General features: G+C 43.9%; 3 protein-coding genes across 4 annotated transcripts in view; all 3 read right to left on the reverse strand.

The window, feature by feature from the left end:
• Window positions 1-832, reverse strand: part of prrc1 (proline-rich coiled-coil 1) — a gene marked incomplete at its 5' end in the record, with an annotated part of 6,801 nt that extends 5,969 nt beyond the window's left edge. The window contains 2 exons of the mRNA XM_079235379.1: window positions 1-42; window positions 742-832. The exon at window positions 1-42 is cut by the window's left edge and continues 390 nt beyond it. Coding sequence (XP_079091505.1) covers window positions 1-42; window positions 742-832 — 133 coding nt within the window. The remainder of the gene's footprint in view (window positions 43-741) is intronic.
• A 2,941-nt stretch (window positions 833-3,773) lies between these two features.
• LOC306751760 (long-chain fatty acid transport protein 2) lies at window positions 3,774-14,572 on the reverse strand (the record flags this gene model as incomplete). Its single annotated transcript, XM_079235392.1, has 10 exons — window positions 3,774-3,950; window positions 4,036-4,166; window positions 4,304-4,401; window positions 6,223-6,421; window positions 6,532-6,622; window positions 7,136-7,330; window positions 8,079-8,203; window positions 8,485-8,643; window positions 10,260-10,463; window positions 14,095-14,572. The coding sequence occupies 10 exons, from the start codon at window positions 14,570-14,572 to the stop codon at window positions 3,774-3,776; spliced, it is 1,857 nt and encodes a 618-aa protein (XP_079091518.1).
• Window positions 14,573-20,358: 5,786 nt separating this feature from the next.
• megf10 (multiple EGF-like-domains 10) lies at window positions 20,359-60,253 on the reverse strand (the record flags this gene model as incomplete). 2 transcript variants are annotated; one of them, XM_079235139.1, is made up of 24 exons in its annotated part: window positions 20,359-20,522; window positions 24,971-25,177; window positions 25,261-25,305; window positions 25,401-25,524; window positions 25,645-25,760; window positions 26,735-26,959; window positions 27,103-27,231; window positions 27,425-27,553; window positions 27,746-27,874; window positions 28,048-28,176; window positions 28,576-28,710; window positions 29,311-29,457; window positions 29,804-29,906; window positions 31,653-31,816; window positions 32,698-32,818; window positions 34,200-34,374; window positions 36,289-36,501; window positions 41,578-41,714; window positions 42,183-42,303; window positions 42,528-42,774; window positions 53,315-53,407; window positions 56,387-56,487; window positions 57,578-57,679; window positions 60,135-60,253. In XM_079235139.1, 24 exons carry the CDS (start codon window positions 60,251-60,253, stop codon window positions 20,359-20,361), a joined length of 3,375 nt encoding a protein of 1,124 aa, XP_079091265.1. The 2 variants fall into 2 exon arrangements, with proteins under 2 accessions (XP_079091265.1, XP_079091266.1); XM_079235140.1 differs by having other exon boundaries at window positions 20,359-20,512; window positions 24,967-25,177.
• Window positions 60,254-60,948: the final 695 nt, after the last annotated feature.

Below are 60,948 nucleotides of genomic sequence, written 5' to 3' on the forward strand. Positions count from 1 at the left end.
AACCCATGGTGCCGCCAGGGTGGGACAGAGGGCTGGACAGACCTGGAACACAAAGGAACGTCAGAGACTTCTCATGGGTCAACAGCTCAACACGCAGCTCAGGCCTTCCATGTTTACGTCCATCCACTACATTCAGGGTTCATACACATTCTGAGCAATGGATTTCAAGACTTTTCCATGACTTTAAACCAAATGTCCATGACTAAACATTGAGTGAAATCTGGGTGTAAACAGTAAAAAGTGAGTAAATGTAGTATTTAAAAACTAAGAATGAGAATACAAAGCATACAGTAAACCTTAAATGACACAAATGAATGAGACAATAGTTTGATTAAAAGAATAAACATTTATATAGATGCCTGTATGTATGCCTGCTTATATTTTGAGCGTCTTTCTTTTAAAAGCATATTCATTATTTCAAACTCAGCGTAAATGAACGACATGAACACATGAATATAACACATTTTTTACAAGGACTTTGCCAGGCCTGGAAATAACCATTTTACAATTCCATGACTTTTCCAGGTTTTCCATGACCGTAAGATCCCTGTAATTAGTGTGTTGGGTTTCATCACAGATAATATTCAATCATTAAAATGTATTTTCATGTGTATTTCTGTGTGCTTTAGGTTGGGTCGAGCCAGCTAACGCAACAAAAGCCTGGCTCTGTCCAACGGGCTCCATAGTACACGCCTCAGCTGCACCCCGCTCACACACACCGCGTCATGGACCGGGTCTTACCCATGGTCATCGGCGGGGCGCTGACCGCCGCCGCAGTCAGAGGGGTCGGGCTGGCAGGAGGCGTCGTCTCAATCCCACTCTCTTCCATCATCTTCTCTGCTTGTACACGTCAGCCCACAGTATAGCTGCAACCAGACGGTGTCAGGATCAGGTTTATTGACAAATAGGTTTCACATGCAGGGAATTTAGTTTGTTCTAATAATAATAATGAATTTAATTTTTAACGCACTTTTCTTTCAAAAGAATCTCTGAGTGCCACAGAGCCAATATATAGTAAAACAAATTAAAACAGTTAAAACATAGTTAAAACAACCCATAATAAAACAATTAATAGCTGACAATGAACTAACACAAGGTAAAAAATGCCTTCCTGAGTAAAAAGGTTTTTAGGGCAGTCTTAAAAGAGTTCAGTCAGGGAGACTGTTCCATTGTTGTATTGGTGCATAATATAAACATAGTAATATCAATTTAAAAAGTGCAAACACAAATCAAGAAACAATTATAGAAGAGAAGACATTTTGAATAAAATACTACAGTTACTACAAAACATATGTACAATATATATGAATTCAAATACAAGCTACAAAGAAGATACTTTTATAATGAAAGTACGAAGTATTACTCAAAAACATACTTGAATGAAAAATGTAAGCGCTGTGCAGTCAGAATAAGGGTGAACTTTAATTGTGAAGAACTTCTCATAAACGATGAGGTGCAGCAGACACAGACGCAGACACAGCTGAGGTCCGATCACCTTTAGGTGTCACTGGAACAACACGTCATCCACCGCTCCCTGGATAACCTGTCTCTGCCTCGCAGCTATGTGTCAAGCTGTCCCGGCTTCTCGCTCCCTTCGTCTGCTACAGTCTAACGGAGACGTAATAGAAGCGACGCGTGTATCAGACAGAGTTCATAAGCGACGCCACATCAGACCGCTGTTAACTGAACTCAGCGTTAGCTAGCTAGCTAGCTCCCTCCAAACGCTACACGTTACGTACGAACTCACAGCAGGGAGACGTAGACGGAGAATACGTGACGTGTAACGTTACTTGTGTCTCATTGTCCAGCAGCGAGCAGCAGTGAACCATTTATGAGTAGGAGAAGTATCTTGGCCACTCACCTGCTAACAGTACTAGCTCTGCACTCCCATGAACTAACAACCGACCCTCTTTGATGACGTCATGTGTTGCCACGTCTGCTCGACAGTTGGCTCCTCCCATTACCGGGAGCGCCCGGACCTGAGCGTCTTAAAGGGCCACAGCCCTTTTACAGACGTGATGAAACCCAAGCCACGTGACCATCGTGGGTTTGGGTGTGTGAGTCGATATCGAGCTATACATTTTTTTTTATTCATAATCATATTAGCTTGGCAATAGATTGGCTTCATTTTAATGTGTGATGCTGAAATTACATAGTGTTCCTTCAAGGCATCAATGTGCATAAAAAGTATTCATATTTTACAGACATAAAGTATTTATTTTATGAAATGTGCATTTTTAAATGTTTCAGCTAGTCTCTCAGACTTTTCTTCAATTTGAGATATTCAAAGAAGTTAGAAGTTTATTTTATTTTGATCAACATTTCAAAATCATACAGCAATCCATCTACATGTTCGATACAATTAGGATTCATAGGAAAATATTATAATTTCTTTTATATATATATAGTGTTTACAATATCGGTGTTTACTGTTCTATCAACACATAGGCAGAGATATTACGATTCAACCGTTCCCATAGAAAGACATTAGTGTGCATGTTATAGTGAGTAGTGCTGGGTTGAGGTGAGCCTCACAGTTGCATCAGGAACTCATTCATCCCTTTGGACAAATCAGGAACTCTGCAAAGGTCTTTTATTCATGAAAACAAAGGCTTCTGAATTCATCACAACACTTCGAATGACTGTATAGTTCAATACAGTCATTTATACATACGTATATATGACAACTGCCCACAAGCACAACTGCACACTGAGTGCATTGTCACTAGTCGGGGAAACCCACTCCCTTATGGGACATCATTTGACACAATGTGAAAAAATGTTAGAAATAAAGATGCGTCTCTGATAAAACGCTGTTCCTAAGAAAGCCTTCTTCTCTCTGAAGAGGTCATGAAGGCTCTGGCCACCATTTGAAAAATCCACACTGACCAAGTAACTAAGGAATAATCTACTTTTGCAGGTTTGGTCCAAATACATTTAAATCCTCTTTCATTACCCATAAAACCACAAACTAAAGAGATTGACTTGTTATCTACATGTGTGCTTAAGGCTGTGATCTGGGCGGCTGTAGCTCATGGAGGGAGAGAGGGAGAGAGGGAGAGAGGGGGAGAGAGAGAGAGAGAGAGAGAGAGAGAGAGAGAGCGCGTCCTGAAACCACAAGGTTCAGGTTCGATCCCTGTCTCCCATAGTGTGCATGTCTCAGTGTCCTTGAGCGAGACACTGAAGCCCCAGCTGCTCCCCGGGCGCTTCACTGCAGCCTAAATGACTAAGGACGGGTAAAATGCAGAGATTAATGTGTAATAAAGGATTATAAAGATCTGTCATGGGGGACACAGCTCCAAACTGCTTTGTTTTTAGGGGTTGCCTTTTAAAACAGGTGGGAGCTCCTCATGTGGCACTGGTCACAAACCAGGGTTCCAAGTGACAAATGGCTACAAAGTGGGTGGGGTTTATTTGGGGCGTAGAAACAAGGTCAAAATAAAAGCATCCATCCCTGCCTACTTGCGCGCTTTGAAGCAAAAAAACAGCATAGCGCTCCGGACTCAAAACGAAGAGACAACAGAAGTGGAAAACCCGTCTGCTTCCCTAAAGTAGTGTTGCCTTCCCTGGGAGTTATGGAAACAACAAATACAAAAACATTGTTGAGAGAAAAAATAACCTGCAGTTTGTAGGCAGTTTAGCAGCCTCTGCTACACACAGGTATACACAACAAATACCCAAAGTATTGACAGTTTGAAATAAAAATAAAATTGTGACCGTAACATCAAAAATCAAATCGTGGATTTTTGAAAATGGCGATGAACGGGGAATGTTTATAATTTGATCTTTCCAGACACAATGTCGTGATACAGACACGCAGTCAGAGGGACGTAGTCCTTCTGAGAGACGTCTAAGAAATACAGCAGGTCCTTGGCGACCTCCGGGTTGAAACCCTCCTGGACCAGCTTCACCTTCTGCTGCTTGAAGGTCTCCGTCACGTCCAGAAAGGTCTAGAGACACGGGGCAGGGACACACATGAGCACATTTACTTTACGCTTAAAAACACACACGCCAGGTGATGAATACATGACCCACCTGCAGCCTGAGGAACCACGGCCAGGCGTATGCAGGAAGGGCCTTTACTAAATGGATGTAGAGGTTTGTTCCATCTAATTTGTGATCCGGCTTTAAGACGACAGCGGCCATACCTGCCCGACCTTCATGTCCTGCGCACACACACACACACACACACACACACGGGGAAAAGACACTGCTGGTTGTACCTCATACAACCTCACTGGTGGCTGAAACCACAGAAATAGGGACTTTGTGTGCAAAGACCTGAACACACAGACACACAGACCTGGGATGGTGACTCCGTAGATGTTGGCCTCCTGGATAAAATTAAGGAGACCTAAAACCTCGGACACCTCAGTGGTGGACACGTTCTCTCCTTTCCACCTGTGGAACAAGAGGCCAGATAAGATAAAATAAGATAGTCCTTTATTAGTAATATAAATAACAGTAAAAACAGTAAAGAATAAAATAATCCACAATAGCAATATTATATATACAGATGGAATAAAAAGTATTTAAAAAAGTATTTATATTGCACTAGTTAAAGTGACCAAAGTGATTGAAGTGTTATGAAATGTTTTTCTACTGCGAGCTGGTTGTGCAGCCTGACAGCAGCAGGAAGGAAGGACTTGCGGTCCCTTCACACACAGATGCAGTTAAACCTGCAATAACCCGTTTGTGTGGGGCATAGGAAACAAGTTATGAACGTTGACATATCATCACTTTTCAGGTGACCTTTACCAGTTGCGTATTCACACATCCAGCAGTTCTGTAGCAACATTATCATTGATTAGGGGTCATGTGGTCATCCAGCTACCCGGCGGATGGAAGTACAATATAAACTCTCTGTTTTGGACTCTACCAACTCCTGAGAGAAATGTGTCAATAATAACAATAAGCGAAGAGGGAACCGGAACAGGAAAGTTGCAGCTAAACAACGAGCTGACCTCACTATGAAGCTCTGGAAAGCTGAGGGGACTGCTGACCGCTCTCTGTAGGTTCACCATGTTCTCATTGTATATCCTGCTGGGTTACTTTGACTTCATCTTTTACCTCACAGAACACAGGAGCTGCTGCTTTACTCAACACTCAATATCATTTGTGTGCATACATTTCTGATATTTTCCAAACTGAAGCCATCGTATCATCTATGCTCTCGCTAAAGACACTAGACTCCATTGACAAAAACAATATTTTTTCACTTGAACAGTGAATCTGAACTGAGCCTTTGAAACACTAAATCTACACAATAACACAAACTAACCAAACACTCAACGCAGCAGATAACCAGCTATTTATTGAAAATTATACGTTATTTTTAACTCTGACACTGAACCTTTTTATTCAGGAAGGCATTTTTTTACCTTATGTTGATTCATTGTCAGCTATTAATTTGTCTATTTTTAAACTTTTTTATTAGGGGTTGCTTTAACCATGTTTTAACCGTTTTAATTTTGTTTTACTATATATTGTCTCTGTGGGACTCTGAGTTTCTTCTGAAAGAAAAGTGCGTTTGAAAATGAAATGTATTATTATTATTTGTATTCACAAATAATATTGTTTAATTCTAGCTGTTTGCTTATTTAGGTTAGATTTGTTTGATGTATTAGGATAGTTTTTTCTTTTTGATAGTTTAATTTTGTAGTTGTTTACTTAGTCTTAAGATTGGTTATTGTTTTTTTTAATTGGGTAATGCTGTGGGAACCTGGGGTACTTAAAGGAGGAGGCGGGTACAGGACCAGCATGCACCTGGGTAGGCCAATGATGTTTTACCAGCGTCAGGTCAGCTCAGGAGAGGCGGCATGGGGGTTCTTTGTTCTTTTGTTTGTTTGCTTGTTTCTGTTAAGTTGCAATAGATATCAGCAGAACCGGACTCCTGCATGGACCCTGCATTCTTTTAGCTGCGTCATTTACAAACCTATGGTGCATCAGTGGCTTTTTGATTTTGATTTATTTTCTTTGATTATATATTTATCTTCTTTTATTCACGGGACAAATGGCCACTACACCCGTGTTCCACATGGGAAAAAAAAAAATCACTGTTTTCCCCGATGGAGTCTGCCGGCTTTGGCGAAGTCCTCGATAGCAGCTGAAGCATGTTTGGTGTCGACGGCGTGTCGGATGTTGGCTAAATGTTTCTAAACAAAGTACAACTTCGGTCTAAGTTGTACAAGGTCCTACATGCTGCAGAGAGTATAGCGGTACCTGAAGGTGTCTCCGATGCGGTCCCGGAAGTAAAGAAAGTCCCGGTGGTCGTGGAGCAGGAGGTCCCCCGTGTTGAAGTAGACATCCCCAGCTTTAAACACGCCCCTGAGCAGCTTCTTCTCAGACTGCACCTGGTTCCCAGCGTAACCCAAGAACTGGTTCATAGCGGTCAGAGGAGCGACCAGGACCCCGGCCTCTCCTGCGCATGGAAACAGGAAGTAGCTTCAGTGGACGCGTGAGCGGTTCCTCTGTATGTGCAGCTATGAGCTACAGCCGTTCATATCATAAAGGTCCATGTGATTCACGTACCTTTGGACGCTCGGATGCATCTCCCAGAGTCGGTGCGGATCGGCTCGTATGTTTGTGGATCGTATCTCAGGAGCTCAAAGGGCATCGAGAGCTGAAGAGGAAGAAACAACCAAAGTTGTGACTGTGTAGGCCACAGGGAAAAACTGAATGAATGGGGCTTTTAACATCCGTCATTGTCTCCATAAATTGTATTCAAAAGCAAATTGAGAGGGAAACCTCAGGGCTCTAAAACGGGCCCTCCTTACACGGCTGGCCTAAGGAGTAGGCGCTCCCCCTAAGTTCTGACCAGGTCAGGGCCGTCCCGTTTCAAGCTCATTGTTTAGGTTTTATGACTCCTAGCTGTCAACTTCCTTCACAACCAACAGCATCCTTCATCAGGCTGTGTGATGCCAGAGCAGAAAGAAACTCTTTTAATGCCCAAACAACATCTGGATGGGACTGTAATATATTGTTATCAAAGCATGTAGTAAGGGACTAACCCTAGTTTGAGTAAAATGGGTTGAATTGTTTCCAATATGACAATACATCTACATTCTGCTGCCTCTCTAATGAAGACAGTGTGACCAGGCCCAGAGGAAACATCCCTCCCGGTCTGATGCCTGACCTTGTTGAAGTAGCTCGCCCTTCCGATCGGTCCGACCTCGTCGGTGTAGTTGAGGAAGCCGATGCTGGCCTCGGTCAAGCCGTAACCCTCTCTGATCTGGATCCGCCCGAAGCGCTGGATAAACTCCCTCCAGACGTCGGACCGGAGGCCACTTCCTGCCGCCAGCCGGACGCGGTGAGTCTTCTCCTCGGGGACCTGCAGGCAGGGCGAGACTTCAGTTAAGAACCAGCGCTTCACGTTTTAAACAGTCCTACCGTTTGGGGGAAATATGCTAATGTGAGGGCTATTCCAGAGAAACATGAGAAGATTTATAACACATGATCTGTGTGTGTCCTGTGGTCTGGGATTCATTTAGTTTCAGTTCGCACAAAGACAGGAACTGGAAGGAGATTTTAAAGTAAAAAATGTCTTTCAACATGTCCAAAGCCATCTATTAACAGAACGTTTTTGATTCATTGGTGATGGACACCAACACCAAGGCACCAACACCCTGTCCACCCCGTTGTGCCAATAGATCAATGGATTAAAAGTATTTTTTTTAACTATTGCTATAACTGATGCTGAAGACAAGTGACATATGTTGGGATGAGAAGAGGGAAAAGAAATGGTCAACTAGAAAGATATGATTATATGTTCACCTGATATGACGCTTTAAGGCAGAGAAAGAGCTGCTCTATCTTGATGAGAGTTTTGTATGTCCCATTGATAGTATGTCAGTCTATTCATGGTCCTCTGAAGTTGAATCACTTCGATGGCTCACAGACCTTACCTTTAGTTGCCCAGACTCTAAAAGACCCACCCAGCACCTCTACTGATCACGCTAAAAAAGCTGATTTGCACCACCCAGTGCGATCAGAATATTATTATCATTGGCTGCAATGAGCACGGCCGCCTCTAGAGGCAGCATCGGTGTTTAACCCTGACTCCCTTGCGTCGGTCTTACCGCGGGATGGTTGAACAGGTATCGGCAGAGCTCTCCGATGTACTGCACCACCGTCACGTCGTGTTTCACACAGTCCTTCCAGAACTGACTGGCGGAAAACTTCTTCTTCAACACACACGTCGCCCCTGTGATCCACAGGAAGAGGCAGAGGACATGGCAGGGCAAACAGGGCAAGACAATAAAGTGCCACAAACATACTACAGGACGAACAATACCAAAACAAACTATTCATAGCTGGAGCGAGACATTTCCTCTGTTGTTTCAGCCTTTTCTCCTGGTATGGGAGGAAGTGACAATTCCTCACAGGCCAGTAAAAAGGACGTATGTTTGTGAGCCTACAACCTTCTGGAAATGAAGCAACAAATCTTCCAGGAATTGTGCCCGTGTCACAAAGTAGTGTTCTCACCGAGGTGTATGCATCCTCCGATCCCCAACAGGGAGGCGGACATGTGGTAGAGAGGAAGAGTGATGTAGACGACGTCATCAGATGTGGCTCCACACATATGAAGGAAGGACATGCTCATGATGGCTTTCATGTGACCGACCCGGGCGGCCTTGGGGAGACCTGGAGGAGAAGGCAGCCGTCACCGAGGACACGCCACACATGCTGTGTGTTTCTGTGTGCGGTTGAAGCTGTGTCTTGATGGGCCGTCTATGACAAATTAACCTCTAAAGTGGTTTTGTGATTCCTTTGCTGCTCTGAGACTCGGTGGAGTCAACCACAATCATATTTAGAGCACTAACTGCATTTCATACCAGTTGTTCTTCAGAGTACGGCCGACCTGCAATAAACAGCAAACTAATTAAAAGGTGACGACCGCCCCAGATCAAACATCAGAGGATCACCAACGTTACTACGTTTCATCCTGAGGGAACATGAGTTTGTCGGGACCAAATTTCAATGGAAATCCATCCAATTTTTGTTGAGATATTTTCTTCTGGACCAAAGTGGTGGACCAGCGTGAGGCCACTTGTATTGATACGTCTGCCTCTACTATCAAGGGAATCTCAATTTACTGCCTTTGTGAATATTTATTAATTATTTCACTATTGTTGATTCAAGCCGGTGGCCTTTAGGGTCTGCAGAAGATATTGATCACACAGGTTGTAGAGATTGCAGAAATTTGAATTATATATATACATACACACACACATTCTATGCACATTACCTTCCTCATCGGCTGCTTCATCTCAGTTTTTGAACATGGTACTGATTGGACCTTGTGGTGAGATCATTTTGTCAACTTTTGTGAGATCCAAGTAGCACGTCCTCCCCAATTCGAATGGCTCTACTAGTTAAGTTAAAGCTGGGATTTTGGTCTGTCACGATATTTACGTTATCTTATGACAAATTATGGACATGACCTCAAATATTTTGACATTACCGACTTATTGCCCGATATATGGACATGACGTGAACATTTTTACAATATGGACTTAACATGGGACAGAGCCCAAGACTCTATTTTACTTCTTTGCTGTGTGGTTGGTTTCATATTTTACACATTCCAATCCAATGTCTTATACTGTATATCAATAGCACTATAAGTTATATTATCAATATAGTCTTAATTAAATGAGTATTGGAGTGACAGGCCTCTGTGTAGGGTTAGGTCTTCTGTCGATAAATATGTATATAATAACACTCATGCATACATGAATATGTATATAAGAACACTCATGCAGTACATGAATATGTATATAATAACACTCATGCATACATGAATATGTATATAATAACACTCATGCATACATGAATATGTATATAATAACACTCATGCAGTACATGGATATGTATATAATAACACTCATGCAGACCATGAATATGTATATAATAACACTCATGCAGACCATGAATATGTATATAATAACACTCATGCAGACCATGAATATGTATATAATAACACTCATGCAGACCATGCATATGTATATAATAACACTCATGCAGACCATGAATATGTATATAATAACACTCATGCAGACCATGAATATGTATATAATAACACTCATGCAGACCATGAATATGTATATAATAACACTCATGCAGACCATGAATATGTATATAATAACACTCATGCAGACCATGAATATGTATATAATAACACTCATGCAGACCATGAATATGTATTTAATAACACTCATGCAGACCATGAATATGTATATAATAACACTCATGCATACCTGTGGTGCCTGAAGTAAAGATGAAGAGAAAGTTTGACATGATGTCTACTTTTGGAAGATCACTGAGGTTTTCTCCCGACATGTGATCCACCTTATCGAGTAAAGTGCTGAATTCCTCCGAAGGTGACGTGTGATCCACCACCCACACGGCCATGGCGTCCGCCTTCAGGTCAGGCAGCGCCTCCTCCGCCAAGCGCACCAGATCTACGGGAAACAGACATGAGGGATCACTGCTGGTCCATCAGACACAAGGGGGTCTCACTGCTGGTCCATCACCAGACACAAGGGGGTCTCACTGCTGGTCCATCAGACACAAGGGGTCTCACTGCTGGTCCATCAGACACAAGGGGGTCTCACTGCTGGTCCATCAGACACAAGGGGGTCTCACTGCTGGTCCATCAGACACAAGGGGGTCTCAGTGCTGGTCCATCAGACACAAGGGGGTCTCACTGCTGGTCCATCACCAGACACAAGGGGGTCTCAGTGCTGGTCCATCAGACACAAGGGGGTCTCACTGCTGGTCCATCACCAGACACAAGGGGGTCTCAGTGCTGGTCCATCACCAGACACAAGGGGGTCTCAGTGCTGGTCCATCACCAGACACAAGGGGGTCTCAGTGCTGGTCCATCACCAGACACAAGGGGGTCTCACTGCTGGTCCATCACCAGACACAAGGGGGTCTCACTGCTGGTCCATCACCAGACACAAGGGGGTCTCACTGCTGGTCCGTCAGACACAAGGGGGTCTCACTGCTGGTCCATCACCAGACACAAGGGGGTCTCACTGCTGGTCCATCACCAGACACAAGGGGGTCTCAGTGCTGGTCCATCAGACACAAGGGGGTCTCACTGCTGGTCCATCAGACACAAGGGGGTCTCACTGCTGGTCCATCAGACACAAGGGGGTCTCACTGCTGGTCCATCAGACACAAGGGGGTCTCACTGCTGGTCCATCAGACACAAGGGGGTCTCACTGCTGGTCCATCACCAGACACAAGGGGGTCTCAGTGCTGGTCCATCACCAGACACAAGGGGGTCTCAGTGCTGGTCCATCAGACACAAGGGGGTCTCACTGCTGGTCCATCACCAGACACAAGGGGGTCTCAGTGCTGGTCCATCACCAGACACAAGGGGGTCTCAGTGCTGGTCCATCACCAGACACAAGGGGGTCTCACTGCTGGTCCATCACCAGACACAAGGGGGTCTCACTGCTGGTCCGTCAGACACAAGGGGGTCTCACTGCTGGTCCATCACCAGACACAAGGGGGTCTCACTGCTGGTCCATCACCAGACACAAGGGGGTCTCAGTGCTGGTCCATCAGACACAAGGGGGTCTCACTGCTGGTCCATCAGACACAAGGGGGTCTCACTGCTGGTCCATCACCAGACACAAGGGGGTCTCACTGCTGGTCCATCACCAGACACAAGGGGGTCTCAGTGCTGGTCCATCAGACACAAGGGGGTCTCACTGCTGGTCCATCAGACACAAGGGGGTCTCACTGCTGGTCCATCAGACACAAGGGGGTCTCACTGCTGGTCCATCACCAGACACAAGGGGGTCTCACTGCTGGTCCATCACCAGACACAAGGGGGTCTCAGTGCTGGTCCATCAGACACAAGGGGGTCTCACTGCTGGTCCATCAGACACAACTTTACTCCACTCTGTTTTAGAGGCAGTTTGTGGCGTTGCATCGGACTGAATCATTATTACTACACAGATGTGATCGTGTGAGGTTGTGGTCAACACAATAACGCTTTCCCAGAACATTCACAGACCACGGCACAGAGAGGGAGGCTAAGAGTCAACACAACCCTGAGCGTCGTGCTCGGTCAAATGGGCGTGTTTATTGACGATAAATTCACGGCATGGAACTTCGCTCTCTCCCCGCCAACTATCAGCACGACTGATAGCATTGCTCTTGTTAGGAGACTTCCATAAGGGGCCTGACTTGAAATTACTATACAATAAAAGGACAGATAGCAACATTGCGACAGCCGCTCTCTCCAGATAACCCTTTGATCCCGCTGGAATCGCCACATTCATGAAAGATTCAAATAGGAAGGGGAACTGGTGAGGGAACTGGGAATAGGAGCTCATGCCAGGTTAATGGGGTCATTGGAGCTCACAGAGAGCAAGTCCACTCTAATCATTCAGGGGGTTTATACGTTCTCTACTTTAGGACCCTCACTTTATCAGCTGTGGACCGACATCCTTTACTTTAATTATTACATTTGGTGTTGAGCTGTACAATTGTTGATGGGAACAGTTAACTGTTCTGACAAAATGGTTTTTATACAACAGGTTTTCTGTTCATCAATTTAATAAATTGTTTCATCACTAACTAATGCTGCGTTCACACCAATGGCGAATGGCGCGCCGCAAATAATTCCCGTCATTCACACAAGTTAAAATTGTTCAACTCGGGCGTAAAATTTGCGTGGCTACGGATAATAATATATATATACACATACATACATACATACATACACATATATATATATATATATATATATATATATATATATATTATGAACCCAGACACCATGGAGTTTGATGTTCCCACGCATGTGGAGTTTACACAACAAGTATAAAGCAGAACTAGTGGTTATTTCCATGGTGGATGAAAGAAACGGTAACTGTTTTTACGGAGATAAGCCACATAAATAAGCCACGCCCCCTTTCAGGCACCAGTAACATTCGCAACACGCTTGGTGTGAACGCAGCGTTACACTAATGCTATCCATTTAGCAAATTAAACAAAGTTACAGCTCCACGCCAACCCTGGCAAACTAAGTCAATTTAATATTTCTCAGAAGTTGAGCTGAAAACTACCTTTGAAATAGAGAGAACGGGAGAACACACATGCTACAGTTACTTTGAAGTTAATATTTTACATATGGAACTTTTGATCTGCTGAAAGAAGATGAAGATTGTTATAGATTAAAGTATCCAAATGCTACAATTTCCTCGGCATCTGTCTGCCATATTGAGCCAACACTTTATGCATCAATAACAGTCACCAGATCATTAAACATCATAACTTTCACTTCTGATACATCGACTGCACTTTGCTGATAATAGTTCTTTAACTGAAGTAAAATATTAAATGTAGGATGTTTACACAGTGGCATTTTTGAGGTATTTCTTAGTACTTCTTCCTCCCCTGCTGTATTTATATTTAATTCTACACAATGACATCCTATATATTGTTCCACATTCACTTTATAATAATTTACCTACATTCTACTACTTTTACTTCTTTCAACAAGACTTTTACTCTGTAATTAGATTCTTCGTTCACTGTGGAGGTTTGAGAGAACAACAAAGCTTTCTTCAAGAATACAAAGTGACAGGGTGAGTGATACACACATTTTCATTTCAGGGGTATTATTCCTTTTGATTTGAATGTATCTGAATGAAATTCTCTGAGTCAAAATAATTCTACTGACACCACTATGTGTGAATGCAACCAAAGGGCCAAAGGTAAGTACTTATTATACATGGATAAAGTTTAAGAAGGTGTATGGAAGTTTTATATATATTTTAATGTATTTGTTTTAAAAGTGTATACTCAAATACATTGCACACATGAACTTGAATATGAAGAAAACCCCCGAACAGGGTACCTACCACTTAAATTCTGGGAACCTTAACTATAGGCCCTAAGTCCGGCCCTGCTAGACATATGTGTGGGTTTTAGGGTCCTGTGTTTATCATATTGACAACAGGTCTCTTAGTGTGTGAGTGTGTGTGTGTGTGTGTTGCATCTACTCCCACTTTTGTGGGGTGTTAATAGAAGCTGTGCCCGGTGAGCGCGTGCGGGAGGGGGGGTTACCTGCGCCGACAACCAGCGTCCTGGCCCCGCAGCCGTGGAGGCAGTGCCGCAGGGACTTGGCTTTAACGTTGCCGTTGAGGAAGGCCACTTGGCAGCCCAGTTTGCACAGCCCCAACCACGCGCACATAAAGTCCGGCTCGTTGGACATCAGCAGCGCAACAATGTCTCCTTGTTGCAGAGAGCCCTCCGTCCGGAACGCGTTGGCGAACCGGTTGCTCCTCCGGTCCACGTCCCGGTACGTCAGGGTCTGCTCCTCGAAGACGATGAAGGGTTTGTTCGGGTTCTTCTTCGCCCGGTGCAAGAAACAGTCGAGGTACGTGACGATCCCCTGCTGCATGCGAGCCCGCAGCGTCGCGCCGTGGCTCCGGAGCTTCCAGTAGAACATGAGGTCCTTCCAGAGGAACGGGAAGGAAAGCTTCTGGAACAGCAGCAGGGCCAGCAGCCCCGCGAGCGCGCTGCCGAGCACCGCGGACAACATCCTACCGGGACGGGAGACGCTCCGACGCGCTGGAGGACGAGGCTCCTGGAGGACGAGGCTCCAGGAAGCCTGCGGCCGGGCTGTGGCCCCTCATTATGCAGCTCCACGGGCCGCGGCGGCAGCCAATGAGCGCCGCGTCAGCCGGGAGAAAACATCCGGTCCGGGACGGCCCCCCGCTGGTGGGTTTGCTGTGGGAACCTTGATGAATGTGTATTCTTTTAATCAAACTATTGTCTCATTCATTTGTGTCATTTGAGGTTTACTGTATGCTTTGTATTCTCATTGTTAGTTTAAATACTGCATTTATTCACTTTTTACTGTTTACACCCAGACTTCACTAAATGTTTGTAATGGACATTTGGTTTAAAGTCATGGAAAAGTCTTGGAATGCATTGGTCAGAATGTGTATGAACCCTGATAAAACAAATACATATTGTATGTATTTATGTAATTCGTTATGTATGTCCCTACCAGATTCTAAGGCCTTTGAAACTCTGCTTTCAACGTTTGACACCTGTTGTTTAACAATATAAAATATGCTCATTATAATTCTGAAATCTGGTTTGTCCCTACTGCACTACTTTGCACTATTTTGACTACTGTTGTCTTCAATGTGTTTTTTTTATATTTATCTTGCTTATTGTATACTGTATATCGTGTATGTAAAAGCAACGTGTAACCAGAGTCAAATTCCATGTATGTGTGAACACACATGGTCAATAAAGCTGGTTCTGATTCTGATATTGTGCCACTTTACACATTTTAATTGTATTATTATTCCCTGCCACAGTTTGCCAGAACTTCCTCAAGGCCAACCGAAAGTCCTTCTCCATAGTCTCCATGAATCTCTCCCATTTCTCCCAACTGGGAGTCTGTTGTTTCCCAGAAACCCCTGAGCCAGCAAGCCTTAAGGACTTCAGCCTCTCAGCCTCCTTCACCCCAGTGTCCAGGACATGTGACCGCACATCTGATGATACGGCCACAAGAACCTTAATGATGAATGCTAACTCAAGTATGTCTTGGAAAAGCAGCATCAATTCATCATTCTTTGATCACCACTGATTCCGTGGTGATTCAGGGTCGTCCTTCAATCAGAGGATCGGCGGTTCGATCACCGGCTCCGCTAGTCCATGCCGATGTGTCCTTGGGCAAAACAGCTGTGCCTACGGTGTGTGAAGGAATGTTAGACTAGAAAGACTAGAAAAGAGAGATACTAGTACACACCATTTAGTTGTTGTTGTGAATAGGTTTTGAGGTAGATAACGCATTAGCTGTCAACATCTCTATGTTGTTGTACACTGAATAGTAAAGAACTGCATCACTACCTACAAATGGATTAAGAACATGGTCATCTTAAGGAAAAGAAGGTACCCAGGTAGCCCAGGTACACCTGAGAGGCCATTTTACAGACAACCACACTAGTCCAAAGTACTATTTAGAGCTGAAAAGTATCACAACTCAAAATGCCAAATAAAGTGCTCATAAATTCCACAAGACGCCAAACAATTTCATCATAATATGTCAATTTATTCTAAAGCATTTGCACAAATAGCACTATAATGAAAAATATAACCCCAAAAACATAACAAAACAGAATCCTATTGTGGTCGTGTGAACTTGTGAGTAAATGATTCTTCCTCTCGGACTTGAAGGTTAAAGAGTAAAGAAACAAATCAATCTGATGTATTTAATAATCTTGGATAAATCTCAAGCATTCCTTTCAGAGCAATCTCTTTAGTGGTCATTTAAATACACAGTACTCTTTACACAAGGAAGTATCACAGAAGAAATGCAGCATCGTAGAGGAGAAGAGTCAGTGCTAAACCAAAAGCCACTTTTGTTCCCATTTTCATCTCGGACGTACAACGCTGGGTGACGGGAATATTTTTACAGAACTGATCAAAGTATATACAATATATTACAAACATTTCAAATAGCTTAAGCCTGTTTGCTATTTTAGGCAATTAAAAATACAGGAAAGACAGATAAAGAAACAATCATTCAAAAGAAACCGTTTTCTGCATGACATCAGAGATTAATAACGTGAACTGGTCCTGCTGCAATCATCCTTTAAAAAAGCCAAAGTCCAGCTTAAGCTTGCATTTCATGACACGGGAAGCCCTTTAAATGACACATTGATTGAGATCAGCAACGGTGTTTAGTCGTATTGTTCAGTGGTTCATTTGGCGGCACGGAGACGTCCACTGAAGTGGTTCTGAGGCCAGATGAGGATGTAAGTAATGTTGGGCTCTGCTCAGGTGGTGATACAAGGTTCCAGGTACTGTCAGTCAGTGATGTAGTATAGATGCAAAGGGCCCGCGCACGCTGTTATGACCGGGCTCATGCTGCAATGCATCGCAAGTCAGAAGTTGATTATTCAGCGTCGTATTCCTGCCTTCAGAATTAAATCCATTCCAGTGCGGCCATGTTTGCCGCAGCTTCCCAATGTTAGTGTGTGGGACAGAAGACAAAACCATCTTAACATTAACAACTAGTGAGCCCTGTTGGGAGATAACTAATGCAAAATGTAAGATCTATCATTATTAAAAATGTGATTTGTTTAAAGACATTGTATGACTTTAAATTCTGAAAATCTATTTAAAACCTTTTAAGGATCCGAGGTTAGAAGAGAGGGGAGAAGTAGACTTGTAGCCTACTCATAAATCAACTGAAGGGAATGAAAATGGTGACTGTAACGTTGTTCCAGCACGCTTCACGACACAAACATGCCACCAAATTCAACATGGAGGAAAAGTTGCTCCGCCATGTTGCTTTAGGACGTCAGGAGTGCTGATGTCGGCAAACTCAGGCGAGATGGATCTTGCCTTGAGTTTCTGATTTTTAATTGTGAATTCCATTGATCTTTTCAGTGTTGAAGGGCGACTTATTAAGAGTTTCAAGGACAATGGATTGCAGCATTAGTGATGCTATAGTTAGTTATGAAACACACACACAAACACCACACACACAAACACAAACACACCATCGGGCGTATATATATATATATATATATATGTAAATATATATATTTACCAACAATGTGTTGGATAGTCGAATGAGTTACTTAGGTTTTTGGGAATAGCTCTCGATGGGCCCCATGGGCCCCAATGCAACCGCACTGTCTATATACACACCCCTGCTTTTCAGTCTCTTGTAGTTAGTCAAGCAACAAACAACAGTAACCACCATTATACTTCTGCATCTATACGGAGCAGGACAACCAATACCTAACGTAAAAGATGGAAACTGTGAAGAACGCCTGTTGGACAACCAGAAGCTCATTAGTGTTTGAAGACTCGGGGCTGTTCCCAGGGAGCTGTGTGTTATGTTATCCCTCTTCAACTGCAGACATAAACATAAAGTAACACGATTTCAATTGTAGCCGCTGTCAGAGGTTTTGTGTGTTGTTTGGCGAAAGGATGGAATTTAGAAGGAGCAGGAGTCAGCCGCTAGAAAGCAAAATGATGTCCAGACAAACACAGCCAAACAGTGCAGGGAAACGTCCTCATAATGATACAGGGTTGAATGTGCACAGGGAGCAACAACAGCAAAAAGAAAAAGTACTTCAATGTGCTGGACCTATTTTCAACCAGCTTGTTCATCTTCATTCAAACAAGAGAGAACGTTGATACCAAAGCTGTCCATTGTTCATGGTCTGTCCCACATTCGATCACTTCTTTGCTTTATAAGAAGTGTGTATCTGAAATGTCCCAGATTGTTAAAAACAGTGGAGCCTTGTATGTAAGCCTGGCTTTTTTTTAAAAACCATAAAAGTTTAGATTGGAGGAAGCACCAGTTAAGGGGTTGTCAATACGTACAGTAAAAGATGGCACATTGTTGCCTGTCCCACATTAATGATGCATTTCATACTATCCAACCAAAACATTCTGGCTTGAAACATGCAGTGCAGAAAAACAACTGAGTACAAAGCTCACAGGGTTCCTAAAGGTTTGTGTTAGTCAGTACAGCCCAGGCTGTGGGTTCCTGCAATAGAAAAGCTTCAGGCGCCTCCTGAACGACACTGGGCTGCTCAGCTTCTGCCATCTAGTGGCTCGGTAATAACACTCCATTCATGCATAAAATGAGATCCAAGCAAACAAACAAAACATAATGCATTATAGTCAGTATTATTATAAAATAAAACATAACAGAATATAGGAACATTGTGATGAGTATTTTACAGTACCAAGGTACAAATAACCAAACCATTCAGAGCCTATATTCTCATTTTATGAGTACCAATTTGAAGCATTTATTTTCAGAAAACCTAAAAGTACTCTAAGTGTATATACCGAATAACATCCCAGTTGGGAGGCTGGGCCTTTCCACCTGGCTGAGATGTGATCAAAGAGTCAGACCTACAGGTGTGGGCCAATCCAAAACCAATTAGATTGTGATGTACTTTCACCTGCATTAATGTATAAGACCTGATAAAGATAAGATATCCAAATACAGATCACATGTTAATACACAATGCTTTGAGGACGGACTGTGATCCGGAAGCAGCCATTGGCCGGTTGGCAAGCTGAACTCCTGCTTGTCTAAATGGATATTCAAGACAGCTGTGCATTGATTCAATCCACAGGTGTCTGCTTTCAATTTAGTCCGACGAAAGTATAAAAGCAAAACGTGGCAATTCAAATCGCAATCGAGCCATTTATAAAACCACTTATGGTCATTTTAAATGAACTGCAATGGCTTAGCAAGAGGGATAAATCAAGACAAATAAGAAATATGGGTGGTACACCAAGTGGTGATGCACGACTGATTTGATATTCATGAATTATGGCATTCATGAATTGTTTTTTTATTGTTTAAGATTAAATTAAATAACTGTCTTCTAATGAGGAAACAACCTGTAATTAGTGGTAAATTTCCTCAAATCGAATGCTGGTACAATGAGAAGAGGCTCATCTCGTGATCTCTTAGATAAAACAACTGGAGGGCTTTGAACTACGGTGATAAAAATAGCATTTAAATAGAACTTGTACCTTCGGTTAGCTAACCCAACACTGACTATCACAACATCAAAAAAACTTTCAGAAACGTCTAATCTTTGATATAATTGCTAATATTCCATCACATATACATTTTCTAATACTGTTGTTACAAAAATAGAGCTTTGATTGGCATTGAATGTTATACACAAACATGATTAAGGCTTCAGGATACTTGAAACTAAGTACTCTGATTATTTACCAGCATCTGAAACCACCTTTGGGTGGAGCTGAGTCCGACAATGTACTGAATAATCCAACGACCAAGGCCACGTTTACGCAGGACGGTGTAGCCAGGTGTGCAGAGGTATAAAAAGGTCACTTTTTGAGGGTCTAACCAAGTGCAACACCACAAATGCTTCGACGCCATCTGAATGTTATTGACATTTGTATGATATGTCGCATAGAGACGACAAGACACTCAAAAGGAACTGAGTTCGTGGAGATAGATCGTCAGTTAGAGACACCTCTGTGGTGACACGTCATATGAACAGCTTCCTTCAGAGCATACTCGACTGAACCTCTCAGGCACGTGGAATGATCGATGAAGACTTCATCCCAGTTCACAAATTGCTGTAAAAAATAACAGCTATACCTCAAAACTAACCTCCAAACGCTTACATACCCACTTTGTTGAGAAAGAAGCTATGATACATAATTACAATGATAGTTTCAAAGTATAGCAGAGAGAAAACAAGTGGAAGCGCATTGTGGGTACGAAGTGGAGCAGCCAGGCCGGAGCTGCAGACTGGAGGTGAGACCTGGTCTCTGGACTGAGTCTCTGTGCCGTCATTCAATGTCCAGCTCCTTGTGCTCGGGGGACGGGCTCTCTCTGGCCGGCAGCAGGTCGTAGTGACAGGGGATGTGGCTGTTCTTTGGTAGATCGTACGGATCTTGACCAAACTGTGCGTCGCCATTGCTGTCTCCAGTCAGCTGGATGCTACTGACAGGCTCTGAAACCAAAGACAGGCGGGTTGGCAGTTGCAGGAAGAATTAAGTACAAAGCAAAGTGAACTTAATAGGTATATGGTATATATATCATGAATATTGTTAGTCTTAAAATGGAAAAACGCCTAGACATTTCATTAGAAAAACATGTGTAAAATATTCATTTTCTGTGATATTGTTATCTGCTTTTTACTCAGACTAGAAAAGGCTTCAGGCTATGGTCCCATTGTGTTTTCCAGTCCATAAGTCCCATTTATAGTCATCTACAGGCATCTATTTACAAAGAAATGTTCAGGCGGAAATGAAAACCTTATACTTTAGTGTGTTCAAACTCATATAACTCAGTGTCAGCAGAACTTAAAGTGATTCTGACTATTGAGGGAAAAAAGCTTCAGATTGTTGCCTTTCAAAAGAGACCAAGACCATGCATTTACTCCACATAGTTCAAGTACAGCTTGCAATTTACTTTGGGTGTACCTGGATAGGAGTTTTTCGTCAAATTTTACAGGAACGCTAAGAGGTTCATGAGCCAGAGACCGAGGCTCAGAAGTTGAACTTTCTTTGTTTCATAGAAATTTTCATAGAAATTAAATGGGACCCCGCCTCCAATGCTGTATCGGTTATCTTTAAACATTCATGCTAAACACAGATGTAGGATTCATATTTTGAAACCTGGAAATGAATTAAAATGAAACAGACTAAAACAAAGAGGTTTGATCTGAATCGAGGATCTAAGGACAGACGGTGTTGTCGGCTGTACAGATGTTGAACCTTCTTGAGGCAAATTTGTGATTTAAGATATTGAATTATATAAATAATATAATATAATATAATATAATAATATAATAAATAAAAATCTCCTCCAATGAATCGCCACCTTAACGTGGTGGAGGAGTTTGAGTGGCTCAGTGATCCTGGGAGCTATGTTGTCCGGGGCGTCAGCCCCTGGTAGGGTCTCCCAAGGCAAACAGGTCTCGGGGGAGAGCCCAGACTAAGAGCGGTTCAAAAAACCCTGATGAATTGCAGCCCACGGACTAAAGTTACCTCGCCCGGACAAGGGAAACCGGGGCACCCTCCCGGAGCCAGACCCAGGAGGGGAGCTCGTCGGCGAGCGTCTGGTGGCCGGGCTTTCGCCCATGGGGCCCGGTCGGGCTCAGCCCGAAGAAACAACATGGAGCAGCAGTCACCCCGTGGACCCACCACCCGCGGGGAGAATTATCGGGGTCGGGTGCTATGCAGACCGGGCGGCGGGCCAGGCAGGAGACCTGGGCGAGCCGATCGCCGGCAGCATAGACTAGCTCTAGGGACGTGGAACGTCACCTCGCTAGCGGGGAAAGAGCCGGAGCTGGTGCAGGAGGTGGAGCGGTACCAGCTAGATTTAGTTGGGCTCACCTCCACGCACAGCATGGGCTCTGGAACCAAGCTCTTGGAGAAGGGTTGGACTTTGTCCTTTTCTGGAGTTGCCCAGGGTGAGAGGCGCCGGGCGGGAGTGGGGATACTCACGAGCCCCCGGCTGAGCGCCGCTATGTTGGAGTTTTCCCCGGAGAACGAGAGGGTCGCCTCCCTGCGCCTACGGGTTGCAGGGAGTAAAGCTCTGACTGTTGTTTGTGCTTATGCACCGAACAGCAGTTCGGAGTATCCGGCCTTCTTGGAGTCGGTGGGAGGGGTCCTGGAAAGGGCGCCGCCTGCCGACTCCATAGTTCTCCTGGGAGACTTCAACGCTCACGTGGGCAATGACAGAGAAACCTGGCGGGGCGTGATTGGGAGGAACGGCTTGCCCGATCTGAACCCGAATGGTGTTTTGTTGTTGGACTTCTGTGCTAGCCACAGTTTGTCCATAACGAACACCATGTTCGAGCATAAGGTGGCTCATAAGTGTACCTGGTACCAGAACACCTGAGGCCGGAGATCAATGATCGACTTTGTAGTCGTATCATCTGATCTGCGGCCGTATGTCTTGGACACTCGGGTGAAGAGAGGAGCAGAGCTGTCAACTGATCACCACCTGGTGGTGAGTTGGATCAGATGGCGGGGGAGTCAGCTAGAAAGACCTGGCAAGCCCAAACGTGTAGTGAGGGTGAACTGGGAACGTCTGGCGGAGGACCCTGTCCGGGAGGTCTTCAACTCCCACCTCCGGAAGAACTTCTCACAAATCCCGAGGGAGGCTGGGGACATGGAACCCGAGTGGACCATGTTCAAAGCCTCTATTGTGGACGCGGCTGCTCGGAGCTGTGGCCAGAAGGTCATCGGTGCCTGTCGTGGCGGCAACCCGAGAACCCGGTGGTGGACACCGGGGGTGAGGGAAGCCGTCAAACTGAAGAAGGAGGCCTTTCGGGCCTGGCTGGCCCAGGGGTCTCCTGAAGCAGCTGACGGGTACCGGCAGGCCAGAAGGGCTGCAGCTGCGATGGTCGCGGATGCTAAAACTCGGGCATGGGAGGAGTTCGGGGAGGCCATGGAGAAGGACTTTCGGTTGGCCTCAAGGAAGTTCTGGCAAACCATCCGACGGCTCAGGAAGGGAAAGCAGGGCCTACCCCAGGCTGTTCTCAGCAGGGGGGGGGGAACTGCTGACCCGGACTGGGGACATCGTCGGGCGGTGGAAAGAGCACTTTGAGGAACTCCTAAACCCGGCTAACATGTCCCCCGGAGAGGGGGCAGCGCCGGAAGACTTTGGGGTGGTTTCTCCCATATCCCTGGCAGAGGTCGCTAAGGTAGTCAAAAAGCTCCTTGGTGGCAAGGCGCCAGGGGTGGATGAGATCCGCCCTGAGATGCTGAAAGCGCTGGACATTGTTGGGCTGTCTTGGTTGACACGCCTTTTCAGTGTCGCATGGGGGTCGGGAACAGTGCCCATGGACTGGCAGACCGGGGTGGTGGTTCCCATCTACAAGAAGGGGGACCGGAGAGTGTGCTCAAACTATCGTGGCATCACACTGCTCAGCCTCCCGGGAAAAGCTTATGCCAGGGTGCTGGAAGGGAGGCTCCGACCGCTTGTCGAACCTCAGATTCAAGACGAGCAGTGCGGATTCCGTCCCGGTCGTGGAACAGTGGACCAGCTCTTTACCCTTGCAAGACTACTGGAGGGGTCCTGGGAGTTTGCCCAACCAGTCTACATGTGCTTTGTGGACTTGGAGAAGGCTTTCGACCGGGTCCCTCGGGGGTTTTTGTGGGGGGTGCTGCGGGAGTATGGGGTGCCGGACCCGTTGGCACGGGCTATCCGGTCTTTGTACGCCTGCAGTAGGAGCTGTGTTCGTATCCTCGGTAGTAAGTCAGACACGTTCCCGGTGGGTGTTGGCCTCCGCCAGGGCTGCCCTTTATCACCGGTCCTGTTCGTGACTTTCATGGACAGGATATCTAGGCGCAGCCAGGGGGCGGAGAGGATCCGGTTCGGGAGTCTCGGGATCGCCTCTCTGCTGTTCGCGGATGATGTGGTCCTGTTTGCCTCCTCGGATTGTGACCTTCAGCATTCACTGGGGCGTTTTGCAGCCGAGTGTGAAGCGGCAGGGATGAGAGTTAGCGCCTCCAAATCTGAGGCCATGGTGCTCTGCCGGAAACCGGTGGATTGCTCCCTCCAGGTGGGGACAAACTGCCTACCCCAAGCGAAGGAGTTCAAGTATCTCGGGGTCTTGTTCACGAGTGAGGGTAAGGTGGAGCGGGAGATCGACAGACGGATCGGTGCGGCTGCAGCAATAAAACAGGCGCTGTACCGGTCCGTCCTGGTGAAGAGGGAGCTGAGCCGGAAGGCGAAGCTCTCCATTTACTGGTCGGTCTATGTTCCAACCCTCACCTATGGTCACGAACTCTGGGTCGTGACCGAAAGAACGAGATCTCGAATACAAGCGGCCGAAATGAGCTTCCTCCGCAGGGTGGCCGGGCTCACCCTTAGAGATAGGGTAAGGAGCTCGGACATCAGGAGGGAGCTTGGAGTCGAGTCGCTGCTCCTTCGTGTCGAAAGGAGTCAGCTGAGGTGGTTCGGGCATCTAGTCAGGATGCCTCCTGGACGCCTCCCATTAGAGGTTTTCCAGGCACGTCCAACTGGTGGGAGACCCCGGGGAAGACCGAGGACACGCTGGAGGGATTATATCTCCCGGCTGGCCTTGGAACGCCTCGGGATCCCCCAGAATGAGCTGTAGCCAGCTGGCGCTCATGCTAGTTCCCCCGCTAACTTCTGCTAGCTCCCCGACAATCACCAAAGGTAGCATGACCAGCCCCGGCTCGACACCCGACTTGGGCAGAGGGGACGCAGGCAGTAGTAGCAGCAGCGGGGAGCTAGCAGCAGCGGGAGCTAGCAGCAGCGGGAGCTAGCAGCAGCGGGAGCTAGCGCTGCTGCTAGCTTGCTACAGCGGGACACTGACCGAAGGTAGGAGCGGCTTGTAACCCGACTTTTACGGTACTGCAATTGACGTACACTCCAAAAAGCACTCACAATGACAACAACCAATGTCAACATACTACTCACCAACTTCATAGACATTGCGGTTACTGGTGGGGCTGCTGTTGCTGATCTCAGCGTACGGGGAGTCCCGTCTGGCCGGTGACTTCATCTCCACGTAGCCACACTCCGTGTTCTTGGGTGTGAGCGGAGGAGGGTCCTTTATTGTAGCGTACGGGTTTTCAGAGCTGTTGAGGGAGCAGGAGCTGGCATGGTAAAGAGTGCCCTTCAGATCTGGATGACACAGGCAGAGGAGCCAGTGAGAGGTGAATTCCAGCAGTTCAGGATGTATTTGTGTATACTGTGTACTGACCTACCTCGTAAAGACTTCCCCATGTATCTCCTGTCAATTCCGTAGGCTCCTGGTAGGAGGAAAAATAGAAATGAGGAAGGTCAGTAAATGGTGGAAGCAAAAGTTATCAGCTCAGACTACACTTTAATGTATTCTATGTCTCACCCAGTTCATTGAAGCAGTCTTCTTGTTTCCAGTCTGCAGGCAGTGTGCTGGTGTGCTCAGATAGAGGAACCCTTTTTCTCTGATCCATATGATTCAAGTTCACAAACAGCTGGTTGTTCTTGGCCTGAACAATGAATGTGAAAGGAACAAACATCAGTTAGAATGTATATCATTAATAGACAAATTCCTCATGGCATTCCTACTTTGCCATCTCTTTGACCCTCTATAGAGTCCACATCCATACCTTTCCATACGGGCCGTTGTTAACATGTGGAGAGCTGATGCACTGGGTCATAGTGTGGTAGCTGGGATTGGAAAAGTAGCTGCTGGGATGGCCCTCGCATGCTGGTGGGTGAGCGTCTGAAGGAGATGGTGACAAGAACCATTACCAGGAAGTTCATCATGAAACCCAACGTTAACAGCATCTCAATCTGTCCGACCAAGAATCAAGTGTTCATTGGGTTTTCTTAATAGTCTTCTTCATCCCTGCCTCTGTTGGCATATTGCTACATTCCTTGAGTTCATCATCAACTTTCAGCAGGTGGAATGGTGTGAAAACCAGTGGCGGGCCGTGGATTTTCTACTTGCGCATTCAGTCGTAGTCAGCTGTTCAACAGCTGGATGCTATAATGTAAACTTAGTGATTTTGTTTAGGCCAGCAGAGAAGGCTTAGCAAGCCCTGACGACCCGCCACTAGTGAAAACATTATTAGACGTGTGTGTGACGTTGCTGTGTGTGCATTTGCATCCTCATGTGTGTGTACAAATGCACTAGATTCACCTGCTTATATTTACATTCAACAAGCAGGAAGTGGTATAAGAACAAATGTCCTCTTACTTTTATTCGCATCCGCGATTTGTTCTTATTTTGTTCGTACCCTTACATTTCTGAGAGTTTTCTCGTGTTATCTTATTTTTGCACTTCTCGTTGGTAAGGTAAGAGATACATTTTTATGAGTGGTCGAGAGAAAAACACATTCTGTCTTCAGTTTGTTTGTCCATGGCAAGGACACTCAGATTAATCATCAATGCAAGGACATTAAATATGAGGAACATTAAACCCTCTGGTTCCTGTAAAATCAAGTCATCATCTTTATGTGATTAGCAGCCTTGTGCTGTTATAGAAGTATTTTGTTTTTGGCAAACAGGACCATGGACTCCAGCAACTTAGCATGAAAAAGCAGTAAGTATTTTCATTGTCCGGCAATCCTTTTCAAAATAGTGTTTAACTGTTTAAAAACAATACAACAGTCAAGGAAGCAACTGGTGGTCCAAAACCAGGAAAGACCGACCCAACATGCCTGGGACAGCACTTGTCCCTGAACCTGTAAGCACCTGCAAATGGGGTGTCAGCAGGGACCCTCATGGCAGGAGTGTAGGTCACGGCCGGCATGGTGGGCTCTTTGCCCTTCTGCTTCTTCCTGTAGATGATGAAAAGGAGGAGGAGGAAGAGCACCAGGAGCACCAGGACAATGATTCCTGCGATGGCTCCGATCTGGTAGGTGTCCACGTGCATGGCTGCACTGGTCAGACTGTTGAGGCTGCCCACCACCACACCAGCTGCAACCGGAGGAGGAGCAAATGTTACCACAGTTAGTTTGTTTGAAATGGACATTAGTCCAAGTAGATGACTCTCAATGACCCAAAACAGGTCTGAGAACGGACTACGGACTCCAGGATGTAACATTGAGGTGTGAGCTCACCTTGATCACAGCGAGCTCCCTTCCAGCCTGGGCTGCAGTAGCATGTACCAGTCATGTGATCACATGTGGAATTATTTAGACAGTCACACACCTGACGGCAGCCATAACCATACGAACCAGAAGGACACCCTGGAAATAGGGAAAAAGTTATAATTCGTATACATATATATATCGATATATATACATCTATATATATCTATATATATATATATATATATATATATATATATATATATATATATATATATATTTGTAAAGTACAAGCACTAAGAGGAGCTTAAAGAAGAAGAAACACAGACAGGATGAAGACAGCGTTACATACTTTGTTCACAGTGCCGTCCCATGAAGCCGGTGCGACAGGTGCACTGTCCAGAGATGTGATCACAGTCAGCTCCATTCCTGCACTGGCAGGTCAGAGAGCAGTCCTTCCCATAGAACCCTAATGGACAGCCTGTAAGGGCGCAATCATACGTCACATGATAGACTTTTAAAATGCTCTATTTCTGAAACAAACAGAAAATGCTGAGTCATATAAATGTCTCAAACGGGACAGTGTGTGTGTGTGTGTGTGTGTGTGTGTGTGTGTGTGTGTGTGTGTGTGTGTGTGTGTGAGTGTGTGTGTGTGTGTGAGTGTGTTACTGACGTTGTGTGCAGTAGAGGCCGGTCCATCCCGGGGTGCACTTGCATTCTCCATCATAAGCGCTGCAGTAGGCTCCGTTGTGACAGTTACAGGTGTGGATGCAGTTGGGTCCCCACTGACTAGGAGGACAAGCTGCAGCAAAGGACAACGCAGTGTCAGCGCATATCATCTTGAGTCACACCGGATAAATATCCTTTCTAAATGACATATTTGACAAAATATACGATTTAAAGAAGAAACTTGAACACATGGAACACATCATAACCATCGTGTATCTCATTGATCGTGTTATCGAGTGAACGCACGCTGAGAGCAGTCGCTGCCGATCCATCCTGGGTAACACTGGCAGGAGCCGTCGATGGGGTTACAGGTGCCGTTGTTGGTGCAGCTGCATCTCCAGGCACAGTTCTTCCCAAAGTGACCGCTGGGACACACTAAACACAAAAGACACGTGTGAATTATTATTCATGAATATTTGACTCTAAATGGGACCATCATTTACTGAATGTACATCATGCTGTGTTGAAGAAGTCCTGTTTACAATGTTCACGGAGGTAATAAATCAAGTGAGAAGTAGAGTCATTTCTCATAGACGATACAATTTGACTTCTTTTGGCAACCAGAGGAGGCGCCCCCTGCTGGCCATTAGAAAGAAAACAGGTTTAAGGCACTCCTTAATGCCCCGCTGTGAAATACAATGTGCATATGGGTAATGATGGCAAATGCCTATTCATATAAATACAGTACATTCATGCAGGAAGCTGTGACCAGCCTCAGCCTTTGAAATCCCACACAGGTTGGGCCCAGAAGCTTTTGAAACAGCGGACACTCACCCTCGTTGCACAGCGCCCCTTTGAAGCCTGGCAGACAGTCACACTGCCCTGAGACATGGTGGCACGGCCCGTTGCTGTGGACACACTGAGGACAGGTCTGACTGCAGCGGTGACCGAAGTAACCGGGAGAGCAGACTGCGGGCAAACCAGGGGAAAGTTTAGCCACACCCATCCAGGCTATTGTGCAATAGCTATCCCAGCCCTGGACTGGTGCGGAAAAGCATGCAGCTGTGGCTATTAAAGGATTTTAAGATTCTGTTCTTTGCCAAGTTTTGGAGATTTTGCAAAAATATTTGTGGATTTAACGCTGATGAAGTTTTGGAGATGAGACTCAAAGACTGGAACAGGAAGACATGAGTACAATGAAATCCAAAAGGGTCAGAAACACGAGCAGTCAGACGACAATATGATCTCAAGCACTATATTTGTTGGTCAGACTGAGTGAAATGTCACCAACAATCCCTCAGTGCATGGGAAAGTGGGCATGAACTACAACAAGTACAGTCCTTTAGGTCAAAGTTGAAGTTGTTTGAGTTATCATTGTATGCTTCAACTTCTCTTCCAAACACATTTGACCAAACTGTCTGATCATCCAACTCATGTATCTGATTTATTCAGTACAATGTTATTATTTCTAATAGGAATGATGGACAAAACTATGAAAAAAACCTCCATCCTCCTTTAAGTCAAGTGTCAGCTGTGTGATGATCTTGCGGTTGCAGTGTTGGGACTCACTCCTTTGACAGGTGGTGCCTCTGTATCCTGGAGCGCACTCACAGGTCCCTTCGTCTGGAGAGCAGGAGGCTCCGTTCTTGCAGTTGCAGGGGACGGAGCAGTTGGGGCCCCAGCGGCCCTCTGCACACACACTGTCACAGTGGATACCTACGCACACACATGCAAATACCTTTCAGTGTGTTTTGTACATAATGCATGCAGACGTGTAAACTGAGTACTGACTCCAACCCTAACCTCAACCGAATTCTAACCCGGACCGTACAACCAAGTCTGAACCCTCAAAAAGGCCTTTGAAGAAAATGTCCTCACTGTGTTGGTTAAAAAGTTGTACGGTCCTCACTATGTAGTGAGTAAAAGAACACACACACACACACACACACACACACACACATGAACGATCAGCACCATAGAGAGCAGGAAGTATGTGCTGTGGTTGGTGTCCTGTAAAGATATTCAACAGACTATGAGCCAGTAACACTGTATGAGGTCTTACCCGTCCACCCGGCCAGACAGCGGCAGTGACCAGTAGAGTGGTGACATCCATCGGCATGACTGCAGTCACAGCGCTCCCTACAGTCCAGACCGTAGGTGCCATCCTGAGGCAGACACACAGTAACCACAGGGATGACCTTCATTACCAGGTCATTCACATTTAGACTTTAGACAGAAACTCTTTTCTGCTTTTCGTGTTCTTAGGGGCAGTTTATATTATTAAAAGTGTAGAGTATGAGATCAGATACCAGTACCAGTATCTATAGCCTCGGGACAAACAGTAAGAACAAGAGTGTTTGGGGAAAGTCCCTCTCATCCACATGACACATGCTGTTTCACAGCCATTGGCAGATAAACGACTAGTTATTCACGGTAGTTTGATTGATTTTTTTTTTTCCGCCATGAAGACTCTGCCTCTGATTGGCTAGTATCCGATGCCTAGAACTTGAGGAGTTTATTGCTGATGAGCAGGATGGGTGGATGGTTAGATGCTAGATGTCCTTGTAAAACAAATGAATGTTGCCTACATGGATAAATACAATTATTGATGTTGTGTCTGTGCAAGGAAAATGTTTTGTATCTAGAGGTGTCATATCTTATGCTTAAGTAAAAACTGTCATAAAAGTCATATACAGCCCACATACTAATGTCTCAGACACGATCCGGGTTATAAAGAGCACATTCCAGGACATGTTGTTACGGGTCACATTCATGTGAACAGGGAGCGGCCCCGTAATACACAGTGCATATCCAGCCTGAGAAGATGCGCGTAGTGAGAAGGATCATCGGTTGGAAGGACACAGATAGAGTCACAGGGACCTTGCTGTATTCCAGCACTGACCAGTAGAAAGAGATCTGTAGATGCTAGGGACCGAGGACCGGGAGGCTAAACTGGGAACCTGTGGCACCTCATGTTATGACAAAAGTCGTTCAGAGAAGGACCGGGTGGGGGATGTGTGCAAAGCAGCCGCATACTTTAAAATAACCGGCTTGAACTGGTGAGGAAAGTGAGTGATGAGAAATATGAAATAAGGGATTGGACCTGAACTGAATGTTACGTTATAAATACTATGTTTTATATTACTATGTTTATATTTGTTGTGACCTGTGTGTTACCAATACATCTACGTGAATTGAACTCTGATCGTGTTCTGTGGCTGATCGATGACTGGGGTGAGTTCCTGTGGCGCCTCACCAAGCAGGAGATAGCTGCTAAGTTTATACAGCATCAGGTTTTACAACGATGAATCATCATCGATCCAGAAGAAATCAACCACAACATGTCATATTTAAACTGCATGTTAATCTTAATGTTGATAAGCCTCGTGAAAATATCAATACTATCAATAGTGATTTGTAGTGTTGAAACAGACATTGCCATCAGAGATAAGGCTGGCAGAATCAATAACTTCTTTTAAATCACTTCTTAAAACACATTTTTATAGAATGGCTTTTAAGTGATGTCGTCCTTTTATGATCTATTATGCATTTCTTTGTTCCCCTGGTTTTGTTTGTATATTTCATTTATTTATTTGTTTGTTTTCTACTCCATTTGCTCTTTTTGGTTATTTGTTTGATTTTGATGTATTCATTGCCTTCATGGTTCTTTTTGTTTACCGGTATTTAAGTTATGTATGACTATGCTTTACTTCTCTGTAACACTGTGTCTTTGTTTTTAAAGGTGCTATATAAATAAAGTTAACCTTATTATTATATTGTTGTCTTGGAAGGATAGTAGTAGAAGTTAATTTTGCTGCACTAAAGCTGTGATTTTTCCTCATTCACCTTCACGTATTAATATTGATCACATTGATTGATCAGACTCCCTGGCAGCATCCATGTCCTCTCACCTGGCAGTGGAGGTTGCACTTCTCTCCTCTCCAGCCGGGAGCGCAGGTACAATGACCGTCCAGGGCGTTGCACGCTCCTCCGTTCCCACACAAGCAGGTGAGGTTACAGCCCAGACCCCAGGAGCCACTGGGGCAGTTGATGGAGCAGTCCACTCCATGCCACCCTGAGGACACAGTCAGAGATCTCAAACGCACGTCGCTTCACTCTGTACTAGTAGAGCATTCTTGTGGTGGAAATACATTACAGTGTTCTCCTAAACGCATGGCTGAACTCTGCAAGCAGAGACAGCTCATCTTGACCTCGTCTGCTAGGCGCTATCGAAATGACGTCAATAACAACGTATATCTTGTTATTCTATGTCCTGCTATTCTGTACTTTCTTTCATTATTGAATGTATATAAGACTCTGTTCTTCTGGGTCAGACCATCTGTGGGGAAAGAGCTCTGTCCATTCAATTGAATTATTCCAAGTATTTGCTTAATAAGCAGGAATATGAATTTTATTTACAAATTTAAATGTAGATTAAATGACTCAGCAAATGTAATCATAAAAGCCTTAACTGAGCAACACAGAGTGATATGAGGTATTCTTCCTGTTTCTGGAAACATTGGAACAAGTGTCTGTATTTTTTTAACCACGAGTGACTTTTTTTAACTGCAATGATTATACCTGTGTCCTCGTATTTTATTGTATTGTATTCTATTGCATTGTATTTTATATATTGTTGTTGTATTTGTTTTTTTTGCTATATGGACCTATGAGTCTGAAATAAAAAGGAATATAATAAATAAAAAGGAATATAATAAATGCTTAAAGCCATTGAAGTGTTTCACGTCATATTTGTTTGCTCTAAAGGAGATGGAAAAGGTGAATTTCCATGATTTCCTTGTTGTGAAATAGTAACAGACTAGAATAAACATTTCAGATCAAATCTTTTAAGAAAAAAAATCCCACAGCATGAAATAAGCGTATTGACATAATTACATATAGAAATACATTGCACAAGTGCGTTTCAATATGTTTCCTGTCTTCCTCCTCACTCACCTGGTGTGCAGGAGCAGGATCCGTCCACAGGAGAACACTGGGCTCTGTTCTTGCAGCTGCATCTGGAGGAGCAGTCCACTCCGTGTGACCCTGCTGGACAGGCCACTGTGCAGTTGGGACCCTGAGAGGAGATACAGGAGATGAATGGATGGAACAATGATGTCACACTTCCTTCAAACGAACAGCTCAGGAGCTCTGAAGAAACACGATCAGTTCATCCGCCGTATTACACCCACAAGTGCCTCAAAGCCGTCCTTCCCATATTTATTTTTCTTCCTCACATAATTGGGCACCTTGTGTGAAACCAGTTCTCCAGGCATCAGATGTGTTCAGCAGATGTGTGACACAGCTGCTGAGTCTCTCTACCTGCAGCAGGGACGGTTTGCCAGCTCACATCAACCAGTTCAACCTGTTCAACTGCATTCGGTCGGTAATTTAAAAGCGATATCGAGAGCATGTATGAAGCAGCCGGGATGAGACATCTGGTTTTGTCTGGTTTTCCCCGCAGCGCTGATGTCTCCATGACAAACGCTATAAAGTGCTTGAAGCAGATACATGCACATGGAAACAATGGGGACTTGTCTGCTCAGAACAGCACTTTGAAATGGTTGTGTGTGTGATGTGTACAATCATCCGGATATCTGCTCATGTGGTTGGATGAGATTATTTCAATCAATAAAAATGGCACGATATAAAAAAAATAAAAAATTAACATTTTATATTTATATTGTACCTCGTTTATTTAATCCATTACTAAAAAATAAAATAACTATTTGTGGCTTTAGGTGAGGTCCATGCTGAATTTCCTGGAAAGCTGATGTGGCTGTTTATACCTTCTGGAGTCTTAACATTACAGTGTGGGTGGGATCATCATATCTATACAGAGTCAGCTCAGACTACAGCTGCACAGAAGTACTGGTTGGATGGATAAACTGTTGATACTTTCTGAAGGTCACGTGCTGAAACGACCTAAAATGACACACTTGTGGAGTGAAATGTCTGTTTCTAGCTTTCGGGATGTATTACTGAACTTTGGACAGAGCAGGCTAGCTGTTTCCCTTTCTTGCTTCCAGTCTTTATGCTAAGCTATCTACCAGCCCGCCACATATCTAAATCTTTAAAACAGGACACAGGAACTTACACTACAGTACATGCTTAGCGTGTACTGGACACAATAAAAGGATTTATTCATTAATTTATGCTAGAAACCCAGAAAAGAAAACAGCATCTGCTGACCTCGCTGTAGTTCCTCCTGCTGCCACGCGATGTCCCTAAAGAGCTGCATTCTTACCGATAGCACCTTTAAGGTGTACTGTAGTGAAGACGTTCAGCTCCTAAAGTGGGCTGTTAGTGTCTGGTCTGGCTTTGGGCTGCTGGCACACATTTGCCTCAAAGGCCTTGCGCCACAACCACATGCTTTATCAAACACACCGTATATGCCTATGAATGAACGTGAGAGGTGACCTGAAGCACATTGTGGCGTTGCAGAAATGTGGTTTTACCGTGAAGCCTGGAGCGCAGATGCACTCCCCGGTCACGCCGTGGCAGTCGGCACCGTTCTGGCACTGGCACACCTGCTGGCAGGACTCTCCATAGAACCCCGGGGTGCAGGTCTCGTTGCAGTAGAGGCCGGACCAGCCAGGCCGGCACGTACACTCCCCTGACATCGGGTGGCAGCTGGGAAAAGAGAGGAACACATAGGGGCATTGTTCTTCCTTCTTCTGTAGTTGGTGCTCAGACTGTAGGCCCATTATTGCCTCTCAGATTTGGGATTCCTACCTTTCAGTACCAGGGGCAGTGTCTTTAAGAGTTCATTATACTTGAAGCACTACTTTCTACTTTTGGCACACAAAACAATGGTCAATAGACTGTACTTGTACAGATCTTTTCTAGTCTTCCGACCACTCAAAGCTCTACATGTCATCATTCACCCATTCATACACTGATGGGAGGAGCTACCATGAAGGTGCCATCGGCCCATCAGGACTAACTAACATTCACACAGCGTAGGCGGGAGCAACTTGGGGTAAAGCGTTTTGCCCAAGGTCATGTCGACATGGACAAGCGGAGGCGGGGACCAAACCACCGACTCTCTGATTGAAGGACTGAACCACAGTCACTCCTGCTGTCTTATGGCAGCCTGAATCAACAGAGTATTGCATATTCCAACAGCATTGTAAACAATACAGACTCATAAAAACACATCTCTCCCTGCTTGAAGCGGCTTAATTAAACTAGTATCTTTGCAAATGAAATGTAAGTTCAGCATATTCTCTACCAGCTGATAATCAGCTCTGACCTGGTGCCTCATATGCCGCCTACACCCATTCTATTGGGTTTCCAGCCTTTTCTGTCGCCCAGCACGACCAAATGGAACTCTGCCTGAAGTCACATGTGGTGTTTCACTTAGTTTTTCAAAAGAAAAGATAATGAAGTAGATCACTGGGTGAAGCGGTTGTCAGATGCTGTGAGACTGACAAGCGCTCTGTCTGAAACATACTGAGGCCGGAAGGATGGGGATGTTGTGGTTCAGATCATAGCACCGAACATGCCTACCGGGCTCAGGTCCAGGGGCCCAAAGAGGCCCAAAGAGGCCCAAAGACTAAGGACTAAAACATGTCCTTCAAAGAGACCAACAAGTTAGAGATTCAAAGTGTTCACAAAGAAACATGAAACGACTGCAAAGAGACACACAATGACTACAAAGAGACACAACACAACAAGAACACTATAAAGCCTGCTGGTCTTGCACCTATGATGAAGAGGTGGAGGGGCCTTTTGCATGTCTGTGCCCAGGGGCCCATCGTCTCATAATCCACCCATGTGTCCAACATAGACAAAGTATTTTTCAGGGACCAAAGTGTTGGTCGAGGGGAATTTTGTACCTGCTAGTGATGCTGTAAAAAGAAAAAATGCCCGTAGGTGTATATGTGCCCTGTGATAAACTGACTGATTTAATAAACACATATAAAAAAGACCAAATCTGAGCTCAAAGCTTTACACATTGAAATGTCCCGAATCCAAACCGGACCACAATATTTTCTTAAGACAATCCAGGTCGTCTGGGAGGCAGAACTCTAAGAGAGGCTGGACTGCTCCTTAAACTGGAGCACAAACTAGATTGTGCATGTAACTGACTGAAGGACTGGACGCCTCCGTGCCAGCAGGGTGGAGGTTATCTGCAGTGACACAGGTGGAGCGGGCCTGTGCTTGTTAGTGGTTGTGTTTGACTGACAGCTGGCCCACCTGACACAGCACTCCCATTGAGGAGCAGCGGAACAGCTGTCCCTGCAGACATGCAGCTGCCAGCTGCGGCGGCCCAACTGATCACTGTACTGGCCCACAGCGGTCAGCTGTCTCCAGGGTCAACCATCACAGTGACAAACATAAACAGACAACACGGCAATACCTCTCACTCACATCTGTTCACACTGGAATTTGACAGATACAGCTTTGAACCCTCAGAGCCATGTTTTGGAATATTACAAACACACTCCAGACTCTTTTTTCCAGATGTTAAAACTCGGGAACATTCCATTGATCCCGTCTACTACATGCAGAATGAAGTTTGAACGCTATTTGCTTGCATACCTGCGTGTGTTCTGGGCGTAGCACGGACACTTCCTGTCACAGCGGAGGCCGTAGTGTCTCTCAGGACACAGCCGGACGCCGCATGTCTCCCCCGTGTATCCCGGCTCACACAGACACAGCCCGTTGATGTGGGAGCACTTGCTCTTGTTCTCACAGCGGCACGTCTTCGCACAGCCGGCACCGTAAGTACCGACCGGACACTCGTCCTGGCACCTGTTCACAGAGAGAGACGGCGAGGTATCCGTGGTTAGGGATTTGAAAAGGTGGAGGTGATCAATAACAGTTCTCCTGGAGGATGAAATACCTCTGTGTGTTTTACTCTTGTTGCAACTGTTTCTCCTTTAATTAGGTTATGGAACATGTTTTGTTGGTACGAGAGCAAAATGCTTTTGGGTTGTTGTCACGCAGATTAAGTTGACAAACAGTATCTGAAAAATGTTCATTGACAATGTATTTTTAAGATGGGGAAAAAAGGATGTTAAGCAGGACTTGGTTTAGCAATCTGCACACAAATTAACTACAACAGACAGACGAACCCGACACAGTTAAATAAACTGTACAAAGCATGCAAACATTTTAAAGTCGGACCTCCACATCGTGCATCTGGCATTCTGAATGAAATGTAAGAATTCTGTTAAAATGTTTAGGTTAAAGCAATGTCATAATCATATGTCATAGTCATACCAGCTACATGGACACACTGAGTCACAGCCCACACACAGTCCCTCTTTAGTTGTTCAAGCTCAAGTTATATATCTCTACATTATGGAACAGAGTCATTCCAGGAGTACACCATGAAACTAAAATAATTCCAGTTATGCAAGTTATGACTTATGGTTGAGTTTATGAGAAAACTCTTCATGCATTTTAAAAGATTGTGGTCACTGTATGCATTTAGTTTCAAACTGCTGACTGTGTGAAGTCAGCGTTGAGAAAATATTGTAACTAATTCTAAAGTAAAAACCTCGAAATGACGGAAAAAAATGAACGCCTTTTTACAAGTCAGCTATAAAGAATAAAACATGTACTTGCAGAGTCTGCCTGTATTCTATTTCCCTGACACTGATAATCAATTAAATGAAAAGATGATATAATTTGAAGTATGAACTCCCTTCTGCTTTTATTCTGGAGGCAGCAACAGGATGTGGTAAAAAGTAGACATGGACATGAGGGGGTCAAAGTGTCAGAGTCAAGCTTGCTCATCCACCCCATGAACGCCATACTAGGAACTGCCTGCTTGGCTCACCAGACATCAACCTCTGCAGCCATGAATATCCAACTAATGACAACGCTAAATAGATATCCATATATAGATAGCATCAACTATCCGCAATAACATCACTGTTCATTCCAGATATATACGATATAGAACTTTAATGCACGTACCAACCAACTAGCATGCGCATGGTAACTAGCATGGTAACTTCTAGCATGTGCTCGGTAACTAGCATATGCTCGGTAACTAGCATACACATGGTAACTAGCATATGCATGGTAACTAGCATACGCATGGTAACTAGCATACACATGGTAACTAGCATGGTACCTTTTATCATACGTCCGGTAACTAGCATACGCATGGTAACTAGCATACGCATGGTAACTAGCATACGGATGGTAACTAGCATACACATGGTAACTAGCACACGAATGGTAACTTCTAGCATACGCTCGGTAACCAGCATATGCATGGTAACTAGCATGCACATGGTAACTAGCATACGCATGGTAACTAGCATACACATGGTAACTAGCATATGCATGGTAACTAGCATACGCATGGTAACTAGCATACACATGGTAACTAGCATGGTACCTTTTATCATACGCCCGGTAACTAGCATACGCATGGTAACTAGCATACGGATGGTAACTAGCATACGGATGGTAACTAGCATACGCATGGTAACTAGCATACGCATGGTAACTAGCACACGAATGGTAACTTCTAGCATACGCTCGGTAACCAGCATATGCATGGTAACTAGCATACACATGGTAACTAGCATACGCATGGTAACTAGCATACGCATGGTAACTAGCATACACATGGTAACTAGCATATGCATGGTAACTAGCATACATATGGTAACTAGCATACACATGGTAACTAGCATGGTACCTTTTATCATACGCCCGGTAACTAGCATACGCATGGTAACTAGCATACGGATGGTAACTAGCATACGGATGGTAACTAGCATACGCATGGTAACTAGCATACGCATGGTAACTAGCACACGAATGGTAACTTCTAGCATACGCTCGGTAACCAGCATATGCATGGTAACTAGCATACACATGGTAACTAGCATACGCATGGTAACTAGCATACGCATGGTAACTAGCATACACATGGTAACTAGCATACGCATGGTAACTAGCATACACATGGTAACTAGCATACGCATGGTAACTAGCATACGCATGGTAACTAGCATACACATGGTAACTAGCATACGCATGGTAACTAGCATACATGGTTCAACGTGAGTGGAGAAAACTCACTGACTGCAGTGAAAAGGCTCTGTGGCGGCTCCACAGCTCTGTAGATCACAGGCATCGCTGGAACACAGAGCTTCAGCTAATGTGGCGGCAGCTAAGCCAAACAAACAGTTAGAAACGAATGCAGCGGGTCCTCATTATCTCACCCATGGTTACACAGCGCCGATTTATCAGTCCAACCACGCAATCAAGCTGCGTTTGAAAATGAAATGGCCTGCAGCTCTGGCCCCGTCAATTAGAGAAAAAGATATAAACTTCATTGTGTTTTTAAGTACTTCAAGATTTTTTTCGGAACCATCACTGCAGTTAATTTTGTATTTTTATGTTTTGTTTTATCTTAACGGCCCATTTTATTGTCCACATTCTTGCCAAAAACAGTGGTGTTCCTTGTTCTGAGGGATAGATATTGCCCCCCTCCCTTCCATTGGGTTCGGGTGTGGCACGGCCAAACCAGTTCTGAGCGGTGCCATGCTGTGACGTCCGGCTTCCCTGAAACCCTCATTTACTCATGGAGGGGCTATTCCTGTCTCGTCACTGGTCAGCCTAAGTATATGGTGCGTGCTCTCTGATATTGTTAATTATATGGGCCTGCAGCCCTGCGTGGCGCTCTGCTGAGATCTGTCTGTGAAAACAGCGACTGGGCTTCCTGGTTTGGTTTTCTCTCTGCTCTCTGGAGGATATGGAAGAGTTAAGCAAACACAGATGATCTGATTTGGATTTTTTTTGTGTGTGTTTACTGCTCTCTTCAGCATGTCATAATGAGGTCAACACAGGGTTTATCGTCTTCTGTGATAATAATAATACAACACTGATAATGGGTTTTGACGTAAGATCTTAAACTGTCTAAAGCTGTCAGATCAAAGCAATGGAGTAGAAAGTACAATAATTGCCTCTGAAATGTAGAGGAGTGTTAGTAGAACTATAAAGTAACACAAGATGTAAATACTTCAGTGAATTATTAGAAGTACCCTACAGTACCTGAGTAAACTGGTCCTGGGTTTGATCCCCACTACGCACAACTGTCCGCAAGCGTTTTCCATATAAAAGTTATTTATCCATACATATATACTTTTGTACTTTATTTTGCTGATTAAGACTGGTGAAATAAAATGTATTTGATCTTTTTGTAATGGAGTATTTTAGCTGACGGGTTAAATGCATGCGCTTTGGTGAGCATTTCCAACAGCAGGGCGGTGTGTGTGTGATTGAGTCAAAATGAACTACAGTGTGTGAACATGTCATCCAGTGCGACAGCATTGCACATTGATGTGTTTTAATAGTCTTTTGGACAACAGTGGAGCTCTTTGAAACAGAGAGCTGACGGCTGACTACTTCCAGTGCTGGACAGTGTGTTGCATTATTATGCCAATCAGTTTTTAAGATGGTGATTTGGGGTTTTGCGCACAGCATTTGTTTCTGTTCCATAAAGCTGTGTTAATGTAAATGTCACCTCATTTCTTCACGGTGGTGAAACATCAATAAAAACTGCCACTAGAAAGATTAAAGGGACAAATGTTGCGACACCCTTCGCCCATCCTTATAGGGCAGCTTTTACTTTGAAGGCGCGTTCAGACAATGAGCGGCTGCTGCTTCTGCGGCTGCGTGTATTTTGAATTGGCATATAACTGCTGGTGGAAAACTAGCTAGAATGACAGGGAACCATTATTCTTGTGTGTGATTGCTCGCAGAAAAAAAAGCAGAAGTGGCATTCATTGTTTTATTCTGGAAGAGCGTTCTGATTCAAATGCTGTGCAGTGAGAAACGGTGGAATTATGATTGTTTCTGTTTTTGATTTCTTTCATCTTTGTACTAGTTATTAATGAAAAAAACCACACACACCATCTGCCTCTGGATGCAGATTGATGGTGCTGTTTATTCATATTGTGTCACTCTGCACCATTCAGACAGAGAAGTGTGATTTCCTAGAGAAGATCTCTCCATTTTTTGATCGACTGTTGTCATTCCTCACTGTAAGCATTGACAACGCCCACACGGAACCGCATGTGTGCACATGACCAGTTCCTCTCACTGCACCATTCAAATAAGCTCCTAAATATTGCTCAGCCGCTCGTGTGTGAAAAATAAAGATTTTTTTTAGTCTTCACAAATACACGAATAAGTGCCCAAAACTGCAGTTCTCCTAAACATGTTTACAGCCTGGTACAATTTGTTTTTGTTCTAAGCCTGTTTTTCACGAATCAAAATTAGCATCATAATTAGTATTACAGTTAACACAAATTTGCGATTCACATTGCAAACCAAGCTAACTAGCCAGCACTAGCGTTAGCTGCTAACGGTACCTGGCCATTGAGTTTGAAGTAAAAGTTCAAACCAAAATAGAAAAATTATTCATTAAATAACATCTAATCAAATGGGGAAAATGCCTTTGCGATTTTGAAATAACACATGAATTAGCTGAAAAGCCGGGTGTCCCAGTTTTCCACCAACACATATAAACACAATGCATTTGTGGGTCAGCAACTGTGAAAATAGTCCACACACAAATGTAACCCAATGCACACGTGTCAGAAAATCTTCACAAATATTTTTAGACATTTATATGCATTTATATGCTTTTCAAAAACCTCCATGGACTTGAGGTGGGAAATATATGTGAAAAATACGTAATATTATTGCTTTGAAAGTAAGTTATATCACTACAAACTGCTGTATACTGTACATTATATATATATATATATATATATATATATATATATATATATATATATATATATATATATATATATATATATAAGTATAATGTATATATGCGGTTGCTCTTACCGTTCTCCTGTGTACCCAGGGCTGCAGAGACACTGCCCAGAGGACAGCACACAGAAGCCGTCGTTGTGACACTGACATTCTTGGGAACAGTTTTGTCCAAATCTCCCCTTCGGACATGGCTGTCCACACACTGTACCCTGCACACAGCAAACACAACAGCAACACACAAGACTGTTGGTCATGTGGTCCTTTACACCTTAACATCTTTGAACACGTGCCTCTATGCTTTCTAGGACTGCTGATTTGTGTGAATGGATATGTTGAAAATAAATGAACTAATTTTTTCTCTTTTCTTTTTGGACACAGCTTGTGTATTCTGTAATATAGTCTATAACTTAAATAATAAACTGTTCAGAGTTCCTTTCACATTATGAACTCAAGATAATTTCTTAGCCATTGTTGGATCTCTGAGTCATTTAAAGGGACAGTGTGTAGGATTTGATGGCATCTTGGGGGTAGTTGCAGATTGGAACAAACAGATAGCAACGAATCCCTCAGCTCACTTTACTGCGGTAAAGTAAGTTGACCTTTGGCCTCATTTAGAGGACATCATATTATTATTATTATCACCATAATACACTACTTAAAGACAAATGGAGGCCTACCATCCATCCTGCAGGACAGGAGCACTCTCCAGTCACATGGTGACACACTCCTCCATTCTGACACGGACATCTCTCCTCACACTGCTGCCCATGTTTACCTGGAGGACACAGGTCTTCACAGCTGAGAAAGAAACCAAAACACCAGCCGGTTATTCTCTGCTACTGTTAAAGGTCACATATGGAGAGAGAGCATCTCTGTCTGTGTCTGTCATTTTTTTATACATGTTATATCCAGCAACATATAATGCAAAACTGACTGCTTCAGAAGCATAACAGGTGTTTCTCAATGAGTCTTTAAGGACGTTGTTAGGATCAGATTCTCACACATCGTGGCCTCTGACTCACAAAGCTCCAGTGTATCCCGGGGAGCACTTGCATTCTCCGGTAACGTGGTGACAGGCCGCTCCGTTCTGGCACTGGCATTTCTGCTGGCATCCGTTTCCGTAGGTGCCCACTTCACACTGGGCCTCGCAGCGCCAGCCCCGGTACCCAGGGGGGCAGATGCAGGCTCCGGTGATGGGGTTACACAGAGCGCTGTTCTGGCACTGACATCGGTTACTGCAGTGGGGACCCCAGTGGCTACTGTCACAAGCTGAGGGGAAGATGGAAGAAAGGAATCAAGATTCAGTTCATCTTGATTTTCATGTAACATGGCACAGATCAGCTCTGATAGTTGTCAAGTTCAAGAGCTCACGAAAGCTCACGAAATGTCATCTTTGCCTTTTCCTATGAATGTCCAGCTGCAGTGTTTAGGCAAAAAGATCTTGGTTTGGGTTAAAAAAACAACTCTGAAAGTTACTAAGGTACGTTATTAAAGGACATGAATAGCGGTTTCCTGGGTTAAAGTCCTGTGAAAAGTCCTGGCTTACGATTATCTCAATTACATAATACTGCTTACGAATGATGTCGCTTTACATTTTGTAGGTATAACTACAAACAGTGTATGATCTACATCCAGATGAAGGAAACAAAACATAAAGATTAGTTAGCCTAGCAAGTGCAACAATGATCTCAAAAGGGTCCAGGACTGCTGGTGGATCCACTTCCAAAGGAATCCCACTGTGGACGTGCTTGATGGATACGGCTGCTGTTATGGACGGTATACTTTATAGGGGAAATAGTTGTTTATCTAGATTATAGGTTCTACGTTTTCCTTATTATAAGCAAACCCACTAAAAGGCCCAAACCAACAATGTGTTAGTCCATCTCTCAAAACTTCTCAAGCCTTCCCGATCCTGCCTGTCTACTAAAAGATATGCCATGTGGCGACGCTAATGTAGACTTGTCTTTCTGATATAAGAGCTGGATAACACACACGCTATTTTCTGTGAAATCTATACTGCTTACATTAATTGAACCAGGTATCCGGGGCAGTGCAGTCATGCTCTTTGAACTGAGGACAACAGCTAAAAGCAAAGCACTTGTTCTCTTGGATTGGCTCCGTTTGGATCAAGATTTTGCTGATAATTCTCAATTCTTCCCTTGGCTGAGCTCCAAGGTAAATTGTTTACATGTTAGTCTATTATGAGCAACAGCGCAGCCTGAACCAAATCTAAGATTAGGCCCTGAGCCGTGGGCCACCACTTTATCAATCACCGGGCTCTTGAGGCTGAAACTGAAGCTGCCCCTCATCACTAACATGGAAACCATCTGATTCTCCAAGCAGCCAAAGTCAATGACTTCCAATGGCCGTGTGGCAGGCGGGCTCCGACCTGAACCCGCCTCATTAACCTTCGGCTGTTGGATTTCAGCCGTAATCAGACCACGCCTTCTATACATGAGCTCTGCCGTGTGTCTGGCCTTCCCATCACAGCAAATGGAGGCTTCACCATGTGTAACCACAGTAAACTGCTAAATCTGAGAACGTGTTGTTTAGTTCTAGACGTCTTTCATCTTGTCGCGTCACATCTCGCCACTGCCCCCAGCCATCAGCGCCTGGCGATGGCTGGGGGCTGGATAGGAGAGTCAGGAGGGTTTACAGTGACGGCCAGACCTTTCATTATGGGACTCTGCGTCATGGAAGTCTATATTAAGTTCAGGGGAAAGTGAGAAAGACAGAAATTGAAGGTTTAGATAAGGCCTTCATAACGTACACAGCGTATTTTACTGTGGCGCAGTTGTCAGCTAGCGGTTTGACAGGTCATTAGCCACTAAAGGGTCATTATATTTTTTGTGAACCGGCTTTGGCCAACATCTGTATTGGTTATGATGACATTGCACTCAAGTATCTGATTGACTTATTTCAAGGCACAAACTCAACAACCTCCGACATCAGTCATATTTCTGCTCCAATGCTAGATCTATGCTTTATACTACAAACTATAAAGACGCTTTAAGAAGGTTCAAAAGATACAAAGGACACCCATCTGTTGAAGGAGACAATTTAAAATGTATTTTAATCATTTGGTCCCAAAAGTTGTAAAAAGCACCAATAAACAGGGTTACGACGTGTCCATGTTGTCTGAGCGGTCCGTGTCGTATATAAAGAGTGTGTAGCGAGACGCTACTGTACACGCACACACATGTATGTCCACACGGCACACACATGTATGTCCACACGGCACACACATGTATGTCCACACGGCACACACATGTATGTCCACACGGCACACACATGTATGTCCACACGGCACACACATGTATGTCCACACGGCACACTAATGTATGTCCACACGGCACACACATGTATGTCCACACGGCACACACATGTATGTCCACACGGCACACACATGTATGTCCACACGGCACACACATGTATGTCCACACGGCACACACATGTATGTCCACACGGCACACTAATGTATGTCCACACGGCACACACATGTATGTCCACACGGCACACACATGTATGTCCACACGGCACACACATGTATGTCCACACGGCACACACATGTATGTCCACACGGCACACACATGTATGTCCACACGGCACACACATGTATGTCCACACGGCACACACATGTATGTCCACACGGCACACACATGTATGTCCACACGGCACACACATGTATGTCCACACGGCACACACATGTATGTCCACACGGCACACACATGTATGTCCACACGGCACACACATGTATGTCCAACGTACCATCTGGATCACGTTGGACTTGTCCGACTGAACCGGTGAGTAGTATAGTGGGACGCTTTCTCGCTACTAAAGCAACCTGCGGTGTTGTCTTTGTCTGACTGCTCATGTTTCTGATCCATCAGACTTATTTTAGTGATGTCACTGTGTTAACAAATCAAGAATAGGACAAACCAATTCAAAGGGTTATTTTTAATTTCGGTTGACCAACAAACGTCATAGCAAACTTTGTTTGAAAGCACCGGGAAAAGCTCGTTGGTCTTGAGTTAAGATATTTGTTTCCTTTTAGATTACTTTTATTTGAAGGTTGTCCCAGGTCAAGAACACAGTTCACTCTCAACACACTCCTCCTGTGTGCTGGGGCAACGATGTTCACGTTGCTGCTGCACAGCAGATAATCTGAGAAATATCATTTCCATTTGTCACCCAGATGTGAACGGGTTGCCGAGAATCTTTTGTCAACCCTCGCTCCAAAACCTTTTATCTTTAACTTCATCTCAAGCCACACTCAGCAGCTGGCTTCAGCTTCATGTCAGACCCTGACAGTGTCTGCTAAGTAACTGCTGTGTGGCTTCCTGCAGGCTGTGGCTGACCTCTGCAGCTGATTGTGGTTCCACTCTCTCCACGAGGACAGTCAGAAATAGCAGTTGCAGGAAAATGGAAGTGATTGCAGTTAAATGTGTTTTATGGACAGATGTGACTTTCTCTCTGGATGTGTGAAGAAACTGATCCACTGTCGTTTCCGTAGCAACAGCAGCAGGGTTACAACTACGTTAAGTGGAACAGTTTCCTGAATCACATGATAGGACTCCGACGATGATGGCTGTGGTGACCGCTCGAGGAGGCATTTTTGGGAAATCTTGCTCACATCATGCTGGATGTTCATAGTCATGATAACAATATCTGGTAGCACTTTATAATAACTACACACTTTTTAGCATTAGTAAAGCATGAATAAAACACTGCAATTCATCATCTATAAAGCATTGATCCAACATGAATACTCATTAGTAACTCATTCATGAACACAGTTATAAATGTCTCATTCTTGATTGATAAACTTGGGTTTCATACTTTATTTTAATAATGCTAAAACGTGTGTAGTTATTATAAAGTGCTACCAAATATCTTTTAAAGTGATTTTTTTGCAGATATACATTTTTTTCCCAAGACTTTGCTGAAAAAATACATACAATAAACACAAGTATTGGAATTAATTTGGGGTGTTCCTACGACGACTCAAACACAGGGAAAAGACTCTAGAGGTCTACAGACAAGATTAGTTCCAGGGATTTTAAAGGGTTAAGTAAATTACAGAAGAAATACCAATGAAAATCACACATTTTCATATCACATTCTCATTGATAGTATTTCATAACAATAGTACAAACTTATTTTTGATCAAATAAAAATAACATATTTCTCAATTGTTCTAATAATGGTGTCCCCCTGATGAATGCTGAAGTCCAATATTCTCCTTTTAGCTTTGTTGTTGCCCCTGAGGAACATGCAGCTCCTCTATCTCACATCTCTAACTGTGTCTCTAACTCACTGCATCAAAAGAGGATTCATCAAAGCTTTCTCACTGAAGCCAGCTGCCTGCTGCTGCTGAGACACCAGGGGAATAATAGCAGTTTGCAGGGCAACCAAGAGAGGAAAACACTTTGTGATGTTGACATTCACATTACAATTATGAATAACGTAGGCTGAGTGTCCATATCTTCATTCAGAACGTTCAGATGTTTTTGTGAGGACGCTCTGAGCGCTTTCAGTTGAACATCTAGTAAAGTCTTCGATGGAAAAGTCACAATACAGTGAACAAAGTTAAATCATTTCCATAATTCACAAAAAAAAAAATGGTATCAAACAAAATATTCTGCTTTCATTTGTTGGTGATAAGCCTTTCAAAAACAACATGTCTACTTTGGACACTAAACTGCTCTCCCACGCACACAAAAGAGACACACCTGTGTGTCTGACTTCCCAAGCTCAGGTTTTCCTTTCCTTTTGTTTTGCCGTTGCCTGGTAGCTAATGCGTTGCTTTGGTGGCTGGAGCCTGTGAGACTAGATGTTGACAGTACTGAACCGAAAAGACACTCACCCCTTGTTTCAGGCCTCCGTCCAAAGCAACTCCCCCAAAACCAAATCAGATGCATTGATTACTGTTGGAATGCAAAGAGACTCTCACCAAATATTACTATAATGCTTCCAAAATAAATAGCCTATAGCTTTAAGTTAGTCTTCTTCATAATTTTGCTCACCTACATTATCGAGGCCACAGTCATACAAAACAGTGCCATGAATATATTTTTGTTTAAATAACAATGCATTTCTTTTGAGCTGAAGGTCCTCCTCCACCCACTAACACCGTCTGGTTTCATGTGCCCAGTATCACAACCACCTCCAACCAGTCCACAATCCCGAAGTTGTTCAAGTGATTAACAGGCTCCTTTCACTGCTTCCCCATTAGCTCCACTGTGACCTGATTAAAAGAAGCATACAGTGCCTCCTTTCCTCTGGCGGTCTGGCCCTGTGTGGCACACAGAGGACCGAGGGGATGGTTAGGGGACAAAGAGGAGGAGGAGATTACAGATAATAAGATGCACACGTAAAAGCCTGCCGTCCCGGTACCTTTGTGAAACCTGACCCAGATTGAAGAAGGGCCAAACTCCAGGAGCTCGGGGCTCCTCATCTGCTTGAAGAACAGACTCTTCTCTCATTGGCGGACAAAAAGGACGGCACAGTGCCACGGTTCAGTCACAAGGCTGTGTCGTTATTCACTGCAACCAAAGATAACTACAACGACAGGGACACTTCTGCATACGCGATTCTTTTTTTATATCCATGCAGACACAACAAGTCATAAAAATGAAGGAAAAAAAGATGCTTCGTCACACCGAGGGAGATCTCAGGGGGCAGAAAAAGAAGGGCAAGGCCCGGAGCAGTAACTGGAGCCGCCAGTTGTTGAGACTTGGCTCGGCCTGACTGTCCTCACTGGGGACGGATTGGGGCCGGGATGTTTCCCCCTCTATTTGGTGATTACCCCGTCTACACGGCACGGTGCACTCATGGGAACCGAACACGGCTTTCACACTGAAACGGTGGATTCACAGGGAGGGAAAACATCTGTAGCGTTCCGCCAGTTTTCAGCTGAAGCCAAATGTGTCCTCCTCCGGGTTTTATTATGATCATGAACTATCTCATTGAGCAGTGTCTCCATGAGGAAACGGCTTTTACTGTAAATGTCCTTCTTTATGATGCACTCCCTGATTGTGTTATAGATCAGTTTATTTGTCATGGACAACAGATGTCTGACGCCTCCTGTGGCTCTGTAGAGCGTTGTTTAACCCTGGAAATAACCCTGATGATGTCATCAAGATGTCAGTGCATCTCAGCTATAGGCTCTACAACAATCAAAAGAAACAAACTGTTGGTGTGGAGATTAAAACACATGGGTGTTTGGGTCTCCGTTATGTTTGATCTATTTGATATAACACTTTCAAAACTCATCTGACTGTCAGTGAATGATTTAACTTCTAAAATACAAAATAAAGATTACAAAACATTTGATAGGTGTACTATGGAATAGAGTATTCACTGTTGTATATTTGTCTATACATTATGTATTTATTTAGCTCAAAACAATTCATATTTAAGAAAAAGGGGGCAATAATAAAAAAATTGCAAGAAACGAGCCTCATTCTGTGATTCATTTGGTATGAAATCCTTTTGGAAGATTCTTCGGATATTTTACGAATTGTCATTTTATGATTTTTCTTTTGGGACATTTTGAGACTTTTAACGAATTTTATAATTATGTAAATATGTTTTACGACATGTTAAACAGAGACTCTATACGATATAGGGTCCGTGTTGTTTTCTTGTTCGCTATATTCTGAACTAGCAGCCTCCTGAGCAGCTAGTGTTGTTATCATGTGACTACATCACAAGCGCTAGCGCCCCGGGTCACTTCCTACCACACAATTTTCTGCTCCTATTATTCCTGCTTCTCCTTGAACACAGCCTTCCCCCATTTCCTGTTCTTGGCCCCCAAATTGATCCCCAGACATATTGTTGGGGCCCGCTGACCTGTAAAACACAGTCAATGCATCCACGTCTTCGGTGGCTCTTGAGGAAATGAAAACATGCTCCTGAAGGGGATTGAGAATGAACAGAGGCTGAATAAAGAGACGGACCCAATAGAAGTACATTTGCTGCTTTTCAAAGAAACACAGACAGTCTTCCCCTTAATGCAACATTACAAGTAAAAACATGGATCAAAGCAACGCCATGTGACTGTACACGATATGTTTCCTGCTAAAGAAACGAAACATTGGATACATTCATAACGGTGACATTGAGCCGGTTCTCTCATGACTGACTGAGATCATCCCCCACAGGACCCGAACAGCACTTCAGTCAGGAGGAGAACCAGCAGCTTCTCAGTATCACACCCTGATAGTGACAGAGCTCTGGCGGTCTGATTGATCTGTGGACTCATGGGCGGATTTACTGTCCAGAGACACATACCAGTGGTTACTGGGAAGGAAGAGATTAAGATTAAGAAGAAGAAAAAGCCCAGGAAGCATGTATTAGTCAACATATGGGATGATCCGCTCTCTGGTCATCTGTTTTGATGTAGACTCAGAAAATTGTCTGGTTGTAATTGGTAAATGGACTGTACTTGTATCGCACTTATCTAGTCTTCCGACCACTCAAAGCTCTAACACTACATGTCATCATTCACCAGTGGCGGGCCGTGGATGTTCTACCTGCGCCTTCAGTGGATCAGCTGTTAAACAGGTGGCCTCACGTACAGAACCCTCCTAGCAGGCCATCACGATGTAGTTTAACCCGCTTTTCTACCATTGTGAAACAGAGGTAAAATGTGATTGGATAAGCTCTGCTTATGAGCTCAAACTTCAACTGCAGAGCTGTGAAATTCGGGGAACATGGTTTTGGGAAACTGCATGTGGACAAAATACTTTAGAATAACCCAGTAAACCCAGAGTTAATTTAGGCCAAAAGGGACACGAGGTTCAAAGCTTATGGACAATATCGAGAATCATCCACTGGTGGCTGAAACACTACAAAGGACAACAACAACAACAACAACAACAAGATGGAATGCAACAGCCATGACCTCATGGTTCCAAAACCACCCCTTTTATTTCAATGATGGAGCATCAAATTTCCAAAGTCATATTTTCATAGAGTCCCTATGAACAAGAGACACTTTTTTTTTACAGTGTGTGAGGGAGACAGTCCGGGCCTAGTGGGGCCCAGGGGAACCCGGGACCAGACACAACAATAAGCCCCCTTTATTACAGGCTGAAACTGAAGACAGCAGGGGCACGCCCTGTGGGCTCCTCGTGCATATCGCTCTATAGGCCTGCATGGACACACATTCACATATTCAGGCTCATAAGCAAAAGCAAAAATAACCTCCCACGCACGCCAAATGGACACTGTCTGCAAGTGTCCAGTGATAACTCGATCAGCGTGGGAATATCTTCTCTACTGAGGAAATGGCTGATAGGAATTCTCCAGAGTTTAGTATGGCACTTCCATGAAGAAAAGCAAATGTTCAACATCAAAGCAGCAGCAGAGAATGGTCCACACGTTACATGCCGTCAATCCACTCAATGCAGTGGGCGGATACAAAGGTCTGGACCCAGGCAAGCAGAGGCAGCATGAGGATCTCAGCCCTACGAGTCACACTGCAACAACACTGGATCCAACATGTCCTCCACATCATTCAAACTCAATGCTTTTCACTACACAAACTTTGCTTCCTCGCATGCTCTCTCCTCCCGTGACCCAGAACACGTTCCCACTCCGTGACGTATGAATACTGCATCTCCAGGTTGCACACCTTTACATCCACGGAGACCGTTTGAAGGAGCAGACGTCTCTTCAGGCTGACGCTACGGCCTTTTGACTGTTTTAATAAATCCAACTTCCTTTCTCTGGCTCAAAGAGTTGCATGGAAAGAGCTGCTGTTCCAGAAGTATTATTCCCCCTCTGTAGATTCCTCAACATAGGAACACACTCCTGGAGCTGTATTCTATAACTATATGAGTCTTGAGAACTCGTGAGCTGCAGCCACAATTGCAGGAGACAACTGTATCTCTTGACAAGAACGTTAATATTGGACGATTCCAATGCCACGATTTTCAAATTCAAATGACAGAGGGTGTTGTGTGCTGTACAGATTGTAAAGCCTCTTGAGGTAAATATGTGATTGGCCTATATAAAATGTTCTACTGTCTTCTATATTTGTGCAAACTACCGGACAGTTCAATTTAAGGAAAGATTGTGGTTATGGTTATAACAAGCAAACATTGATTGCAGTCTGGGATGAGCGGGGAACTCCAAACTTCTGCATGTGAGTTGTGCTACAAATCCAAACAGAGGCTTAGAATGTAGATGGCACATTGGATGTAGTCTGAGAAGCAAAGTTCATGAAACACAGTAAACCAAATTGGCCAATCTAAATATATCTATATCTATATTTACTCACCTGGACTCCTCATTTGAGGAAGCAGAAGTGAGCATATATAACTATACTCTCGTGAGGAAAATTGGGGATAAATACAGAGGGGGCCTGAATATATGAGTCAAACACCGGCTCAAGACAATGCTCCAATGCTCACGGTGTTGAACTGTTGAACACATATTCTTTGTAGTCACCTAACACCGTGTATAGCGTGATGCAGGGATGACGGATTTTAACTCCAGAAGTTAGCATCCCACTAGTTCCCTCGACAAAAACACACTGGGATTTCTTTCCATTGGATTTAGTATTTCCACAGAATAGCTCTCTGGCAAAACATCGTTCTGTTTTGTTCAGCGAGATAATTCTCAAAATGGAAAACCACTTTTAGGAGTTTTGAGGCATGAACGCAATCGTCATAAGTAAAAAGCTAACATTAAGGTTCGTGCATGAAGTATGATTCATATATCATTGTTCATTCAAAGCAGCAGTAACAGACAATGCGTGGACCGGCAGCACTGGCTATCGAACAAGGAACTCACACAGCAGAATACATTTGCAGAATTAGCTTATTATATTATTTCTTCGCAATTTCTTCATTAGCTAAATTCCTGGAAGCTAGCCGCTTGAAAGGTTCTAGTTATTGGAATTGCAGTGTCCCCAGGCTAACACATTAGCCCGAGTGCTAAAGATGGCTCAATGAGGTTGAGTACATCCAGTAAATAAACAGTGTTTCCACAAACACTCACGCCATTCATAGACAGAAGAGCTCACCATTGTTCATCTCCGTTTGCCTCATTTGACAGACTGACTGGCGACATGCTCTCAGAGGAGTATGTTGTGTTCGCTGTCACAAACTGCTCATAAAATACTAAATCTAACCATGTTTGGAAAATACATTTATACCCATAATGCAATTCTGCTACAGAAATGAAGGTAGTTTTTTTGCAGCTGGCCAAAAGTGAAACCTGGCAGCAGATGGGTGACGGGCATCAGGGATCATGTGACGCCTCAATGAAAGGCAGAACTGTTAGTTAGCTACTGTGCAGCCGAAATTAACTGAACAATTATAGCAGCCTCAATCGAGTGCCTGTGGAGCTTGGCCAGACCACAGTGACGGAAATGTTGGTATTTTGTTAACTTGTAGAAATGGTGGTCAGATTTATGATTCATGCTCAGGGATAGAAACTACAGAAACTAGCCTGGTGTTTTAAGTTAGCTTTTCCTGACCTGCGTGACTTCAACTGATCAATTTATAAACTCATATATAAGATTAACATACATATATAATAACATATATTATCATTTTGTATCTCAAATGTGTACTTCAGTGTAGTACTTGAGGAGATGTGTGTATGCATGTCTAAAAAACAGCCCTGTGAACAACTAGTGTTTAGCTCCTGACTGTTGGTGCGATACAGTGCAGCAGTCAGTAAGACGACACCACGGTCTGTTTTTCCTCTTGTGAGTTCAGAGTGCTTTCACAGAAAAGCAGTCACACACACAAAGACATGGCTGCTCACAGACAGCAACAGCTGGAGGACTTACCGCTGGAGCAGTTGGAGCCGCCCCAGCCGGGCTCACACTGGCAGGTGTTGGGGGCCATGCAGCGGCCGTGGACACAGCTCGCCGCACAGTGAGCTGGACATGGACACATGAACATTACATCAGTACATTCACAGAGACTTTTCGAAATATGTCTGCTTTAAGATTCAGTCATGTATAGGTACAATCATTACAGTTTACATTGTCTAATTTCCCTGTAGAGGCCGTAGAATTAAGATGTTTTAAGATTGGATTTGCTGAGACGTCCATATCTGAAGACTCCACTTGACTCCATCTGAAATAGGATTGGACCACTTTGTTTTGAAGCATGTCCCTCAATGTATAATTAATCATTGGTTTCAGCACTAAGCAATTTTAACTGGAAAGTACCCAGCTTGTTTACAAAAGGGAAGTTTGACATGAACGGATTTTCAACCAGCTGTTATGTCCCCATGCACATACACGTTGAGATTTCTGTTGCATGAAGACGCTAATCCAAACAGTTCACCTTCAATGATGTCCAGGTTTAAACTAGAAAGGGTGCTGATTTAACAACCCGACTTGATGTGACAGTGATAGAAGAAGAAGAAGAAGAAGAAGAAGAAGAAGAAGAAGAAGAAGAAGAAGAAGAAGAAAAAGACAAAGCTGATTTAACAACCCGACTTGATGTGATAGTGATAGAAGAAGAAGAAGAAGAAGAAGAAGAAGAAGAAAAAGACAAAGCTGATTTAACAACCCGACTTGATGTGACAGTGATAGAAGAAGAAGAAGAAGAAGAAGAAGAAGAAGAAGAAGAAGAAGAAGAAGAAGAAGAAAAAGACAAAGCTGATTTAACAACCCGACTTGATGTGATAGTGATAGAAGAAGAAGAAGAAGAAGAAGAAGAAGAAGAAGAAGAAAAAGACAAAGCTGATTTAACAAGCAGACTTAGATGTGCTATATGATGCTAAGTGTAAAGAAATGTCAAACGCCATCACAAGGGACACAACTCATCCAGGCCATGATTTATTTTCACAACGACCATTGGATAAGTATTGTAACATCAATGCACCAATCATCATAAAGACTTCTATTTATTTAAGTCTATTGATTTTCATTATTTACATTTTTAATGATTGTATTCATGTGTACTTGTTTTGACATGATCACTGTGAGTGTAACTCTGTGTGTGATAGCATGATATACAGTCTACATGAAAGTGTACATGAAAAGTCCTTGAACCCTTGAATCAAAACCAAAAATAAGTAATTCTCCGATTCTCCTAAACTAAGGACGTAAAAAAAATCTATCAACTTTTGCTTTCACACAGGACATGAACACCTGTCCCCTGAGTAAAAGTCCTGTGTTTATTTGACTCATCCACCACACCTCCCTAGTGGATGCTCTCACTCCATTGATTGAGAATCTAATAATGATGCTTACGGGTTTTCGTCGTAGTTATTTAAATTTGGGACGCCTTGTTTGACAAGAAGAAGAAGAAGAAGAAGAAGAAGAAGAAGAAGAATCAGCAGACTTGTATAGCATTGTGTTGCTAAACCCGTTCATCTGTCATCACTAAAGCGTCTCTATTTCATCGACTGGGTTTCGCATTACATTTGTTAATTCTAATGTGTAAGCAGGCAATCAGACTCCATCCAAAGAAAATGCACAAACTCATTCAACCCGACATGCAATTTGACTTCCTTTTCTATCTGACTCATCTGGAAATGCCAAGCTATCTGGAGTATCTGGAGGCAAACCCTCAGTGAGGCTCTCAGAGCAACATGTGATAGTTGCTGATACAAGAGAGCCTTTTCACTCCAAGATACATTCCCTCTGAACTCCCGGGGCACACATTTCCACAGCCCGCATGAATCAAACTGTGGTCTCCAAGCGCACATCTTTTATCACCAATCACTTCATCCATCACAACAGCAGGCTGTGTGTTAGCATAATGATTTCTCTTACTGTCGCTGCTGAACAACAGTTGTTGTTTTTGCCAATGGCCGCTGTGGTTCACACCTGTTACTGACTGCTGGCTACTGACGGGGGGGGGGGGGGGGGGGGGGGGGGGGGGGGGGGGGGGGGGGGAGGGGAGGGGAGGCTGCTCGGTGAACTCAGTGGAAAGTGAAGTCATTGTAATGACAACACATGCAGATGACAACGGTTCTGTTTTCTGACTTATGGTTGTTCAAACCATGTTTCCCAGTTTCCTCAGCCTGCAGAGGCAACTTCTCCTGCAGTGTGCTGACTGTCAGCCATAGCATATGAATCACATATGTCCATAATCACATGATTCATATCATGTTCACACTCAAACCTTACAGTGTTCTTCATTGGTCATTTCTTATATTACTTAACTCATTTATCCAGGTTTTGCGACATGGTATGGACCATCAGCTGCAGGAGAAATGTCTGGAACAACATCCACCGCGGTGCATGACCTCACAGCGGCCTTTGGCTCTGTGACCCAGGCTGCCCTCTGGTGAGCCCTCTGAGATCGGACCCCAAAGCAAGTATCTCAAGATCTCGCCTCTCTTACACAAGGACATGCTTAATCAGACAAGGACCTCCAGGGCATCATGAATGGGACTTAATCTTAGCATCAAGAGAATTCAGATGTGACACCAACCAGCAGCTGAGCAACCCTCCCAAGTCACCTCATGTTTTTGTGGACAACAACATCTTGGAGAATGTGGATCACTTTGCCTACATCAGCAGTCTCCTTTCCACAAGAGCTGTCATTGATGAGAAAAGCTGAGAAATTATGTTCGAGGATCTGAACATCCAGACCAACCTCCTCATCTATCAAGAGGTCGTTTTGCCTTCCCCTACAGCAGACATACGCATGCCAAATACCGCCTACCCAAACGGACCAACTGAGGGAGGTACCGCACTCACAGGGCTGATAAAGCGCTACAAAGACTACATCAAACCCTACTTGAGAAGATGCTGCCTCCAGATCCTTTGGCCTCTCCAGCCAAATGAAGACCCACAGATGACCAAAACCACCAACAGAGGGACAATCATGCTCGACTTTGAGTGATCCTAGATAATGATGATGATGATGATGATGATGATGATGAAGGTACTCACGAGCACAGATCTCTCCATTCTCGAGGAAGCCTGGGCAGCACTGGGACTTTCTCCGGTACATGGTCTTCTCTCCCCTGCGGTAGGCGGTCCGATAGCTCACCCTACACACAGACGGGTCACAGACGGGATCACACACTCGGAGAAAGGAAACGCTACTAAGATGTGGAGTGGAAGAGGGAGTCTGGATAGTGGATCTTTTAACTCTGTCCTGATGAAGACCCTTTGAGGCCAAAAACCCGTCTGTGCTGAATCATAATCATGCAGAATTAAGGGAAGGCTTTCAAAACCTTTTTGAAATAAAACAGACTATATCATGTAAGTAGAAAGGTGAACTGGTCAGAATGCAGATCTCTTGCAACCTCTGCTGTGTTGTGTGATTGAATGAACACAACCCCCGAATCACATGATCCTCCTGGTGGAGATAATAATCAACAGTACCTCATTAGCGTTCTCGACTCTGCACGGTGCATCACCCTAATCATCTAGTGGTTCTTTACAGCTCATTCACCTCCGTTTGGTGGAAGCATCAGCTGACAGTCTCAACCACCACAGTGGACTGAGCACAGGTTGTTCAATTGACCCAAAAGGTTCACCATGACTGACTTTTCCCAGGTTTGAGGATTAAAAATATATATAAATCTTGTGTTTGTTTTTGTATTTCTCTTTTATTCATAACCACTTAACGCAATCCAATACACCAGCTCAGCCCCACATCCTGCCTTTACAAATATAATAATGATCCCAGCAGCTCTGGATAAGCATCGTAGATAAGGGATGGAAAGATGCATGGATGGATATAATAGTTCCAATAATTCCCCTACATACAGATACAGCTAACATATTAGTTGTTTATGAAATTACTTTACTATTGCTTATTTTGCTGTAAAAAGCATTGCTGCTTGTAGTTGCATTCTATGGGTTTTATGTAAAATGTTATATGAATATCATACTACTTGTCACTTGATAACTCACCTGAGCTGCCTAAGGTGTCACCTGCTCATCATGGAAACATGAATGAGTGTGTAGATGGGAGAACGTTGGCATGTGGAGTAAATCGCTTTGATTGGACGGTAGACAAGTCCAATTAGCTTATAGGTTAAAGCATGCAAATACAAAGGAATGCTCTTTTAATAACCACCACTCTCTCCCCACTCACACACTCACACCTGGCCTCAGCGATGGAGCGCTCACCTGTGTCTGGTGCACTTAAACCAGTTGAGGATGTCGGTGCAGCTGGTGTAATAAATCTGATCAAAGGGATGAGCGTATGACTCCTGCACCGTCACCGAGTAACTGAAAACACAGGAAGAGACACCAGAGAGATATGATGAGGAGCAGAATCAGAGTGTGTGTGTGTGTGTGTGTGTGTGTGTGTGTGTGTGTGTGTGTGTAAAGGCATGATTACCCCTCCCCCTCCATGCTCTGTGTACCACTATTATATTGTATTGTTGGGCCGTTGACTGAAGCTACCGTATGACTGCCTCGTGACCTCGTCGGTCTTCCCACAGGCTCTGGATGCATATTTCACATACTGTATCACTTATGGCTGCATTTAAAGGGGAACTACACCAACATTCCACAGTGTGGAGCGGCTCTATTGACATGAATTAGGAACGATGTTCAAAGATGACACTGGCGGGAATGTTCTGATAGTATATGGTACATTTCCTGTTCCATAACTGAGGACACTGCAGCAATATTCTGGGTATTAAACAATAAAACATAAAATCAGTGTCCCATTCATTGTCCTTAGGAATAACATATTGGAATTCTTCATTTAGTTGTTGTTCCCTAATCATGATTATTTTCAATATCAAAATCAATCTGGGATCTATTGTTAGTTATATTTCAATATCAATCTGGGATTTTATTGTTAGTTATATTTTTGTCATTTATTATTGAATTGGCGTCACATAGATTATTTAGCCTGGCCAAAAATATGCATTATATTCAGTTTAAATTATATGAAACAGAAAGGGGGTACATTGATCCTTACATTGAATAAAAGGCATCTTATTGTAAGCAATTTGTCTGGTATCTTGATTAAGTACATGATAAATAATTAAGAGACAAATCCATTATCAAATCACCTGATGCATTGTCTATCAACTGAACTCAGTATCAGTAAAACTAGGGTCAATCATTTAGCCAATAAAATATCAGGCGATGTGAAAAAATGGCCATCAAATGAGCTCTGACCCCAGGACACCTGGTTTACAGATGAATAAAACCTCACATTGAAGAAGCCGACAGCAGATAATGTTTGACATTTGTGCATGAAGAATGACTTAAACTATTGATTATGAACGGTCACAGATAAATGTTCTGTGCGTCAACTAATGCTTTCAGGACTAAGTAAAACTTTCTCTGACGCAAACAAGTTGCAAAAGAAATCTGCAAAAAAGATCAAAGAATTCTGCAAATTTGATCCGTCACCACCATATTATATAAAAACCCTTCAATTCAAAACTACTGTTACAAAGCAGATCAACCATGACGGCAATAAATACTCAGGACTCCTTTTCCTCTGACTTTATTCTCTTCTCCTGACTTCAGCAGCTCAAATCAAAGAAAAGCATTTACATGTAATAAAGCATCTCTAACACCTGATCTGTCTGTCAGGTCATTGAACCCTGAAGGCTGGTTTCATTTGACTTCGTAAGTTCAGTGTGTATTTTATACATCCATTAAAGCTCATTGCAATAAATTGTTTCAATCTTGAAAGAACATTCCTGGAGAATTTCTTTAAACCGCACAGAGCAAGAGGTTATAAATACAGTATAAAGATATTAAAGACCCCTTTATTGAAGCGTTGCCATATACTTACATGCTCGGCCTTGAGTGCACTAAAACATTGTTTTTGCTCAGCCTTTTGTAACCTGGTTATCTAATAACATCAGCAAAGAGCCTTTAAAGCTGCATTGGATTTCTTTGTTTATACTCTCACCATATTATTATATTACATTACTGATGTTTTGAAAAGGGCACAGGATATTAAGTTTACTATGTGACACAATTTCCCCAAAACTTCCCAAGAAGACCTGGTGGAAGTGAGCCGTTGTTAAGAAGCTTCGTTATCACCGTGTCTCTCTCTGGTGTCTTCAGCGGACCTTCGGTCTCAGAACCACACAGAGGAGCTCTGCTGGTCTGCAGCTGCTTCCTCAGATTAGTCGGGGAAAGACAATCTATCTGGGAACTCTGCCCACTCCTTTCTTCTTCCACATCTCACTTAACGGATTTAACAGCTTTCTTTTAATTCGGAAATCAGCCAAAAGCTTTATTTAATGAACCTATACTCAACACTGTTTTAAAGGTTGAACAATACTTCTTAAAAGCCTGCAAACTAGATTATTAATATTCTGTTCCTTCCAGTGATGCGGGGTTATGCATCATACAACACCAGACTGCACCATATGCAGATTTCTTTGATTTGGTCATATTTATCGTACTACCAATGGACTGTGTAGTTACATTGATCTGTTTTAATTGTGTTTATTGTTGTTATTTCCTACTTTGTTGTGCTGCAGCCTACAGAGAAGATAAATACCATTTAAAGTCCGGTTATCAACGACATTGCTCAAAGATTTGTGTCTGTAGTGATGTGATACAATACATTAAAGGGTGTTTATTAAAGAAATGTACCAAGGCGGCCCTGCAACTCATAGGCCGCTGCCTGAAGAGGGTGTAGTATGAAGTAGCAATGTGTCTCACGCCTTGAGGTCAAAGGTGACGCAGCATTGTGACTGACCTCTCCCAGTGGCTGCAGACGTTGGGATCCTCCAGGTTGAGGGAGGAGGTGATGCACGGCAGGAAGCAGAAGGCCACGGCCAATATGACCGTCCTGTGGTGGCGCAGTGACATGGCCATCTCAGAGCTGCACCTTCAGACACGGAAGGAGGAGGAAAAGACACGTTAGCTGTCACAATACATTCAAAGTAGAAGCTTAAAGGCATATGCATGAATTTACCGCCCAAAAAACAATGTATGAACAATGTATGAACTCATACAAAAAGAATCGCTCTTTATCATCACCGCCCCTGAGAGGTGTGTGGTGGTATCTAAAGGATGAAGTGTGTCCTTCGGCTGCATTTCATGAAAATCTGGCACCGCTGCACCTTCTCAGGGTTGAGCGGAGATGTGGTCGTGTTTATCTGGACGGATTTTAATGCTGCAACCGACAAATGCAACACATTAAACCAGGGGTCACGAATAGGCAGTTTTGCTAGCCGGACATGCGTTGAAAGTTATTTCACATGGCGTTCTCCAAAAAGAGGAATGTGGACATCAAGACCAACTCTTTCACCAGGAATGGACGGACTCTTATATGTTCATTCTTCCTACGAGCAGTTTAAGCCACAATGTCTCATATGTTCAGAGACGTGATGATTATTAAAAGCAGTAATGTGAAGCGCCACCTGGAGACAAAGCACAACTCTTTAGAGGAAACATCCAAAATGAAATGAATTCACTGTCCAACCAGGATGCTAACGGAGAGAGAATAGAGCTGAAACAAGTGGTTTTATAACCATGAAGTCCCTGCACACAAATCTATCTTTTTAATT

The sequence above is a fragment of the Taurulus bubalis genome, assembly GCF_910589615.1.
Source record: "Taurulus bubalis genome assembly, chromosome: 19".
Taxonomy (NCBI): domain Eukaryota; kingdom Metazoa; phylum Chordata; class Actinopteri; order Perciformes; family Cottidae; genus Taurulus; species Taurulus bubalis.